The sequence below is a fragment of the Vipera ursinii genome, assembly GCF_947247035.1.
Source record: "Vipera ursinii genome assembly, chromosome: 1".
Taxonomy (NCBI): Eukaryota; Metazoa; Chordata; class Lepidosauria; order Squamata; family Viperidae; genus Vipera; species Vipera ursinii.
In genome coordinates this window covers 215,859,438-215,931,526 of record NC_139512.1, presented here as the reverse complement: position 1 = coordinate 215,931,526, position 72,089 = coordinate 215,859,438, and the positions used below count along the sequence as shown (strand labels likewise).

The 72,089-nt window shown below is 40.4% G+C and overlaps 1 protein-coding gene across 1 annotated transcript; it reads left to right on the top strand.

The window, feature by feature from the left end:
• Nucleotides 1-16,598: 16,598 nt before the first annotated feature.
• Nucleotides 16,599-43,013, top strand: TRIB2 (tribbles pseudokinase 2). The gene is made up of 3 exons (XM_083378936.1): nt 16,599-18,500; nt 23,185-23,477; nt 40,296-43,013. The coding sequence occupies exons 1-3, from the start codon at nt 18,231-18,233 to the stop codon at nt 40,762-40,764; spliced, it is 1,032 nt and encodes a 343-aa protein (XP_083235062.1). The 5' UTR covers nt 16,599-18,230; the 3' UTR covers nt 40,765-43,013.
• The last annotated feature ends 29,076 nt before the right edge of the window (nt 43,014-72,089 follow it).

Here is a 72,089-nt window from a genome sequence, read left to right as displayed (position 1 = left end):
TGTTGTGTCTGTAGATAGTTGCAAACATGTAAATAGCAGGTTGCAAAAGAAGGTTCTTGAAGCGGGAGATTCTGGTGCAACTATTGGTTAAAGTTGCAAAGAAGCGGGAAAATAGCGATTGATGATTGGTTACAGTTTAAACAGTTCTAGTATAAAAGCTTGAAACATTTGACAGTTGTCAGTTGACTTATGTGTATTGAATAAACTCTTTCATTGTAAACCGCTCTGAGTCATTGTCTACCTGAACCAAACACTTGGGGAAAGGCCTCAACAGGCAAGGCCTTGTTGCCAGAGGATACCAATTTGGTAATCAAATATATCTTGAGTGTAACAGAGCAGTCCTACACAAGCCCAACCAGCAGGTCATTCCTATCATGTATCCATATCGAGCATGGGGAGCATATGTCTCTTGATTACTTTTCAGTCCCTCCAACACTGATTGCTGAAAACTGTTGGTGTGGTTTCCTGCCATTTGGGGCAGGAAACACATGAAAAGTGTGCCTCTTGTTGGTAACAAAGAGGGATTCCCCCCCCAACTCCATCACAGCAGAAACAGGAAATCCTGACCTCAGCCAGGTGTGATGTATTCCACCCACTTTCCTCTTGCTCCACCCACTGCAATTTTGCTGTCCTCTCTTGTGCTAAGTCTGCTTATGGCTTTCAGAAAGTTGCTGACTCAAGTCTAAAAATAGAGCCTAAAAACTTTCGATGATTAAAGAAAGAAAAACATGACACTTTTTTTAATCAGACATTTCCACATGTGGACTATGCTCCTAAAAAGTCATCCTTCTCCTTTCTCCTCCATCATGCTTGCTCCACTGAAATCAATAACATCCATTTGGATAGATTCCTATATTTTATTTTCATGTGTATTCATTATGTTTTACATTTCAAATGGTTCCTGCCCAATTAAGGAGGTTTATATGGTTTTTGGTAAGCTCTGATCCCAAAATGCACTGAAGATTATTTTGGGGTATAGATTCTATCTGACTAAATAGAGTCAAATGTCCCAGTTTTACCATCTGGTACCTGCCAAGGAGCTTCTGAAGACAATCAGGATTCAAAAAGAAAGGAAGTGGAAATTTTGGAGTTCATCACTAGAACCATAGTTGAACACACAGGGATTTAAATGCAGACATTTAAGTGTGGATTTATCTATTCCAGACATGTCAAACACAAGGCCTGGGGGCCGGATGCGGCCCACAAAGTGGTTTCATGCGGCCCGCAAAGCCATCCTGGAAACAGTGAGGGAACGGCCCTCACTGCCTTGGCCCTGGCCCAGAGACCCTCCTCCTGCCAGAGACCCTCAGATCTGTCCCACTCCTGCCCAGGCCACCGCAGGCACCCTTGATGCAAATGATGTAGAGCTGGCCACGCCCACCCAGTAGGCCGTACGCACTCTAGCCACGCCCACCCAGTAGGCCACGCCCACCCAGGCCATACCCACTTGGCCCCTTGAGGGCAACCGCAATGCTGATGCGGCCCTCCATGAAATTGAGTTTGACATCCCTGATCTATTCATTCCTACCATTTTACTCATTTTTGTTAAAAAAAAAGATCTAGGTTTGTTCTGTTAATGCAACTTTTATGAAGCTATTATCAAATGAAATTCTTATGTGTTTCTTATTCATCATGACAAATGGGATTCATTTAAGTTGGAACAGCAGCTCTCCCACTGCGATGGCTTGCAGATGATTGAGGTCCAGCATTCCCAGAATTCCAAATTGCGAGTAAAAGAGATTATTTCTTTTTCTTTATTAAGGCAATTGGGGATGCAGGGGAAAGTCTTTGGTATGTCTGTCCTCTGATTGATCCCCTTGTGTCCAAGGCTTCGTGAGATCTAAAGCCAGTGTTAGATGTCAGTATGTACAGCCATATTCTAAGGACCAGTAAAGACCAGTTTAATCTGGGATAAGCTCTTATCTAAAATTGTATTGAAGATGATTTTCAGGCATATGCCCTATGCTAGCCAAATAGATCCAAATGTACTGGCCTACCATGTTGTACCTGCCAGGGAAAAGATTGATATTGATTGTAAAATTAATATAATATCTTCCAGGATGTCTGGTTGTAATAGATAGAGACAAATTGTCACCAGCAAATTTGGTCTGTCATTAGCTATGGCCTGTTGCAAACTATTTAGGAGCTTTGTCTTGATTCAGTGCAAATCATCATGGAAACCCTATGGCCTTTAGACCCTGTTTATTGGTTTCTGGAGATATCTGGATGGCCACATTTGGAGATTCAGTTATTTTGAAAGGCTTGCCAGCCAGCCAATGCAAATGCTTAGTATTAGGACTACAAACCCTAGAATTTAAAAATCCAGACAACCACTACATTGCAATTTTCAGGGGAAACAATGGAGCTTTGCAAGAACTTCATGGGATTCTGTAAGAAATTGAGGAAAACCCCATTCAAATGCAGTTGTTTTTCTATCACCAGGATTCTCAGTGGGTTTTTTTTAATGAAGAAATTCCAGGGCTCAATAACTCTCTGCTCAAAGAGATGCAGAAAAGTCTAACTCTTTGATGCCCATCCAGTGTTTGTCTAGATTTGTTCAGCTCAGATCTGTTAGCTCTACTCTGCATATATTGAATCAATTTGACAAATTAAATGGCTGGATTGGTTTGATTCATCGAAGCAAGCATTTCCAGGTCAAATTGGAATAATTCAGGTATCCTTTGTGAGATACTTATGTGATTTCATGTTCCAATGAGTCTGAATTGGATTAAATCCATTTGGAAGATTTGGTCTGATTGGTTGTCTCAAACCAATGCAGTTGTTTTCCAAATCAATTTCATTGTTTCAATGAAATGAGATCTGTTTTCTTTATTCCTATGGCCCCACCTGTACTGGAGAAATACTATAACGGAGAAGCAATATCTAGCTCCACGTCTAGGTTATTGAAGCTTCCTTGGGTGTAGGAATCTCCACACAGGGCAAACTCCCTTCTCCAGTGCTATCAATTCTCATCTCATAATTGATACAGTTCTGGTAAAACTACCTGTCTCAGCAAACATTCCTGATCTTCTAATGAGGTGACTATTTCTGGTGTCTTTAAAGGTCATATCATCATGAGCATAGGAGACAGGATAGCACATTGATTTTTCTTCAGCCATTACAATTTGGCTGTGTGTGTCAGATACAGTAGAGAATATGCAGGAAGTATATTGAGAAATCCCTTTGCATATCAAAGAATGACAACGCAACTTGGGAGCAGAATTTCTCATGGGAAACAGTATGAGAATGTTTCCTGTTTCATAGTTATCATGTTTGTTACTTTCTGAATGTCCTTTTTATTTTTTTCTCTCATGGATAATGGAATGATGAGCAATGAACTGATGGTCATTCTTTTATCACAGGATGCAGCTACCGCCTAAAGGCATCTGGATTTCCTTTTGTAAACAAAAGATGAAGATGAAAGTCAAAACAATAATTATTTTGTTTCTCCATATGCTCTCATCCTTAGAAATTCCAGAAGATGCCATAATCTTAGCAGATGTCTTCTGTGCGATGGGTTTGCCGGGAGTTGTATCAAATTGTCAGCTTCTCGTTCTAGCATGCAGAGTTTCTGGGAGCTAATCCTTTGCCTCTAGTAGAACACAAATAGGCTTATTTTATATTTAGCGGCCCTCTTTTGTGTTTAGGAAATAAAAGAGTTTGATCTTCACTAAGCAGAATGTACATGGTTGGATTTAAGGGTTTTTTAAAATTAATTATTATGGCTGTCAACTTATATGTAATTCCATTTATGACAGGCTGAACTTTCTGAAGGGATTTTGAAGGCACGAATAAACAGCATTTTGAATTTTAAAGGCATGTTATGATCACTTTGATAAATGGCTGCTGCATGGAACTGATCGTGTCTTTTATGAGAGACAAACTGAAAAAGAAAGTGGCAAAGTTGCTACGATCTCCCTTTTTTAGTTCTCCAGATGTTCTTTTCCATCTTAGCTTAAATTGGTTTTTTTTTTCTTAGCTGGTGGGGACAGATCCAAAGCAAAGTAAGCACCAGGCTGTCGCTGCCCATTATTTTTATTTTCCTAGAATAAAAATAAAGACTTCTATGGATCCCAGAGGACTAATAAAGTTGATGTTGGAAGCTGGCAGAGGGCTCTGCAGTGCGTCACTCTCACTTTTAAAAAGGTTGTATATTACGCATATTGTATCTATAATACACACAAACAATTGGGAGGGGTAAGAGTTCAATGAGCCTTGTGGGCATCAAGAGAAGTGTTCACAGTTGCCACGTTGACTAGCAGTAACTTAGTATATGTGGAATGACTTGTGAGTCATTCATTTGTAGCTTATCTATACAGTAGTTCATTTTGATCTTCCCATTTTCTTTTGCCCTTTGAGTCAGGCCTGGTTAAACAACGCATGCAACCTAACATGAGACATAGGCCACAAATGTGGATGAGAGCCATCAGGGCTTTTTTTCTCATAAAACGCTGAGAATGGAGTTCCGGCACCTTTTTTGGATGGAACCTTGTAGGGTAGGCAAGGCGGGTTGTATGACATGTGCGGTTCCAGCACCTTTTTCTTTTACAAAAAAAGCACTGAGAGCCATACTTATTTTTATTATTATTATTATTATTATTATTATTATTATTATTATTATTATTATTATTATTATTATTATTATTTAATCCCATTTATATCCCACCCTTCTCCGAAGACTCAGGGCGGCTTACAAATCTAAAGCACAAATCAAATGTGCTTAGCAATAGCCTTCATTCTATGTATATGCCTGCTTATTAGGGCTTTTGCCCCCCCCCCCAACAGCATTATTACAGTCAGCTTAATTGCCCCCAACAATCTGGGTCCTCATTTTACCTACCTCAGAAGGATGGAAGGCTGAGTCAACCTTGAGCCTGGTGGGACTCGAACCTGCACTAATTGCAGGCAGCTGGTGTTACTTAAGGAGGCATTAGCCCACTGCTCCACCAAGGCTCCTTTTACAGCAGACTTGATTTCTTTCGACAAGTGAGGAGTCTCACGTTCAGTCCAGGCACAAAAATACCAAAATGGAAGGAAGTTCTCTGTTTTTGAAGACCTGGTAGAATGGGGAATTTTAAAACTCTAGATGACAATGCCTTGTAGAAACTTAGGAAAAACTAACCAGCCTGCTCTTTCTTACATATGGTCAGTCTACATATCCTCTGTTATTTCTTGGAAATACCCGTTAGAAACATTGGCAGCTTCTTACAGGTCTCTCAATGAACATCCTTTATAGTAAAAAAAGGATGAAATCTCTTTCTTTCTTTCTTTCTTTCTTTCTTTCTTTCTTTCTTTCTTTCTTTCTTTCTTTCTTTCTTTCTTCTTTCTTTCTTTCTCTTTCTTTCTATGGTTTGCATTGGAAACCCTTTCATTACATAAAATAGCAGCTGGGAAGTAGGTGGTGGCAAAACTGTTCAAGCAAAATAGCCTCTTTCCACTAGCGTTGTTTCTTTATATTTATATCTAATTGATTGCATAAAAGCTATTATTAATGACGTCCATGGTTGATTTCTAAAATGTCAATTTTTAAACATTCTGTCACACACACAAATACATACCCAGTTCCTGATTTTTTTGCTTCCTTTTCAGCAATCCATCAGCTGTGGAAGCTATAAGGTAATACCAGAAAGAAAAAATGAGAGATTAGGATCCATGTTGTCTTCCAGCAAATCTCTGCAATGACATCACCATTCAGTTGGACTATTGTAGCATGCTCTGCATGGGACTGCTTTTGGAGTGGCCCAGAAACTGCAGCCAGTGTAAAATAAGCCAACTGTTGGAGCAGTCCCACCTACAGTAGACTAATACCAATTTTCAAATTGCTACACTCATTACTAGAAAGCTTCCCGGCTGAATTCAAAGTGATGATTATTATCTTTAAAACTCTTCACCGAGCTGCAATGGGATGCATCAAGCAGCATTGTACCAGAATGAAGTCCACTAACATACCTTTATTGTAAATATACAGTAACTTGCAACTCTGAAAGCACATCTCCCCTCCATTGTCTTCACTTTCTGAGACATTTTCTCCACTCTCATTCCTTCTGCGGGAGGAGATGTCTTTTCTCTGACCATTGTTTAGCCTGTGGCTTTCCCTTAGATTATTCTCACAGCCCATTAAATCAGGGACCATATGAATCTCAGGGGGAACCTCATTCCATAGAAGTTATATTAAGTAAGTTGGGGCCATTATGTTTTTTCTTTTCCCAGTGCTGAACAGTAAGTCTTTAGCTCTCAGTAGGCAATGAAGGATCTTCCATCTTTGTCCAGATGTCAATTGCTATGAAATAGGAAAGTAGTTCAAAGTGTATAAGCATCTAGCATCTAAGAATATTAAATCTTGTCTCAAAGTTGTGTTAATACATGTAATAACTTCCTCCCAACAAGAAATAATTATAGGACACTTTACAAATGTATGTTTTAATTAATTCAATCAATCTCATAGCAACCGCATGATGATTTAGCTAAACCTTTTCTATCTAAGCACAATGCAGTTCAGTGAATCTAAAATATTATTTTTGTTGAATAAATGCAATCTAAGATTCATTGATGCCTTTGGTGTCTTAAAAATGCTTCCCTTTTTCTGAGCAAAACAGGAATCTCTAATTCTGCCCTCTAGAGATGTGTTAGAGATTATGAAGATATCTAGAGGGCTCCAGATTGGCAAGGTTTGGCTAAAACATGGTAATCTACAATATAGCTATTGGACATCTCTAATTCTATTATTGAAACACTCAATTCATGCACTATGCTAAACTATATCACAGTATGGCTTTAGCATATGGTGTGATACAAGGTTTTTCTATGGATATATCACAAGGATTTATTTATTTATTTATTTATTTATTTATTTATTTATTTATTTATTTATTTATTTATGGGACTTATATGCCGCCCTATCTCCCCAAGGACTCAGGGCGGCTAACAACAATAAAAACAACAATACAAAAGTTAAGAGAAATTAAATAAACAGCCCAAAATAAATTAACTAAACAATTAAAAATTTAAACATTTTAAAAACCCGTCGTCAGTCCAGGTCAGCCTGATGAAAAAGGAAAGTTTTGAGTCCGCGGCGAAAGGACCGGAGATTCGGGGCCATCCGGAGCTCAAGGGGGAGTTGGTTCCACAGGGCTGGCGCTCCCACAGAGAAGGCCCTCCCCCTGGGGGTCGCCAGCCGACATTGTCTAGCCGACGGCACCCTGAGGAGGCCCTCTCTGTGTGAGCGCACTGGGCGATGGGAAGTCGTCCCCGGCAGCAGACGGTCCTGCAAATATCCTGGGCCTAGGCCGTGTAGGACTTTAAAGGTAAGTACCAGCACCTTAAATCTCACCCGGAAGACAACCGGTAACCAATAACAGTGAAATCTATAAGAATTCACATTCTTATTTTGCACCAGAAAAAAATGTGGTAAATAAAGCCATAAGTATGTACATATAATTCCAACTTTGTAGAGGTAGAATTCTGTAAATAATATTGCGAGGGACATATCATTCATCATTAAGTGATATTAAGAACCAAGCCTCCCAAATTACCAAAGTCTTCTGCAAAATCTTAAAAAGAAACAAATGTATTATGCTGTCAATTTTAGTGGACTAGTCATCAGTGCAGCTGATGTAATGGCTACACTCCACCAAAAATATGCATAATCAATACATTGGCCTTTAAGATGTCGTAATTCTCACTAAAGCTTCAGCTGTAGTAGACTATCTTTCTGCTTGTTGAAGACCCTAAGACAAGCTGAAATCATACTTTACTGTTGTTGGCAAAGGAGGTTTTCTGGCAAAGGCAATTTTATAGAGATGTATCTAGATTCTAACCTATCACCACATTGTTACACTGCTGCAGTAGAGGAAGTGCCATTGGTCCTTTATGATTATTTTACATACAAGACTGGATTCCCTGAGCATATATTTTTTCACCCTTGGTAGATATGTAAGAAAGCTAGAAAATATTGGGATCAAATTTGTATGTTGATTCAGAAGATTTTGAAGGTAAAAATACAATTGAAACCAGAGGTTTTTCTTCTGGGGTTAATAGATAACCAAACAGAAAGATCCTATGGAATTTTGTTTTTATATATAGAAGCAGTGAGACTTTATATGTATAAAAAGAAGCAGTGAGACTTCTATGTGTACAAAGTGAAAGGTCTTACAAATCCCTACACTGGAAGAATTGATGGTTAGGTTGATGGAGTTGGCGAAGAGAGCTTTGATTAAAGAAAAGATTTTGACTATTTTTTTTTTATCTCTACTCGGAAGCCAATTTTGAACTTTTAGTGACAAACTGAAATGAAATTTTGATATTGGGAATTGATGATTAGAAATATATGGGATTATGGAAATAATAAGGAGTATTTTAATTTCAGAGGAAGACTTTAATGTATTTTTTTACCATCCATATATATAAGAAATTTGGAAGTCATTCTTTTTCTTCCTTTACTTTTTCTTTACTTTTTCTTTTTGCACGTTTATCTTGTTTTTTAATCTAACATTTTCAATTCTTTTTCTTCTTGCCTATTTTTTTTAACCTATGGTGGGGGGTTTCTTTTTTGAAATAAAATAAACTTTTTTAAAAAGTTTCTACATCCCACTAAGCAATTGTTCGTTGAATTATGGATTACTTGCTCAGCTGCCAGATTCCAAGAAAACAAGACAGACATGCTGAGCTTCTTCTAAGCAGTTTCCTTTATTGTTCCTTACCTGTAGACAGAAATCTTGCCAAACTAAAGCTAACTACTTGCGTCATTAAGCACATACTCTTAAGAACTCCTGGGGGGGGGGGTGTCACTTTTTCTCTCACACAAACTTCACTGTCATTTGCACCTCTGGAAGGCCCTCCCTCCCTCTTGTAAACCTGGACCACATTTCACAGCCAAACCTAAGCCACCACACTATGACTTAGTACTAAGTCTAGGTGCTTCTGCTTATTTAATCTAATGAGAATAAGCAAATCATATCTTGCCGTGATGCATGAAGCCAGTCAAGTCAAGTACTAAGGCTTGAGATAATTTTGTGGCATAACCTAGGAACCAAGGTGCTTTTCTGTGATGGGGCAGTGAGTCCTCAAAGAAACTTCCTTCCCCGCGTGTTACATCATAGCAAACCTGGAATTTGAGCCTAGGGTGTGGTGGTGGTAACACGGATAGTCAAAGCTGGAAAGACAGATTGTGCGATGCCAGTCTGTGCCAGTTTGTGCCAATTTCACTTCTATTTTCCTTCGAGACACTGCGTTTAAAACTCCAGCTCTGTACTGTTTAAGACATTTTAGAAAACACTTCATCCTAAGAACTTGGCTTTGTCAGTGAAGTGCTTCAGACAGACTGGCAGAAATTTGATATTATTTGATGGGAACAAATAAGCTTTTTAATTACGGTGATTATAATGATGGAATGGCCTCTTCAGAACACTTGATTTGGTTTTCTTTTTGCTCTCCCTCTAACAGATCTTTCAAATGGTTCTTTCAGTGGGCATCTTTGAAAGCCACTTAGGCTCCCTTGTTTTGTGGATTCTGCTGCTGTTTATTTTTTATTTCCTCTTCCATGGTGGTTACTGTATGCCCTTCTACGCCAACAAATTCTGTCTCCCATTGCACTTAATTTAATTTAATTTAATAATTTGATTTCTATACCGCCCTTCTCCCGAAGGACTCAGGGCGGTGAACAGGGCAATACACAATAAAAATATTATACAAAAATTAAAAAGCCATTAAACATTATGCCCTTAAAATTAATACATATTACAATTAAAACTATTTATAAAAACCCAACCCCATCCCATCAGACCAGGCCAGCTTGTTCGAAAAAGAAAGTTTTGAGATCGCGCCGGAAGGAGCGAAGGTCGGGGGCCATCTGGAGCTCAACCGGTAAGCTGTTCCACAGGTCTGGCGCGCCCACAGAGAATGCTCTCCCCCTGGGGGTCACCAATCGGCATTCTTTGATCGGTGGCACCCTGAGGAGGCCCTCTCTGTGGGAGCGCACTGGACGGAGGGAAGTTGACGCCGGCCGCAGGTGTTGCCGTAGGTAATCCGGACCCATGCCATGAAGGGCTTTGTAAGTCATCACTAACACCTTGAACCTCACCCAGAGAGTTTTCAGTGCCCAGGATTCTCAGAGTTTGGGGTCCCATTATATCTTGTCTTTTTGCACCTTCCTTGAAAACAGGCTAGACTTCCTCCTTTTTCCCCTTGTCTGTCAGGGGCTGGTCAGTGACAATTGTGATACTGTAATGAAGACGCGGTGGCTCAGTGGGTTAGGACACTGAGCTTGTCGATCAGATGGTCGGCAGTTTGACGGGTCGAATCCCGAGCGCCGCGTAACAGAGTGAGCGCCTGTTACTCATCCCAGCTTCTGCCAACCTAGCAGTTCGAAAGCACGTAAACATGCAAGTAGAAAAATAGGGACCACTACGGTGGGAAGGTAACAGTGTTCCGTGTGCCTTTGGCACCTAGTCATGCCGGCCACATGACCACGGAGACATCCTCGGACAAGCGCTGGCTCTTCGGCTTTGAAACAGAGATGAGCACCAGCCCCTAGAGTTGGAAACGACTAGCATGCATGTGCGGGGGAACCTTTACCTTTTACCTTTAATGAAGTCCTATTGGTCTATTGTCAGATATTAAACAACTTTGCTTCATAGCAAATTAATCTGAAAGCTCAAGAATCTCAGGGCTAGAAGGCATCCTAATGGGTCAGCAGGAACCTCTATAAGCTGCAGTCAGCATGATTAATTGTCAGGGATTCAGGGAGTAATACAGTAATTGAAAAGAACTGTGGGAAAACACCCCACCCCCTCAATCATATCACCATTCAAACTTTTTTTTAAAAAAAATGTAGTTTTGATGATGGGCTTGTAAATTGCGCTAGAATTTATTTATGATAGTGTTTCATAATCTAGGCAACTTCAAGAAGTGTGAACTTTATTTCCAGAATTCCCCAGCCAGGTGTAGCCATTGTTAAGAATTTTAGGAATCAAAGTATGCAGTTCTCAAAGCTGCTCAGGTTGAGAAATGCTGGTTTAGGACTTTCCTCCAATTCAAGGATCCTTGGAATGTATTAGAGTTGCAGGTTCCAGAATTCCTAAATAGCACCATCAAACATTTATGCTGGCCTGGATACTCTAGGAATTTTCAGACCCAGCGCAACCCCAGCTCAAGTTAGGCACAGTTGATTTACACTGTTCTGGAGACCCATTAACTGAATTAATTAATTAATTAATTAATTAATTAATTCTTCAGAACAGACGAATCATTTGAATTGTACGTAGCCATACTAAACAGATGTCACTTCTCCAATGCAGTTCATTTACATGGTTGCACAGCTTGCGTCCATTTCATTTCTGCTGTTCCATTAGCGCACCCCGTAGTCCTGTGGCTATTTTAATCCACATAATATTTTGCTGGGTCACTGTTGCTCTCAGCTCCTAAAGTTAAAATCTTTGGGCTGGCAGCAAATCATACTTGGAGCCTTTACAGTTCTGAAGCATTTGGACATCAGCCAGTGTCATAGTTTGGCAAACTGTAGAGTGCGGAGTTTGCTATTCATACTGGGTGTTGCTCGGTTTTTTTGTTTTTGTTTTTGTTTTAAATAGCAGATGCATCATTCTGGCAGCAGCACCTTAATTACAAAACCACTTTCTCTCTTCTGAAAACAGAATTAAAAACTTTGCACTTATGAAAGATATTCCGATGCTTTAATGTGCATCTCCCTCCATGATGTATCTATCAACACAGAAGGTATGTAAGCAATCATAATGACAAATTATGACTAGGCAACTCTTGATGAACTTGAAAGAGCATAGTCACTCGCCATACTCCTAGCCCACATGCTATGTCTGGTGATAATAATTTAAAGTTCTCAGCCAGGGTAGGATTGTATCCAAAACTGTCCATCTTCTGAGCCACAAAGGACTCCTGAGGTCAGTTTTTGCTCTGGTAAGAAAACAACCTGGACATATCTGTGAACTCTCCAAGAATCAAACTCAATCTGTGTGCCCAACTATTTTATTGAAATGTAAATATTTTTCCAAGTTCACACTGAATAGTTAATGTACATTGTTTGATATGTGGAACAATATCTAATATCTAAATGCAAATTGCTAACATTATTATGAATAGCAAGAGCTTCATGGGACAAGCTGTATTCATGGCTTAGTCTTATTTTAGTCAAGATAGAAGAGGTGGATATTTTAGTCACCAGTAGCATAGCAGCTGGTCACAGGTAACATCAGCCCAAACCCAATAAGTCTATTCCCTAAGGGATGGTGTCTAAAGGTTGCCGCACACATGCATCATGGGCAAAAAACATGAATCTCCCCAGGCCTACTAGTCCTGTACTCCAGCTACTGTGTCATATGTTAGACATTATGGTCTCATTACAACTTAGATGGAAATCTTTAATTTTGTTTGAAAACATTTCACTTCTCATCCATGAAACTTCTTTACTTCTTCAGGAACCGAAGAAGCTTCTTGGATGAGAAGCATAAAGTTTTCAAAGAAAAAGAAAAGAAAAGAAAAGAAAGAAAGTCTAGTTGCCTTTTGGAAAAGCATCTTAGGGACAACTGTGACCCAGATAATTGAGAATCTCCATAGACAAAACCCAAGGTCCAACTCTTGTTGGGAAAGATTCCCTGTAGAAAAAAGGGACACCCAATACTGTATCACATATGGTGCTACAGGAGTAGATTTAACTTGATAGTAAGAAATTAACCATTCCAAGTTAAACCAAGTTTGCCAGAGATAGTTTTGTTGATCACTGATAGAACAATGCCTTTCTTTTCCTAACTGATTCCTGTGATATACCTGAAAGGTGCCAGTTTCCAAAATGCTGGCTGGTAAGCAACTCTGCTGCTGCTTTGCATTTTTATGGAAATAGCAATGTTGTTTTTCTTCTTAGAAATATGATGCTAGAAATGTTTGTCTTGGGGAAGAGTCTGTGGCTTTTCCCTGATTTGCTTCCCATAAACTAAGCAGGAAAGCAAGCAAGTTTTGCTTTTGCTTTAAATATAAAAGAGATCCTGTTGCTTCTGTGCTCTCTTTCCACCTCTCATTTGGTACCAATCTTATCTTTCCTTCCCTTTCCATGTGTACAAAAATCAAACAATGAGCAAGCTCATTGCACTGAGTGATTATGTACTGGCTTGGTTCTGGCTTAGCAAGTTAGGTAAACCCAAGAATTGTGGTTTGTAAGCCATGATGTATGGCTAAGATCGGGTTTATGGCATGGCATGGGAGCCACAACTCCCAAGCTGGAACATCCAGAAGCAAATAACATTTCAGCTTTTTTTTTTGCAAGATGTAAAATTTGAAATGGGAACAAAAAGCTTTTACTGGATACCTTTTTTATTTAAAAGTTACCCTCGACACCCCTTCCAACCAACAAGAAGTGGGAAAGTTTGACTATAGCTTCTCATTGGTATCAGCAGTCACCAAGGTAGCAGTCAAAGTCAACAATTCTTAACTCAGACTCTGAAAAAAAGCAACTTCCTTCTGGCTTAGTACCTCACATTAACAGAGCTAATAATAATAATAATAATAAATCCCTGGAGGTACAAATGGGTATTCTCTGAATGCTTTCAGGCCTTTGGAATGCACTATAGAGTTCTTTTATCCTACTTGCCCTATCTTGTTTGTATCTTGATTAGCTCACATTTATATTGATTTTTTTTTCTTCTTTTAAGGAAACCAGTCTTCCTGTACATTTCTTCTCTTGTCACTTTTCCAGGTGTAGGAAGCACATCAATGGAAACAAAGGAGAAAGGTAAGCCTTTCCCCATTTGTAAAGCAACCAACCATGCGGAGCGGCTGGGTGAATTTCTTTTCCCCAAGTCTTGTCCCTAAATCACAGACGCTGATGACTACCTAAAACCGCTACTGCATGTGCAACCTTAGTTCTCTGGCAGATGGCCAGACACATGTCAGAAGGAGGCTGCAGCTCCTATCTTGACTTTTTTGAACCTCCTGTGGATTCGCTTTTCCATTCTTCCCCCTCCCTCCCTCCCCCCCCTCCCTCCCTCCACAAGTTATCTAGCTCAGTGAGGCTCTAACTTTGCAGTGGTTGGGCTTTTTAGATGATTTGCTCCTCCTCTCCTTTCACAATATTTGAAGCTAGTGTTCATGTCTTTAGTGTGTCTCTTGCCTGCTGTTGAATTTTAAAAAGGCACAAAATATTTTTTTTGCATGAACATCTGTTTTCCGAGAACCTTGATGAGGATTGCTGAAGTTACATACTCTTCAGCATTTGTTAAAAGCTCTTTGAACCTTACCACCATGAAACCGTCTCAATCTACTGTGTAGCTTTTCCAAGTTTTCAAAGGGATTCCAAGCTACGCTTTCTACTTGAAGAAAATTGCTTTCACACTTTGCTAAAGCTAATCAAAAATTCATTTTGCCACCCATCTAGTTTTGATTTATATTGGTATCCTGGGTACATTTTCTCATCAGCAGATAATAGATTTTTTTTCTTCGAATGATACATTCTTTTATGAAGTTTTTTTTCTTTTTCTTCGATATTCATTATTTTCCCTTTAGAATACTCTTGGGTTCACCACTGCTTACGTGCCTTGCTAGCCTGATACAAAAGAAAGAAATAGCAGGATAAAAAGAGCAGGAAAATAATGATCACCACATTCATTTTCCATCAGTCACATTATTAAAATAAGCGCTACCAAAATTAAGGGACCTGCGTAGAGAAGTGACTCCGTTAGAATGTGTCAGATAAAAATGCTTTTTTCTGCAGTACCACTTTGTGTCAAATTCTTTAACCGACAAGCCGAGAAAACAACCATGACACAAATCAAGTAAAGAATCCTTGAGCTTCCAGCATAACTGCTGTAGCCTCCTCCGAGGCCACCCCTGCTCTTGATTTTCTATTGTCTTCTTCCAGGATACTTTTTTTTCCAAAATTCCCAGGATTTTCTAGTGATCTCCCAGCCAAGTACTAAAACATTCAGCCCTACTAAGCTTCTTGAAATCAACCATGGTTGGCTAGGTGGCAACAAAAATGTATTTATGCATTATTAAATCAAGAACACCTTGGGGTTTTTTCTGGTTTTTTTTTTGTTTTGTTTTGCTGAGGGTCAAAATCAACTGACAATCCAAATTCACAGAAGAAGGCCAGTTTTTCAACTTGGTTCAGGTTCAAGGGCCACATTTGATTTTAGAGGGTTGTGTCCGCTGGTACAGTAATTAAGTACTGTAGGTAATAGATGAGGTTAGAAAAGACTCTAAAACTAAAGACTCTAAAACCGCCCTGAGTCCTACGGGAGAAGGGCGGTATGTAAGTCTAATAAAATAAAATAAATAAATAAAACTAATTTCATTTCCTTTTTATTTAATTACAATGAAATGTAATTTACTTTACAAAAAATATTAAATGTTTTCCATCTTCTGAAATACAGCCCCTAGCCTCTCTTATTCTGCAAAAAAATAATATTGGCTGGATTCTCATGTGTTCACCATAGTTTGTTGATTAAGCCATATATGATATGTGGATTCACATGTCTAACTCAAAGATCTATTATAGTGCAGTGTGGGAATTTAGCTTTTTGGATTCCTCCAGAATAATGTAATGACGTAATATTTCTTATCTTGACCTTATTCCTCACATTTTTTACCAGCAAAATGTGGCTACGCTAAGGACTGTCAAATGCAAATGGGACCAAAAGAGGAAATGAAATCGTCTGGCAGGTGGACTAATTTTACAGAGGTGGGGGCAATCAGGTCAAAGAAAGATCGGATAAGTGGGGCGTATCTCATTTGAGCAAACAGAAAGGGGCTGCTCCATCAGATAAATATCATCAGCTACCCCAGACTAAGCCAAAAGATGAGTTTACCCCTTTACAACCATTAATCTAAGTTTGCTTGGGGTTTCTAAACCATGGCTGACTTAGTGCAGTATGTTCTTAAACCACCTGTGATTTAGTCCAACTATGCTTAATCAAATTGTGACCATTAACAGAATAGATAGCCACCACGGTATTTATTTTAAGATATTAGCCATTTGAGTGGGAGTAGGCTGGGCTCCTGGGTTTCCATTTGCTAACCAGAGTGGTAAAACATGACCTAACTGCACTTTCTCCCATCAGTCAACAAAACATAGGAAGCCTCTGTGTTGTTTTTAAAGCTTTATTTTAGCCTTATACAATATATCTAAACATTGTGCCTTGATGTTTTTTTTTTAAAAAAAAAGATGATCTTTTTATATTCCGGATGAGCGAATGATCCATTTGTACAAAAGGTAAATATAAGGAAAATGCTTTTCGTTGCAAGGCTGTTGTGTTTACGCGATCAGTTAAAGCGAGTCATTTAATTCATAAAATAGCCCAAATGCACTTGGATATAAATAGGCAGAAAACTCCTCCCATCTCTCCGGAGAAAGCACACACACACACACACAAACACGAAAGAACTCGACCCAAACGGAAACGCGCAGAGGTCAATGAAACGCCGTAGTTGTAGCAGTAGTAGCAACAGTAGCCGCTAGAAACTGCTCACAAAGCTCGTATTTCACAGCCTGCTCAGCGGAAGGATATTTCACCTTGTTTACCCTGAAACCGGCTCATTGAATGAGTGGAAAGGAGAAAGGCGGCGAGGAGGAGGAGGAGGAGGAGACGTCGAGGAGGGTTGGCAGGCAGATCGCGTGATTGATGCTTCCTTGGCTCAATGGGAAGGCCGCTCGGGTCGGGGGCGGGCGTTTCTGCTGGCAGGCAGAGCGCTGCGCCGCGGCCAGGAGCGGGCAGTCAGCTTCTGCGCGGTGTTAATGTAGCGTCGGTATCGCTGCTGCTCTTGCAGCCGCCGCCGCTTCTGACCCTGAGTAGGAAGGCACGGCTAGGAGAAGAAAGACTGTTAGCCGCGTAAGTAGCTATTAATACATGGTGAAGAGACGATGGCTTGCTGAAAGGGATTGGCTCGGCCATCCCTTTCCTCCCCACTCCTTCTACCTCTAGGAATAAAGAACGGCGCCTGCAATATACATTTATTCCTATTGAAGTGGCTGCATCGCCTCCCTCCCTTTCTGCATCTCAGGACTCTGGGGAGGGGGCTAAGAAGATCGTCGGGAGGGTGATTTATTTTTTTTTTCTTTTCCTGCAGCGCTTTCTCTCTCTCTAATTTTTTTTTCTCCACCTCGTCCTTTGTGGTCTTTTTCTTTTTTTTCTTTTTTTGCTTGAATGTGCACTGCACTCAAACCATCCGGGGAACAACGGAAGAAAGACCGGACGTCTGCCAGGCCGGTGGAAAGCTAAAGAGCATCGATTCATTCTCGTCCTTGATTGCACTTTGCCGTCTGATCAAAGGAAGCCTAACGCACGCAAACCCCAATTCAGCGCTGCGGCTCCTGGAGCTTTGCGCACTTCGTAATCCTGGTAGGAGCGGCGCTTTTAGTTTGGGAAACGGTTTTTCTTGCCCCGCCAAGGAGGTTCAATTAAAAGAAATCCGGATCTGATCAAATTGCCTACTCCCGCGCCGTTAGCGGAGCTCCTCGGCAATCCGCTGAAGTTAAAATACTCCGCTGCTTTTTTTATTATTATTATTATTAATTTGTCTTCTTTGGTTGCTTCTTCTGAATATAGTCCTTTCCACGAGGGGGAAAAAAAGCATCAGACGCCCTCTAGAGTTTAAAGTAGGTTATTAAAAACCGTCCTGAAAAAGCAAAGAAAGAAGGAGGGAAAAAAGCCCGTCGTCTGCTGTGTAGTAAGTAGCACGTTCAAATCAATCCCGGGTGAAGATTTCCAAGCGAGCCATTGGGACTCGGGGACTTGATATCGAACCTGGCCCTCGAAACGCGTTTCCAGATGGTTGGATTTTGAAAGCCCCGCGGCGTTTCCCGGGGAGGCTCCGCTTGGCTCAAGTTTGTCCTACTTTTGCGGGACTTCGCCGCTTTTGAGTACAAAGGTTCGAGGGGGGGGGAAGAATCGTCCGATTGATCGCCCACCCCCCCCAACGCCCCCTGCCCGGCCACGATCGATCGATCGATCTCCTCTTCTTGGCGCTGGAAAGCGGACTCTAGATCCTACAGAAACCTGCCACCCGAGCACACTTTTTTTTTCCCCCTCTACGACAGCACAAAGGCATTCTTGCGGCCGGCCTGAAGCGAGCGGCTGATAACGCCAAAGGAATTGTGCGCGTGTTGAGTGGGTTGCGAGTGTGTGTGTGTGTGTGTGTGTGTGTGAGAGAGAGAGAGAGAGAGAGAGAAATTGGGGGGAGGGGATTTCTTGGAGGGTTTCTTCTCCATCCCCATGAACATACAAAGGTCAACCCCAATCACGATAGCGCGCTATGGAAGACCTCGGAATAAAACCCAAGATTTAGAAGAACTCTCGTCTGTAAGACAAACTGAACCCAGCCAGAGTTTTAGCCCCAACCTCGGCTCGCCGAGCCCGCCAGAGACTCCCAACTTGTCGCATTGCGTTTCTTGCATTGGGAAATACTTATTGCTGGAGCCTCTGGAAGGAGACCACATTTTCCGGGCCGTGCATCTGCACAGCGAGGAGGAGCTGGTTTGCAAGGTAACTTTCCTTCCTCCTCTCGCCTCCCTCGCACACGCAGCCTGGCCTTTCCTTGTCTAGCAAGTTTCATTTTTAGAGGGTCCTCAAAAAAGGGGAGTGTGTGCTTGCCGGGGAGGGAACCTCCGAATTAGGCGCTGGGTGAAATTTAATGAAACAAACAAAAAGCCTTGCATAATTTAAAACGGCTCTCAAGCAACTTTGCAGACAATGGCCACGTTATAACGGTGGCCTAGAGCCAAAGCCGCGGGGGAGGATGGACTGAAAAGGGGGGGAGTTGGCTTTAAAATCGGAATCCCTGGATCTAGCGCTTTCCTTTTACGATTTATTTTGTTGGCTTGCACGCTCCCAATTCTTCCTAGTCTCAAGATACTACTCCGGGGGAGTGGAAGGGGATATAGAAGGGGGCAAAAGAATAAACTATTATCTTTAGCCAACTTAACAATTGCACGCTGGTAGCCTAAGGCGGCAAGCCTCAGGATTGTACGTACTTATTTGGGAAAAAGCTTGGAAGAGCAGCGGATTCCTTTCCAAAAAAAAAAAAAAAATCAGGTTTGAGCTACAGAGCTGATTTTTAATTTGTTGGCCTCTTTTTTTCCCCTTTACACTGGTGGGTTGTTTGCAAACACCATCCCCCACCTTGGAGCAACCGTTCAAAAAGCCTTGCAGAATTGCATTTTTTTAGAGAAACGTTGCTTACCCTTGCTGGGATACTGGCTCCCCATCCACTGGCCTCTTTAATTTCATTATGAACTGGGGTAGGGGGGGAGAGAGGAAACCCCCTCATGCTTGTCTGTGGGGAAACTAGCACCCATTCACCGAGGCCATTCTGTTTCCTTTGTTCCTAAAGTGATGCCTAGTGGCTGCTTACAGTTTTCTGTGCCATTCATCAGTTTTAACAGATGGCAACGTAAGAGAAAAGGGTCATTTTTGTACCTTTTTCAATTTTAGATTTTCTTTTTCAAAATGGCACAGTGAAGGTCTTTGGAAATAATAAGTAAAAAGGGTCTTGTAATCCTGGATTTCATCGAATGGCTGAAAGCAAACAAGAAGCCCATTAACATCCTAAAATAATTAAAAGTAGCTTTGCACAGCCCTGCTGACTGGTGGATGATTTTTATTTAGATTGGTATGTGGTGGGAAAATTAAATTGCACTCTCTGGTTGCTTGTAAAGATTTGCTTTGCAGGGCAGTATAAATATATTGGTCGCTTGTGAATCATGGCTCCTTGACGTTAATGAAAAATTAGTTTTCCAGTATTTTATACGGTTTATATCACACTGAGGATTTGATCTTGCATGTTGTCTGTTGCAAGGTGCTGGAAAATGGGCTAATTGTACCTATTATTTAAAATGTATTCATTGGCTTATTAAGAAAAAATGGGAGATTAAAACATAAGCATCCTTCAGAGAGAGCAACTGATATCCCCAAATGAAATGCTTACATGTATGTGAGCATGCAAAGCCCTTACATACTTCCACTTGGAATGTTTAAGAAATGATTTTGGGGGGGGGGAAACCTCTTCCTTTGATGCCTTTTGCAACCAGGAGGAAATCTGCCTTGTAAGAAACATGTAGATTCCCACAAGAATGACTACTTTCAACCATGGTCATGATAAATATCTTAAGTTGCTTGGTCATAGTAAGTAACCTTGGAGGATCCATTAAACATGCTTCATAATTAAAAGCTAAATGCCAATGTAGGAGATAGTTGAACTGCAGCACTTGTAAATTTCCAGTAATAACTGGATTCAAGTAGTTAGCCCATCCTTGAACCTTCTAAATACCCTTCCTATGGCATATGTGGCTCCTTAATTTCATTGGGCACTTACTTCTTTGTGACTGTTACACTCCTCCTGTAATCCAGATGAACTCTGCTTTCCTTCTCAGAACTCAAGGTAGTTAAGAATCAGGCATTCTGATATAAATGAACACAATTCAACTAAGAAAAAAGCCTTTGAAAAGTTAGTCTGAAGAGACAGTTTTGCATGGCTGTTAAAGGAAAATGCTGTTTAAAACCTGCACCTTTCCCTGTACTTGAAAATTGATCTGATTTTTCTTGGACACACACTTGTGAATGTAGTCATTCAGCCTTCCCCTCACTGTCTGAATAAGGGTGAAGTCTACTGCCCCAACCTCACACAGTAAATAGTTGATATTTCATTCTGAGTAGACTTCATACAGTATTATCAAAATCGACTCACGCTTCACTTCCTCTTTCTCAGATAGCACACTAGGACAGGGATTAATCTGTCCAAGTAAAAGATTTTCATTTTGTCATCCACTTTTCAGAGATTTAGAGGGTCAGTGCAGATGTGGTGAAACAGTTCACAGCATGCCAAACTTTGCATTCAGTTCTCAGGAAACATTTTTTTTTTGCTAGCATGTGATCAAGCTGGTAAGGATAGAGAGGCTTTAATCGCATGCATGCTAACCTCGGAGCACGACCCTCTGAATTAGGTAGAGTGTTATTTCTACATACATGCAGCAAGTGTTGTACCATGTCAGAAGATGACAAAAATAGGTTTTGACATATGATAAAAACAAGCTCACCTCCTTAGTCCTTAACTTATAACAGAAGCCTACATTTTTTATTGTAACTTCTGCAATAACAAAGCAAATTCAGTTTAACCTTATTATATTGGTGTCTGGTGGCGTTCTTAGTAATAATATTAACCTGGCTTTGTGACCTTTATTCCGAAGGGAAACAAGTGCAGGGAATTTACCCATAATACCTACTTGCAATACTTCATTATTTTCAATGAAATGATTGCACTCCTTTTCTGAATCTTACACATGTCTCAAGCACTGATTCATTCATGAATTATGTAACTTTTTAGTATTGGGAGACTTGGAACACTTTCATTCATAAGCTCATAAGGGATATGTTTGCTCTTAAAGAGACACTTGCCTAGAAGTGTCAGAAGTCTGAACTCTCCATTCTAAATGCAGTGGAGCCCAGTCCAACTTAAACGTAGTCTATGTATCCCCAACATTTTCTCAAGAAGACTTTCTAGGCACTTCTATTTGTTTTCTTTTAATTGAAGTGCTCTGAAAGCTGAATAAATACTTGTGTCTCCCATTCAAGCCATCATAAGCAAAGAGATTTTGAAACTTACTGCAACCTTTCCTATTCTTTTATGTTTTTCAAATACATACCTTGAGACCTGAGCAACTCCATATCTCCTTCCATCTCTTAAAAGCAAAGGAAACACTATTAAAAAGTTCCTCTCCTGTCATCCTTTTGAACCCAGTGAGACAGTACATATAAAACTTTTGCCCATAGTTAATGCAACCACGTTTTAGTGAATTAACCCACTTGTTAAAAGTTCACACACAAAATAGTGAACCAGAAACTGGGCCCTTTACACCTTGGGGTTTACATAAGGTGCTAGATTAAAATGTGCTTGTCATGAGTTTCTCACATGATTTCAGCCAAGGAACATGGATGGTTGAGTGCTGAGGTTGTATGCAGAGAGTATAATCTTGATTAAATCATAGTTATAAATCAGTTTGAGTTCACAAATATACTAACCCCAAATCATCCAAATTACAGCTTACTTTGGGCGTTTGTATAGAACACCATAAAACTCACGGAAATTGTGGATCAACCTTGATGTCAGTATGACTGAAGACCATCTGCTGGGAGACTAATGGGCTTCCTTGTACAGTTGGTTGGCCACTGTGAGAACAGACTGCTGGTGAGGTGGGCCAGGAGTCCAAATCAGGAAGGCACTGCTTATGTCCCTATTACACATTGGGAAAGGGAAGAGAAATATCTTTTCCCCCTGTATCTTGGAAAGCACAGCTCATTGGGACAATATGGATGCAGAAATCCTTTAGCCTTGTGTATCTGTCAGTAAGTGGAGCCAATATACTTATTACCTGTCGGTAGCTCTGAATGGTTTTGCCCACAGTCTGAAAGGAAAAATTATTCCCCCCCCCCCGTGTTTCTTTCCACCATCAGGGAAGAAAAATGGACTCTTTCATGCAGGAGTCCACTGAGTATTGGCAGAGCGCTGCTGGCAGGCCTTGTGTAGCTGATGACACAGGTCTTTCCAGTAAAAATAGGATGCATGGCTTAGTTTGCAAAAGTTGTTCTAGAATTCCATTCAATTTATGGAAGCAAAGCATAAGACCTAAAGCCTAGTAAACTTCCTTTCAATGTAGGGCACCAGCCATTGTATTTCAAAAAGAAAATTAAATCAGATGCTGGGCCACCAGGGATTTTTAATTCTCCTCTTCCCTCACCTAGAGAGCTTTTTTTTAAAAAAAAAAAAACTGCCCCCTTTTTGTTTTCATCCGGAGAAAATACATCTTTCCCTCCCCCAGCTGATACCTTTTATATTTTAGCCAGCTAGCTTTGGGAGCTGGAGGGGGAGGAGAAGACCAGAGTTTCATTACTGAAAATGCTTGCCTAGGGCATTAAGGATTTAAGAAAAAAAAATGTCTCATACAGTTAACTCCTTCTTTGTCAGCCTTGTCACCCTGCAGATGTATCGGGATTACCGCTTCCAGAATCCCCCAAATCTCTGCTGGCTGGGATATTTCAGGATTTATTGTCTCAAACCCACTGGGCAATGGCTTTCTTAGTCTTGGGTTGACCAGTGCTAATGTTGAGGAGTGGGCGGAGCAGTTGGTCTTCCTTTTGGGTAACCCTTTCTTTTACTGCAAACTCACAATTCTAGGTGTTCGACGTCGGCTGCTACCAAGAACTGCTGGCGCCATGTTTTTGCATGCCTCCTCATGACAACATCAACCAAATTACTGAAGTCATTCTCGGAGAGACGAAAGCGTACGTGTTCTTTGAGCGGAGCTATGGGGACATGCATTCCTTTGTTCGTACCTGCAAGAAGCTGAAGGAGGAAGAGGCAGCCAAGCTATTCTATCAGATAGCCTCCGCCGTAGCGCACTGTCACGATGGTGGGCTGGTCCTGAGGGATCTCAAGCTGCGGAAATTCATTTTCAAGGATGAAGAAAGGTGAGGAAATGCATCTCTCTTCCCCGTGCTGCTTCCTCTCCCCTCAGAGAAGGCACTGCTGTGGTCTGCCGTTTCAAGTGGCTTCTTCTCTGGCTACTGTTCCTGATAACAGCCTCAGTTAAACTTGGACTTTGGTAGAAAAAGAAGATTTTAGTGCAGGTTGAGAGAAGCCGGTAGCTCATCTTCTGCTTTCTAAAGAAGTACCGGTTGAGGAGAAGTCACCACTTAGCTTGTGGCCTCCCAGGAGTTTATTTACCTATAAGATTGATGCCCTTCCAGTTGCTAAAGACAGCTACATGGGCTGAGAGGAAATGATTATCCCAAGGTCACTCCATGAGTTTCCATGGCTGGGGTGGAGTGATGTTCAACTTAGGTCTCTCCACTATCAGACCCGTACCTGAACTACAACTCCCAACAGGATGATTAGGGTTGTTGGGTTATGTAGTTCAGGAATCTTTGGAGAACCATAGGTGCCCCATCCATATATAACCTATCCATATCCCACGTGGACTCTTCTACAAAAAATACATATGAAATTTTCCCGTGAGATGAACTTTTGGATAGTAGTTTCATAACAAATTGTTTTTTTACATAGAACTATTAATACTACTGTTACGCAATGAGTTGTTTTAGCTGCGTTCTTGACCTTTCCTCTTTCAGTGGTTCACTGGGAAGAGCATTTCATGCGAGTTGTATTTTTGAGCCCATCCTCTTGTGACAGCCAAATTCTAGAAGCACAAATTTCTTTTATTTCCACCCCGAAAAACTATTTTATGCACCTAGTCCTAAACTCTAGAGTTATAGCTACAATTTTTAGCTGTTATCTGTAAATTTTCATCATTTCCAACGTGTTGGCAATGTCTCTTGCACTGAAAACAGAGTGTGGGTTATTTTAAAAGACTTAACAGTTGAATCATGTCCAAACTTTTCAGAGGCTACAGTTTGATTCATTAGATCAGACATGTCAAACACAAGGCCCGGGGGCCAGATCTGGCCCACAAAGTGGTTTCATGTGGCCCGCAAAGCCATCCTGGAAACAGTGAGGGAACGGCCCCCATTGCCTTGGCCCTGGCCCAGAGACCCTCCTTCTGCCAGAGACCCTCAGATCTGTCCCACTCCTGCCCAGGCCCCCATAGGCAACCTTGATGCGAATGATGTAGAGCTGGCCATGCCCACCCAGTAGGCCATACGCACTCTAGCCACACCCACCCAGTAGGCCACGCCCACCCAGGCCATACCCACCCGGCCCCCTAAGGGCAACCGCAATGCTGATGCAGCCCTCAATGAAATTGAGTTTGACACCCCTGCATTAGATTCACAAAATAACAATTGGGAAAATTGTGAAAGTGCCAAACCACTGTTATTGTTTCTCAAGGTTTTTTTTTAAATGTTGCCTAATCAGAATGCCACCATGTTGCTTTAAGTGCTTTTCTAAAAGAAATAAAAAATAATAAAATAGTTGAGATATTTTTACAACAATATTTGACTTGTATTTCAGTTTTGGTGTGGTTTCTTGCCTCATGATCCTCAAAGATCCATATCTAGGAAGTTCATCTCCTGTTCCACTCTGCATTGGTTGCAAGAGCCCTGGCATTGGTTGGTCACCAGCAGGGATATGTAGAGCTTGCCAGATTGGAAGCAGCACATTCCAGTCTCCCTCTGGACCGTGCTTTAATTTCAGTTGACTTTTTGGCCCATGCTATTCTGGAGGAATTTGGGGCTTCCAGAAGTAAATTCTCTGTTCTGCCCTCCATTTTAGAGGATTTGCTTCCAGTTCCTTCAGAACTACTCCCAGAATGGCATGAGGTTTAGCATGGTCTGGAGAGGGAGTGGAATGTCCTAAGGTTCTCTGCGATTGGTGGGTTTTGCACATCCCTAAGCATTAGGCTGCCCTTCATTGTTTATTGGAGGTGATGCTTTTTGAAAAAGAGCATCTGTCATAGTTTAAAACTCTCACTTAAGCGGGATCACAGATGACACATGATGCTACAAAATGGCTTGTTTATTTTCAGCTTAGGATGTTATAGTGAATATTTTGTATCTGGTGGTTTATAACTCATGAATCAGGCTGTTTAGGTCTTATTAATCAAACTTTGGTTACATAGTATAGGATTTGGATTCCCACCCTGGAGAAACAGACTTCAAGTCTAGTGAAAATGCTAGCAAATGCCAATGTTCTCGTGATTCTTCTCCCCAGTGGTCAATGACCAGCATTGTCACTTAAAGACTAAAATTGGGAAAGTTAGAATTGCAAACCTTCAGCAAAGCAGTCATGTGGCATCTCACTTAAGGACCGCTTTGCTCAACGACTCAAATTCTGGGTCCAATTGTTGATCATAAGACGGAGGACTATCTGTGTGAGTGGTGTATGGGGAGGACAGAAATGTATGTGATTTTGCTTGGCTTGACTCTGCTCCCATCTCTTGTGAGAATACATCTTTTATTTTGTACACACAATCCTTCAACGTGATTTAGACTTTGGATTTAGAACTAGTAGGGAAGGAAGTTGAACTTTGCAAGGTTCCAACTCTGATTCAGAAGATACATTTTACAATGCACAGGAATATGAACGGAATACCTGGTGCTGACTCACCAAAGAAGCTTCATCTATTTTTAGGATTGGGTTACCGTAGCACAATCCTACAGAGCGGCATGATCTTGAAACTGGACACTGTTGCTTTAATGAGCCTAATGTGAGTTTTAGTTTTAGTTTAGTTTTATTGAATTTTTATGCCGCCCTTCTCCCGAAGGACTCAGGGCGGCGAACAGGGCATATAAATAGAAATACAAAAGTTAAAAAAGGATTAAATTATTGCCCAATTAAAACAATCAAAATATAAAAACATTAAAACCCTAACATTCCCCCATCAGGCCAGGCCAGCTTGTTCGAATAGATGGGTCTTTAACCCGCGCCGGAAGGAGCGAAGATCCGGTGCCATCCGGAGCTCAACCGGCAGTTGGTTCCATAAAGCCGGGGCGCCCACAGAGAAGGCCCTCCCCCTGGGGGCCACCAGCCGGCATTCTCTGACCGGAGGCACCCTGAGGAGGCCCTCTCTGTGGGAACGCACAGGGCGGAGGGGAGTCGACGCCGGCAGCAGGTGGTCCCTGAGGTATTCCGTACCCATGCCATGTAAGGACTTAAAGACCATCACCAATACCTTGAACCTCACCCGGAAGACAACTGGTAACCAATGCAGCTCGCGGAGCAAAGGTGTAACATGGGAGTACTGGGAAACTCCCAAGACAACTCTCGTGGCCGCATTCTGTACCAGTTGGAGCCTCCGAGTGGTCTTCAAGGGAAGCCCCATGTAAAGAGCATTGCAGTAGTCCAGACGAGAGGTCATGAGCGCATGAGTGACCGTACACAGGGCATCCCGGTCCAGATAGGGCCGCAACTGACGCACCAGGCGAACCTGAGCGAAAGCCCCCCTAGTCACGGCTACTATGTGATCTTCTAGAGTAAGCCGTGAATCTAGGAGGACTCCCAAGTTGCGAGCCCTATCCACGGGGGGTAAAAACTCACCCCCCATAGAAAGAGATGGAACATTTTGAATGTCCCGGGATGCCGGAATGTACAGCCACTCAGTCTTGTCAGGGTTGAGCTGAAGTCTGAGTGATGGCCTTTGTAGTCCCACACATTTCAAAACATTTCTTCAGAACCAAATTTGAAGCATTGTACAGTATTAGAATATAGGAGGAGAAATGGTCAAATGTTTTGTGGTTGTTGTTATTGTGAAACAAAGCCAAGTTGTATAGGTAAAGCAAAAATGTATTTATTTGGTGCAGAAATCTGTTAGGGTTGACCCATTTACATGGCACTTATATCAATTCATTTCGATCACAGTACTTCTTTAAAAATCTGGTAATGTTTCATAAGCTTATAGAAATTATTATCTGGGCAGGGCTGATTTGTGCAAGCCTAAATACCCTATTAGTATTAGCTATTCAGCAATACTGTAGTGGCAATAGTTCTCCCTTTCAGCTTCATATAGAATGTACGTTCTTAGTAATTACTAAAAGTTGTGGGCGAATGGTTGCTTTTAAGAGTTCCAGACTTCAGCGTTGCATTCATTCATTCATTCATTCATTCTGGAAAGTCATACATGTTTAAAATCAGTATACAATGGTTGTTTGATTAAGATGTATAGAATATGGAATGCATTTTTTTGCCTGCTGAGAAAGAACTTCTAATTCATACTGAGGTCTTCTTTTATGATGTATTGTGAATGCAGAGGGTAAATAATAAACACACCAGTTCAATCTCTCCTCTTTTCTATTGTGCTCCATGTGTTCTCTCCATGAGGAACATAAACTTACAATCAGGGACCTTTTGCATCCAGGAGGTTTCTGTGCTCTTTGAAACCCGAACTTTCAGATTTCTTTATTTTGTATGTTTGTATAAAATAAGGTGGTAATTGCTTGCATGAAACCCCATTCTTGTTCCATAAATTGCACTTCCATTTCCTAGCATTCTTGTATGTTCCTTTCTTCTTCCTGATGATGGTGCCTTGTCCACATGAGTCCTGCTTATTTCCTTTTTAGGAGTAAAGTACTATATATTTTGAGATGTAGTCTTTGTTCAGAAGTTCCATGTAGTTATGTATTCCTAAGTATATACTTTGTTTTGAACTGGCATCTTGCTTTAATGTATTTTTGGTTGCGATATAATGTTCTGGTGCTCAACCTCATCTTGCAGGAGATTAATAGGCAGTCGTTACTACATGAATTATGTTGCTCTATGCTTGGTATTTTACAACCTTGACATATGTGCATAAGAGGGGAGTAAGGCCTTGGATCCTGATGAACAAGATCAACTATTATATCTGAATTAGTGTTTAAAAGATGCTGACTTGAACTATTACTTTTTATGTGGCACAATGTGATCTACCCATATTTTTATATGTATATTTTATATTCTTTCCATTAATGGATTTAGGAGATTTGCTGGCAGTTGATATCTTTTTTTTACTGAATTGTTGAGTGTGTTACCATTTATGCTAGTGCCCAAATACAAAAGATTGATCCCTTCTCACTTTCATTTAATTGATTGATTATTTTGATCAATGTTACATAGTCAAGCTAGCATTGCCTGAATTAACTAAGATGATGTTTTGAATTTAAAATAATATGTTCAGCTTTTGTGTTATCACTTTTTTCCTGTTGCAATCATTTTGTCCTGCCAGTAAATTATATTCAGAGAATACTTTTAAGTCTTCAATTAAATTCAAATGTTGGCTGTCATAATATTTAATGCTTAGAGTTCATACTTGTTAATCAGTTTTGCTAGTAACTTTTTAAAAAAGATTCTATTGTTACTTTAGAAGCTTTTTGCATTCTAGTGACCATTTTTTAACAGTGAGAAAAATATCTGGATTGGGAAGACAGTAATATTTTCTCATTATGTTAAGTGTTAGGAACAATACAAGAATTTTAGTGCACACACACACACACACACACACATATATATATACACACACGCACACGCACACACATACATACATATACACACAGTTTATCAAGATGGATGCATGATAGATAGATAGATAGATAGATAGATAGATAGATAGATAGATAAATATTCCATATGCAGATAGAATAGATCCCCAGATCAGATGGATTTCTCATGACTGTGGTTAAGACACCAGGCTAAAACTGGGAGACTGTAAGTTCTAGTGCCACCTTAGGCAATGAAAGCCAGCTAGATGACTTTGGTTCACTTCTCTCTCAGCCCAACTTAGCTGATCTCATAGGATTGTTATTGTGGGGAAAATAGGAGGAGGAAGGAGGACTATGTAAGTTTGACACCTTGAGTTATGTATAAAGTAATAAAGGTGGGATAAAAATCTAATTAAATAAACGTAAGAAAGTCACTTCAATGAACTGGATTCAAGATTTCACTGGAGGGGCTGAAATAAAGCATAACCTTACCTCTTCTGAAGATAGCATTAGTTGATTCTAGGCTTTGGTTTTATAAGTTCAGGGAAAGGCAATTATCTCCAAAATATGATCAGTGATGCAAGCCCTAGCATTCCCTACTTTTTGCCAAGTACTAGATTTGTCTTAAGCATTGGATCTTTGTTCTTCATCTGTAATATATGCTGTGACAGTCCGCTGATCTTCAGTTACTAAGCTCTAACAGTGCTTTCAGGAAGAACAAATCCATATGCTATCTTCCTCGAAAACAAACCAAAGGAGCCCAGTTTTCTAGGAAGTATGAGTGATACAATAAGGCTATTTTAAGATAGATCTTAACACTGAGTTTCTCAGCTGACTTGCGTGAAAAAAGTCAGTAGAACAAAGAATTAATCTTTGCAATAATCTTCAATCATGGAACACGGTGTGGTCTTATATTAATCATTCTCTGTGCAACCTGATGAACAATACTGGTTTTATTTTCCATTTTTGCAACTGAGGAACTGAATCTGACAGTTCTTTGCTGAAGGCCACACAGGAAATTGGCGAAGCAGCCTCTGAGAGCAAATATCCCAGATGTTTCTACTACAAGCAGAAGTAATCCTAGGTACCCTCATCTGGCAATAGCAATAGCATTTAGACTTATATGTTACTTCACAGTGCTTTACAGCCCTCTCTAAGCAGCTTACAAAGTCAGCCTACTGCCCCCAACAATCTGGGTCTTCATTTTACTGACCTCAGAAGGATGGAAGGCTGAGTTGACCTTGAGCCGGTCAGAATCGAACTGTAGGCAGTCAGCAGAATTAGCCTGCAATACTGCTTTCTAACCACAGTGCCACCACAGCTCATTGATAGGGCTCACCATTTACTGAAGATAACCTTCCCAATTATTAGATGGCGATTCAGATTTTCAGATGCTCAGCCCACCAGCGATTGCTTTAAAAATATGTTCAATGAAGAGAGGAGGCTGGGCTGGAGCCATTCCCACCCGACAGACTGATTTTTTTTAAAAAAATATTTATATTTTATTTCTTTATATATTTTGATATTTTAAAATATTAAATATTTTTCTTTTTGCTATTCCCACCACCAAACCCAGCAGGGCCTGCTTTATGCACCTCTCATTGTACGTCTTGTCTCTTAATGGCATTAAACGTCTAAGTCAACTAGTTTAATGTTGTGGTTTGCATCATTCTTCTGGCAGCAATTGCCTGTGGCTAGCTAAACTGGAATTGTGGATGAAGAGGAAAAAAGAGAGCCAGCAAGTGGTGTGCTTGGTGCAGCAGTTGCCCCATAAGCTCTTCTATTTGCTTCTCTCAGATCTTCTGTTTAGCCTAGCAGGGATCAACCGAGTCCTCATGTGGTTTGTGGGTTTGGCTGACTCTCTAAAACAGACACCAGGGAAGCCCTTGTTGTGAATTGCACTCTCAGGCATGGGTAGGATGGTAACTTTACGCTGGCAGCACACTTGGAATGTGAACAGGTATGCTCCCGGTATGACTGCTGTGATGGGGCTTGCTTGTTCATTAAAGGCTGGGCTGGCCAACTGTGGTGGGTGTGGCCATGCCAAGGAACATATAATTGACTCTAGAAACCAAACAGGTGAAATGAACCTCCTTTCTCCCAACTCCACAGGTTTACCTTTGACTTTTTCCCGTAGGCAAGTTGGCACTTCCACAAACAAAACAGCCGCTCAACATTTTTGTCATCCCAAAGGGGCTTTTTCAAAAGGCAGCTGGACTTCGTTTTTCCTTGAAGACGTTTCCAAGATGCTTCTTCAGTTCTATATCATTATATCATAATACTTCAGAGCTGAAGAAGCTTCTTGGAAATGTCCAATTGCCTTTTGAAAAAGCACATTTGGGACAACCGTGACCTTGCTGACGGAGAATCTCCATAGACAATCAACGTTTTTGTCATTTTCCAAGGATGCTTCCGTGAAGCAAACGGAATCCACACTTGCATGCAGTTGTTTAGTGTAAATGGCCTAAGAATGATTTGCAGCTTTGTAGCGGGCCACTTTCCTATTTATTTATTTTTGTTAAGAAAATCTACTGTAATCAACAGGAAGAAACTTTCTAAAAAATCGATTAGTTGGGGCACAGAGCCCAAGCAGTGTTGTAACTGTAACGCCTTGGTTCATTTTGAACATTAATAACATTTAAGAAGGTAGAGGAATGCATTTGAAACTCATATTAATCAATGTGCATCGTTTTAGGACATGAGGTTGGTTTTATAATTTCTCCACCAGTAGATGTTTGTTTTTTTCTCTTTTGCTTGATCTAATATACATGCTGGGTCCATACACCAGCCTTCCTTGAACCTTTTTGCCTTCCCCCTCCTCCCCACCCCACACAAAGACACTAGTTATGGATATGAAGATGAATCGACTTTATTAACTCCGAACAGAATGAAAAGCTGCAAGGTCAAATGGAATAGCTCCTTAGCTGTGGAAGGTGAAAGCAGAGGTTACTTTTCATCCCAGAAAACTAATGCTTTTCCTAATGAATTTTGAATTTGCCAGCGTGTGGGAAGGCTGATTTTTGTCCTCTTTGGCAGCACATCTCATTTATCAAATGGTAAAAAGTGGATTAGTTACGTAATTTCATTTGGCTTCAAAGTAGATATATACTGCTTTTTCTATTGAACAAGTTGGCTATTAGATTCCAACTTTTTTTCTATTAGGGATTATTATGTTTTGTATGGTCTGCATACGTTTCAGTTTTTTTTTTTAAAAAAAATGGCATTCTGAAATTCTAAATCAGGTAATTGAAAATTCTTTGTACGGTATTAAGAAAGTTGTCCATTTCAGTGGAGTGGGTTTGCCCCATTCTTTAAAACAGTTGTGTTTCAGAATTTATGTCCTTATTGGGAAAGGATTGTAATTCCAACGTATCCTGGGGTAGGGGAGAGTACAAGAATGGGAAAGGCTACCTTAATCTATTCCAATTTGGATATTAAGTTGTATATATATATATATATATACATATACACACACACACACACACACACACACACACACACACACACATGTGTGTGTGTGTGTAAATTTTAAATTGCTAACAAAGAATTAAGGGAGACTGATATGCATTTCAAACTTATTAGTTTTCATCAGTCAGCCATACCCTTCTGAGATTCGAACCTGGGCTGATTACACATTAGGCAGTTGTTTTCACCTCTAGGCCACAGGATCTCTCTCGCTTTGTTAGCAGAGAAGCAAGGGGAGATATATGACAAATGCTTGTTAACTATTTTTAGATTACCTTGCTAGGCCCCAAACATGGGACAAATCTTTATTTCCTGAGTCAGCCTAACCTGAAGGCCATCGACAGGCAGTAGTCACACTGGTGACAGCTCATATTTGTGTTAATTTTAAATTTAAATTCATCAGTCAGCCATACCCTTCTGTATGGGGCCTAGCAAGGTAATCTAAATAGTTAACTTTTGACACATATCTCCCCTTGCAGAAGCTAACAAAAGCGAGAGAGATCCTGTGGCTCAAGAGGTAAAAACAACTGCCTAATGTGCAATCAGCCCAGGTTCGAATCTCAGAAGGGTATGGCTGACTGAAGAAAACTAATAAGTTAGAAATGCATTTCAGTCTCCCTTAATTCTTTGTTAGTAATTTACACAAATATATATATATTCAAAAGAACTTCGAGGCATTGTTTACCTTAAAAGATCTTTTATTTGAGTAGCAGAATATTGGCACTTAAATAATCGAAGCCAAAAACTGAATTCCCCTCCCCTGGGCACATAGTATCAAAGCACAATTCCATCCTCCAATTAACAGTCATAAATCACATTCCCCAGTTAGCTTGAAGCCCAGGCTTTCTCTCCAGCTCACCAATTCTTTATCAGCTCTGGCTCAGTAACCTTGATTCTCACCTTAAGTTTAGTGTTGTTATGTCTGGCTGGACTCTCATTCACACCCCCACTCCCAGCATCATCTAACTCTAAAAGCAAAAGGGGAAAAAATGGCTACATTTCTACCTGTTGTCTGTTCAAAAACATCCAATGTTAGCAGCGTTGACAAGTACAGGTAGTCGTTGACTTCAAACAGTTTGTTTAGTGACCGTTCAAAGTTACAACGCCACTGAAAAAAGGGACATGCCCAGTTTTCACTCTTACCGTCATGGCAGCATCCCCATGGTCACGTGATCAAAATTCAGATCCTTGGCAACTGATTCCTATTTATGACAGTTCCAGGATCCCTGGATCATGGGATCATTTTCTGACGAAGCAAAGTCAGTGGGGAAGCCAGACTCACTTTAACAGCCTTGTTACTAACTTAATAACTGCAGTGACAAGAAAGGCTGTCAAATGGAGCAAAACTCACTTAACAAATGTCTCAGTTAATGGAAATGTTGGACTCAATTGCAGTCATAAGTCAAGGATTTCCTGTATATAATGAATAATGATGTAGAACTTTACGCCCCCAAAAGTGTTTTTATTTGGTGCAGCTATGCAGGAAGTTTACGGAACTGTAGCTTCAATTACTTTCTGACAGCACCTCAGAATCCCTGGATATACAGGGCCTTATCGTCATACTTCATTCATTCCTTCATCGCGGTTTTCAATGCTAGAGGAGCTCCTTGATTGCGCTCACCCCAGAAGTTCCAAAAAACCATCTAATTCAGGGGTGTCAAACTCAATTTCATTGAGGGCCGCATCAGCATTGCAGTTGCCCTCAGGGGGCCGGGTGGGTATGGCCAGGGTGGGCGTGGCCTACTGGGTGGGCGTGGCTAGAGTGCGAATGGCCTACTGGGTGGGCGTGGCCAGCTCTACATCGTTCGCATCAAGGGTGCCTATGGGGGGCCTGGGCAGGAGTGGGACAGATCTGAGGGTCTCTGGCAGAAGGAGGGTCTCTGGGCCAGGGCCAAGGCAGAGGGGGCCGTTCCCTCACTGTTTCCAGGATGGCTTCACGGGCCACATGAAACCACTTCGCGGACCAGATCCGGCCCCCGGGCCTTGTGTTTGACATGTCTGATCTAATTATTTAAAGCCAACCTTTTAGCCCCAGATGCTCAGTCTAGGGCCAGCTTGCGGTGAAAATTTTGAAACAAAGATGATAATGGCTCACCCAAGAACAAACCGTGTAAAAAAGATAGGAGGGACCGGTGGCTTTGCAGTTGTTTTTGAGCAGCCTCAGAGAGCCTAGTAAGGAGTGAGGGCTTCTGGGATCCATTTTTAATGTGAAAGTTGCTTATGTTACACAGGTAGTCAGTCCTCAGCTTATGACCCTTTGTGTAAAGTAACGGAGCCTTTGGAAAAAGGGACAGTGACTGGTCCTCAAAGTTGCAGCTGTTGTAGACATTTGGCCACCGACTTGCATTTATGATGGTTGTAGCCTCTTGTCAGGTGATTGTGATTTGCAACCTTCGAACAAGCATAGTCAGTGTGGGGAAGCCAGATTCACTTAATGACCACATGTTTCACTTAATGACCCTTTGATTTGTTAAACAGCCTTGGCAATTTGCTTAATGACTGCAATAAAATGGTCATAAAATTGGGTCTGGTCCTGTGATGACTTGCTTAATGACTGAAATTCCAGTCCCAATTATGGTCATAAGTCAAGGACTGGCTGCACGTTGAACTTTTCTGGCCTTGAGAACTATCCTATTGTATGGAAGCACCATCAAGGAATTTACTAAATCTTCTACCAAGAGGATGGTAACTGGGTCCCTAAAGAGTACTGCTAAGGTATTCCAGGAATGCATATGCTCTACTTAGGTTAACTCAAACCACCTTACAGAAAACAACATTTTTCTAATACCAAGGATTGGGTTTATGGTTGAGCCATGATTTGAATGGGGACTTTCTACCTCTCATTCTTGTTCTTGGAAATCACGCTGCCTAATTTTGGAGGCTTTGGTGCTGGTTCTGTAAATAAGGTAGAATTCACTTCTGCTCTTTTAAGAACCTATGAAGGATTTTATCATTAATGCAACCTGAATCTTTAAAGAGTTACGCTGGAAAAAACGGGGCAGCAGTGAATATGGGGAATTACTTTTCTTCTCACCCTTTTAACTCTGCAATTTTATCTCCTGTGTTTACAATCCAGGGGTTCAGAAGTCCTGAACCACGCACAACCTTAACCCTCACAGGCTGATTGACCCCCAGGGCCTTCTAATTTATGGCCAGTCCCTTGGAAAGTTATCAACATACTTCGAGTCAGTGACCTATCTTCACAGTGATTCATTTTCACAGAAGCTTTCTATTCCTTGTTAAGGTCTTCCTATTACATGTAGTCCTTTTACAACAGTTCATTTTGTGACCTTTCAGAGTTAACAATGGCAGCGAAAATGTGACTTATGATCGTTTTTCACTCTTATGACGTTATAGCATCCCCATGGTCACATGATCAAAATTCAGATGCTTAGCAACTGGTTCATATTTATGACGGCGGCAGGGTCCCTGGGGTCATGTGATCGCCTTTTTATAACCTTCTGACAAGCAAAGTCAATGGGGAAGCCGGATCCACCTAACAGCCCTGCAACTCACTTAACAACTGCAGTGATTTACTTAACCACTGTGGCAAGAAAGGTCGTAAAGTGGGGCAAAATTCACTTAACACATGTCTCACTTAGCAACAGAAATTTTGGGCTCAACTGTGGTCGTAAGTCGAGGGTTACCTGCACTTCTCCCATGATCTCTCTCCTCAAATCGGTGCTTGTACTAATTGAAGTGGGAGCCTAGGAAATTCCACTATGTCTAAGTTGAAACAATTATGTTAAAATATTACTGAGATGTAATAAATCAAAAGTCACACTAACGTTCTAACTGATGGTGCTATCACATCCTTTTTCTGAGATGCTTTTTTTTTGTGTGGTTCCCCTTTCACAAAGCAGAGCCTAAGTCAAATATTTTGTCACCCATCAGTCTTCATCCTTGCAGGTACTTCTGTGTAAATGACATGAAGTCCTTCCTGCAGAATTTTCCTGCAAGTCAGAAATTCTTTAAAATCCCCAGATTTTTTTCTGGGCAGAGACTTTAAAAGAACCCATTGTGGGAAATACCTTAAGCTGTGTGCTAATGGTTCATCAGAAATAACTCAGGAGTTCAGATTGAAAGTAGCTGAACTGATCATGTTTCCTTCTATTGCTGAAGAGCCATGTCTGAATGCACTCAAGTAATGAATGTGGCATTGATAAGAATAGTATTGTTTTTCATGGGCTTCCCCGCCGGTTTCTATGGGGACAAAGACGCATTTCCCGTTTGAGTGCTATTTGCTGCCCTCTGATTGCACTTTTGTGGTTTTATTCACCAGTAATGGGAAAGCATTCATAGACAGAATCACTTCCCCTTTTTAAATAGCAATGATTCAAGGCTTGATTGTTTTCTTAAGCATTATACTAATGCAGGGCTCTATCAAGTGATCTGATAAATGCATAATGCTGTCTTTCTAAACGTCTCCACTTTCTGAATTGAAATGATACACTGCAATTACACTGGCCTTGGGAAGAAGCTTTGTGTTGTATACTAAGTTTTATAAGGCAGGTCTTCTCTCGCTGTGAAAGCCCATATTTATCAAATTTTAATTCTGTCGTTCCCATAGCTAGAGTTGGAACAGGAAGACACGAGCAGTTCCTGGAAGTCCAGTTAGACAATTTGTGGTGGCAATAACTAGCTACTTGAAGGGTTGTGTCAGCCCAGCTTATGCCGTAAGCTTGACAATTACTGGCGGCGGTGGCTGCTATACATTTTAACGGTAACTCTTGATGGCATTCGTCTAACCTGGAAGTTTGGCACAGCTTCTCCAGTTCTTTGCACACCATACATCATTTGGAGAAAGGAGTGAGCTTGCATTTCTTGACAAGCCCTTCTTGAGGAGGGCTGCAGGGATGGGAGATCTCCTGGGAATTCAGGTGCCTTGGGCCAGACTTGGGAAGTTGAAAACGTCTCCTGAAAAAAGACAAGGGCCAAACTCCGCTAAGGAAAAGGCACGGATGCAGTTGCGAGGAATCCAGCTCGATAGGAGGCTGTCTTCATCTTTTCAGGTTAGCAGTGCCCCTTAGCATAAGTAGAGGACATGGGGAGAGACGTGGACCAATCCATTTGACTGGCTTTTGGAGAAGAATCTTATTCTTTCCCATTTCTTTTTCTCTCAAGAGTTGGGTAAATGTTATCTTGTTGCATACCCATTATGAGAAGGTCAAACAAACCAACACTCTGGATTCTGGCTATTAGTTCTGTCTGCATGGTGGGTGTACCTTTTAGCAACAATTACCCTCAATTAATGCAAGGCTTGCTTGAGGCAGGCCTCAATCTTTTCAATGGATGGAGAGGGTGTGTGTGTGGGGGGTGGGGGAGAGAGAGAGAGAGACTGTACGTGTGTAACACAGATGTTTATTCTTGGTGTATTTGCTTTGGTCTCATCCATTCAGCAGGATGAAAACATGGCTACTGCTCCTTTGCTTCATCCTGCTGGAGATTACAGCAGGACAAGTGGATTAATGCCAGCTGTTGTTCAGTGGTCTAGTTTTAAACAATCTGCTCTCTTCCGAGTGCAGGTCCTTGACTCTTAAATACAGGAGATGATTGCATTGTGTTGTGTTTTTTTCTGTTTTATTTTGCTGGTCCAAATCCAGTTCAAAGGTAGTAAGTAGCTATTCCAGTGTGCATTGTTGAAAGAGGCAGGAATGTAACAAAGGAGCATGTTCTCCGTTCAACAACCCCCACAGTATGTTTGGCATCAGATACCTAGGAGGAAAGGGAAGAGCTGAGAAAAGAGGGAGGGAGCGACATCCAGCAGGATTTTGTATCAGAGAATAAAATCAGAAGATTGTAGAGGCCTGGGGAAGTTCTTTTGAAAGGCAACCAAGGCTAAAACAACAAGGGAGAGAGTGACTGCACAGTGTGTTTCTGCCATTCTTTCCAGGCCTTTTACCAGTGGGCACCTTGGGAAATATCTGACTTTTGTTCTGGGTAGTTGAACACATCGCCTTTAACTCGCTGTGTTTTTTTGCTCCCTTTCTCTGTTCCGTCTGTGTGTGTCTGTGTGTGTCTGTGCGTGTACATGTACATTGTGAAGGGCAGAGCAAGCTGTGTACAGGTAGTCAGTCTTCCACTTAAGACCACAATTGAGCCCAGAATTTCTGTGGCTAAGTGAAACATTAGTTAAGTGAGTTTTGCCCCATTTTACGACTTTTCTTGCAACAGTTGTCAAGTGAATCACTGCAGTTGGTAAATTAAACGGTTGTTAAGTGAAACTGGTTACCCCCATTGTCTTTGCTTGTTAGAAGGTCACAAAAGGTGATCACATGTCCTCTGGACACTGCAACTGTCATAAATATGCCAAGCATCTGAATTTTGATCATGTGACCATGGGGATGCTCCGATGGTTGTAAGTGTGAGAAAAACAGTCATAAGTCACTTTTTTCAGTGGAGTTGTAACTTTGAACAGTCATTAAATGAACTGTAGTATGTAAAAAATGTTTTTTTTTCCTGGAAAGGTTTTCTCTGTAGCCCCAAGATGGATCTGGTCTGTTTTCCAACTCACTTTTATTTTTTGTTGATTTTTCCCACCATGCAAAATTTGGTCCTTTCCTGATCAATTGTTTCTGATGGACTGACAGAATTCTAAGCCCCTTTACCTGATTTCTTTCCAACAATCCGTTCAGGAGAAGGGGAAGGGAATAGTGTGCTGTGGTTTCCGGTATTGTTTCGTGCAATAATAGGCAATTCATTGTTGGTGACAGTGTTAAAGGTTAATTGGTATTTAATGAAAGGGACGTGTATAAGCAATCCAGAAGTTGCCATTGGGAAAATAGATTTATAATACATCTCTACATGTTTAATGGGATGCGTGACTTCATTTAAGTCAACGGATATGCTAAGGGTTATCCAGCTTCTATACCTTTTAGGGATATTTTATTTTCTCGGGGCTAGTAGGAATGGTTATATTCCCAAAGAACTGATGTTCAAGATTGAAATCAGCTGTAATAAAGTTGATTTGATTTAGTGTAGTAGTACAGTTTTTGCAGATACTGAGCTCATGCACTTGGATTTTATGAGACCATCATTCTCAGGGACCAAGAGCTGCTTACTGATTTCTCAAGCAGGGGAAAAGCTCTAACTCAGTTATAAAGCACATGCTTTGCTTGCAAAAACTGCCAGATGTTATGCTTGACATCTCAGAGTTAGCTTATGTGCAACCCAGCAGAATGACTGACTGTCACCTACTACTGACAGTATTAAGTAGGTAGAGTAACCTGGCCTATATGATTTGACTGAGAGAGAGAGAGAGAGAGGGAGGTACATCTCTATCTTTAAAATTAAAATGTAAGGCACATTTTTAACCATATGCCGGTGGTGGGTCAAATAAATTTGTTTCAGGAAAAGACCCAGTTCATGTGTGCTCATAGTAGGCAGTCAGCTTTCCTTGTGCATTTATCTGAATGGATAATTCAGGGTGGGACTTCGGGCTATGCTAGAGATGGCTTAGATTTGCAGGTTTTCCATCTATTATTTGGAAATAGCTAGCCAGAGTTCATAAATAAGATAGCCATATCATTTTTCTAAGTAAATGCCTAACAACAAGGGAAATCAAACGTACACCACATTTCATATGACACACCTTAATGGAGTACTAAATGCACAAAATGATAAGCATGAACAAGATTTATAAACCTGGTCAGATTGCTACTTGATATGCCCTCTGCTTCTAACCCGGATCTGACCCAGAACATCCCCCGATAACTATGCTTTTTCCAGAATGAGGATGTTCTTCAAAGTTATAGCAACTGCTCCTTTATGTTCTGGGTAAAACAAGAGGATAGGGAACCTGATGTGTATCAATATGCATCCTAGCCTGAGTTAATATTCTTGCCTTTTCTTTGATACCTCGCATATGAGTCATTGTCACTGAGTCTATTCTTTGGTTTGTTATTTCTTGCTCTGCAGGTCAAGAGTAAAACTGGAGAGCCTTGAAGATGCTTACATATTGCGAGGAAATGACGACTCCCTTTCTGACAAGCACGGATGTCCAGCCTACGTGAGCCCAGAAATCCTGAACACAAATGGCAGCTACTCCGGCAAAGCAGCGGACGTGTGGAGTCTAGGGGTCATGCTGTACACAATGCTAGTTGGACGCTATCCATTTCATGACATTGAACCGAGTTCTCTCTTCAGTAAAATCCGCCGTGGGCAGTTCAGCATTCCAGAGACTTTGTCCCCCAAGGCGAAATGCCTTATACGTAGCATCCTGCGCCGAGAGCCCTCAGAGAGGCTGACTTCGCAGGAAATTCTGGACCACCCTTGGTTTTCCACAGATTTTAATGTGTCTAATTCAGGATATGGTGCTAAGGAAGTAACAGATCAGCTGGTGCCTGATGTTAACATGGAAGAGGATTCTGATCCATTCTTTAACTAAGCGTCAGGACTGATATGGGTAATGCATGGTCCAGAAAGGACAACACGAAGGGAGACCTTTCTGAAAATGCAGAATTATATCTCTGTCTCATCCTGGCTTGATAGCAAAAAAGGACCCAATTGGAGGAAGCTTTTGTTTCGTTTTGTTTTGAAGGCTGGAGAGGGAACATTCAAGAACCAATGTAGCCTGTGGACGGTTAGACAGGAAGAATTGTTGCTATCAAGTTAGACTGACAGCGGGGGGAAAAAGGAGAAGGCAGCAGCATGGAGCAGCTTTGCTTCTCATCTTTACGGAGCCAAGGACACCGCACACCCAACGTTTTTGATGCAGCCACCACTACACCACTCCTGATTCCATTTCATTCAAACACTTTACGATTCCCAGTGGATAGGAACTCTTGCATTTTGGCATCGCACTGTTAGATATTTAACTTCAGCCATTATTCAGGGAAGGTACAATTTGCTATTATTTTGTTCCTTTGTTTCCTGTTTTCAGAATCTGATGTTGCTGGTGGGGCTTCATCTTCACGAGGGCGGGTGGGAAGTGCACAAAGGACGATATGAGAAGTGAGTGCTAAACAAGGTTTTGGAACATGTCTCTGGATTCCTAGTTTTAAATTGACAGATATAATGCTAACATTTTTTGGGGGAAGGCGGGAGTAATGATGTTTGGAATGTTTTATTTCTTTGGAGGGAAAAATTCTCTCCTAATCGGTTGTATTCCGATATTCTCCTGATCAGAACTTACAGAAGATTCTTTGATCTTGTGAGGGCTTCTCTGCATGACAAACGAGTTTGCTGGTGGAAACTGCCACTTGAGGAGACAGACACTCCTGAGAAATTATACAAGAAACTACACAGTGGAATAAATCTGTAGCGATGAGCCTCCCCATCGTCTGTCGGTAGCAGTTTCCACTGGATCAAAGAGCTTTCTGTAAGCAGAGTAGATTCAGTTGAATACAGGCCATTGGTTTTGGTGGGCTTGTTTTTGGGTTAGAGCTTTTATTGCAGGGAGCCAGAAGTCAAGACTTTTTCACTATGCTGTCAAAAGACTATAGAACTGTCTTCTTTGGTTTACCAAGGACTGTTGAAATACTGGCTTTCACTTTGACCCACTATACATAAAGTTGACCAGGTGGGGCGAGAAGGCTCTCCTTTGGATTATTTCAAGAAGGAAACAAATTTGATCTTAGAACTGGCTAAGAGTCTACGTGTCCTAAATAGGAACAGAAAGTGGGTCTTTCTGATGTAAGAAGTATGTGCCACCCACCTCTGCCCCAAATATCTTGGTAGGGCAGTGGCTTAGGTTCTCTTGCTTTCATTTTTGACTTACAACAAGGATGCTCTTTTATTTTTCTGTTTATTCACCTGTTAATAAGCTGAACATTGCTGGGACACAGACCTGTCTCCTGAAAAGTACATTGTAATATGCACCTTTTTTATTGTCAAGATTTTATTTATTGATGAATCTGTCACGGTTGTGATGAATTTAAGCCAGTACTTCAATTACGGGTTGACTTGGGGTGACATGTTACATGCTGTAGTTAACAAACTTGTATTTCTCTTCAGGTATTCCTGTCCCTGACTGACATATTTTAACACCCCCCCGTCCCCCTTTCCTCCTGCAGTTCCACCCCTTTGTTAAAGCTTTCATGTTGATTTAGACTGGCAAATGATTTTTATTACTGCTTTTATATTGCTATATGACATTGGAGGAAACAGCAGAAAACCAACACATCTTTTTTGGGCATAGATATTTGTGTTTCCAGTACCTCAGCTGTTCTGATGTTACTGCCTGTATGCGTTTTTGTGAAGTGGTCCTGTTTTTTGGATAGGTACATGTGGACTCTGTAGTTTGTAAATGTTACTTGAATTTTGTGCTTAACTATAGTCTGTGGCATGTGCGTACAGCTACTTGGCATTTGACGTATGAATGCTCTTCGCCTGCCCTGCGGGAAGGTTTTGATCCCACTCGCCGAGATGATGGCTCAGAGTTCCTTATCAAGAGACAAAACTGCAGCTGACCTGCCTTGCTTCTATTTTGGTATCTAAGAATATAAAAGAGTAACGTTTTTACACTCTGAAGATGGTGCTGTGTTGAGGGACTTCTTCTGTTTTTTTTTAAGCATTTATTTTATAAACTTGTAGGAAGAAAGGTTGGTGATGTGCATGGTGGGAATTTACTGCCTCTGGTGCTTTGTCTTGTATTTGGTTTAATGTTTTTTGTCCTAATCTCTTCAATAAACAAAATTGTGCATATTTAACTAAACTTAACTTGTGATGGCTTTTTTTCCACCCCTTCCAATCCTACACTAGCCGTGTCTAATTTCAGGGGAAACATTGCTTGTTGTCTATTTTTAGGATAAATATTTATTTATTAAATTTATATGCAGCCCATTATACTATTAAGTGACTCAGAACATCATAAAATAACATGTAAAACAATTAGAATGTTAAAAGCATTAAAAACACGGAGCATTAAAAGTTAAAACATTAAAATTAACAGCAATGGATTTTAAAAAGACCAAATAGGCTAGAGGGGAGAGAATCATCTTCTAATCTGCTAACCATCTCTGGAATGAGATGTCCCCCTTGGGGCCCCATATGCTTAACCCATATTTGTTTGAAATTCTGTCTCATTTGATATCTTCCTTATCTAGGCAATATTCTTTCAGCCTAGAGTCATGGTAGTGAACTTATGGCACGTGTGCCACATGTGGCACGCGAGCCCTCTCTGTGGGCACGCACACCATCGCCCCAGTCCTAGGCCTTAGCTGGGTTTTATAAAACCTTTTCGCTTTAGGCCTCCGCCGCGGTGTGCAAAAAATAAAAAAGGTTCAAGCAGTCAATCAATTTCAACTTCTCACAGGGAAAAAAAGATCTCGCAAAGTTGGAATTGATTGAACTTTTTAATCCCACCTAGTCTGCCGTTACCACCACCCACCCAATGGGCCATGCCCACCCAATAGGCCACACCCACCCGGCACCCGACGATACATAAGTGGGTTTTGGGTAGCAGTTTGGGCACTCAGTCTCTAAAAGGTTGGCCATCACTGACCTAGAGCTATCACCCAAGAAACTAATCAGTACTTTCATTAAGATAGGTGTGGATGACCCAGATGACCAATTTGCCACAGCTAACTTGCCATAACCAACTCACCACAGCCAATTCATCACAGGACAACTCATCGTGGAACAATTCAACAATTTTATTATTTGAAATAATTTAAAAATTATTATAATTTTTATCATTCACATTTCATTTTGTCCCTCCTTTGGCATCCTTTCTTTATTATATTCCACCATTTCTTCGATATTAGTTTAACTCTTGTTCTGCAGCAAATTGTCCCGCGATGAGTTGTTCTAAACGCGTGGATGACAGTCTCATACATTATATTTGTCTGTATTATGTTACATTAAATTCAGATCATTTTTCCTTCTATATAAATGTGTCAACCTTAAGTAAATAGCCTCACATGTAAATCAATGGGACATAAAAGTATGACTGGAAAATGCCATTACTGGTAGCCCTCTGTATCATATCAATTTAGTTCTTGATTACTCAACCAAGGATAACTAGACAAGTAGAACAATATTAAACCATGCATTTTGCAAATTCTTGAAAATACAAGGGAAATTTGTTCCAAACCTTGGAAAGCCAGGATCAATCCCTGAGTTAACTGGATTGATGGCTCTGTTCCATGTAACTTAATCTACCTGTAAGCTGAGTGTGTTCAGCCTGTGGTTCATTAAGCAATTTTCTGCCCTGCTTGAAGGACCTCAATTGCTATGGCCAATCCTGCTGCGATACCACTAGCAAGAGTGAAGTCAATATTATTGGACTATATTTAGTGTTAAGGGGCTTAGGGAGAATACAGAGAAAAACCAGGACTTTAAAGAAGCTTAAGATATCCATTTTGCGGTTTAATGCTGCCTAATGAGAAATAGCTGCTCTTCCTTGGAGAAGGACTTAAGTTAAAGAGTTTAAATTTATAGTGCTTTCAGTCTACAGGTTCATAGCATTCATTTAACCCTTTAATGAGCCCCTCACAATGCAAACATAGGCTCTAAAAAATTTGGCTTTACCTATCCTGGACTGCAACTGAGGTATTTGGGGTGGAACCAAACCTGTGGGACACCTTGACTATAAAGTTCAAAATTCATGCAGTCCTTAAGTTGCACTTAATAATGCAATAGATGTACTGGATATTTCTACATAAAGCAATGTTTTATGAGATTAAAAACTACTTCAAGATGTGGATATTTGGGACTCCATCCCTTGGGGTATGGTGGTCACATGACTGCATTTTGGGTTCTTGGCAAATGGTCCCTATTGATGGCCATTTGCAGCATCCTATGATAATGTGACCATGATTTACATTTTGCTAAAAAACAGCATTTATTATCTTTTCAGCTAAAACACCCTATAGCGAATAATCGGTTTGCTCAATGACCATGGTGTTTGCTTAATGACTGCAAATTTGCTTTCTGACCTCTTCATGTAAGAACTTATAAGATCAACTTTATGATCGTCACAATATATGATCACAATTGGCAGGTTCCATTATGGTCGTAAGTCAACGACTACCTGTAACTATTTGTTTTCTTCTCTGGAGGAGCTTTTGACTCAATTGTTGCCAAATATTTCTCCTTAAGAATAGCAGCTTAAAAATTAATGTTCAAACTTGGAGAGGAATTTTAAAATGCAACCAGAGTTTAAGCTACTTTCCAATTAAATTCCTACAATAAATGTTTATCTAATTTATATAGCTGCCCATCTTGCAAAAAAAGTGACACTGGGTGCTGTACAAGCGTGCTTTTTTTAAAAAAAAATGCTGGCTCCTTTTTGCTTTTTGAAGAACAGCTTGGGTGAGAGTATTGGAATTTCCTTCCTATTCCCAATTTGAAGAGAACGAGGGATTATTTGCCCCTCGCTGTTTTCCAACACTTCTTTAGTCCACCTACTTCTTTGGAGCCTCTCTGAGTAGCTTCTGTTTTGTTTGGGTGGAAATAGTTCAGAGTGTTCATGTTTCCTCTCTACTGCCAATAATTATATAAAAATGCGGCTGACTAATGACTGTTCATTTGCAGGGAACTGCATTAAACATTGAGGCCTATTTTATGCTGAAGTGAAGACAGCCTTTTGCCTGAAGGAGCCAATTTCTTAATAGGAGACAGATTGTAAAAACCTTCTTCGCCACATAGGCTGAATGTACCTATTTTGACACACGAAGGAGATTCAGGTTTCCATATCTTAAAAATAATACAGAATAACCCAAAATAATGACTAAAAAAAGTGAAGAAGCTCAAATTTAAGGTTTAAGGTGCTGGTACTTACCTTTAAAGCCCTACATGGCCTAGGCCCGGGATATTTGCAGGACCGTCTGCTGCCGGGGACGACTTCCCATCGCCTGGTGTGCTCACACAGAGAGGGCCTCCTCAGGGTGCCGTCGGCTAGACAATGTTGGCTGGCGACCCCCAGGGGGAGGGCCTTCTCTGTGGGAGCGCCAGCCCTGTGGAACCAACTCCCCCTTGTGCTCCGGATGGCCCCGGATCTCCGGTCCTTTCACAGCGACCTCAAAACACTCCTTTTTCATCAGGCTGACCTGGACTGATGACGGGTTTTTAAAATGTTTTAATTTTTAATTGTTTAGTTAATTTATTTTGGGGCTGTTTATTCAATTTCTCTTAACTTTTGTATTGTTGCTTTTATTGTTGTTAGCCGCCCTGAGTCCTTCGGGAGATAAGCATATAAGTCTCCAAAATAAATAATAAATAAATAAATAGATAGATAGATAGATAGATAGATAGATAGATAGATAGATAGATAGATAGATAGATAGATAGATAAATAAATATCATTGTCGCGGCAAAGTAGGAATTATCTAACATAGACGAATATGGGGATTGGGGACAGGTAGTCCTCAAATTATGGCTAAAAGTGAGTCCAAAATTTCCATGGCTAAACAAGACAGTTAAGTACCTTTTGCCCCATTTTAGTACCTTTCTTGTTACTGTTGTTAAGTGAACCACTGTAGTTGTTAGTTAATAACACGGTTGTTAAGTGAATCTGGCTTCCCTTTCTAACTTTGCTTGTCAGAAGGTTACAAAGGTGATCACATGACCCTGGCACATTGCAAACGTCATAAATACATGTCAGTTATGAAGCATCTGAATTTTGATCACATGACCACAGGGATGCTGCAAGAGTCATATGTGTGAAAAACAGTCATAAGTCACTTTTTTTCCAGTACTGCTTTAACTTCAAATGGTCATTTAACAAATGGTTGTAAGTCAAGGACTACCTATATTTACAATCTGCCTCATTCTGGAAAACTGATTTTTGTATGCAACAGATTTTCTGTTTATTGACACATACGTACAGTTTGCACAGGTGGGGAATGTTTGCAGAGTTGAAGTTAATTTGACTGAATCTCTGAATCAAAATGATTCATTTTATTGGTTGAACTCTTATGCAAATGTAGAAATACCTTTTCCCAAACTAAATAAATGTTTCATTTTGAAGCAATGTTTTGAATAGGATGAGAGATTATTTGCACACCCATAATGTACAATGGGATGCATACAGTATATTTGTGAGTATGTATATACAAACAAAAGTATCCAAGAAGTTTGCCGTGTAATTGCACAATTGTATGCCAATAATGCTCAACAAGTCTGCTGATTCTTCAGGATCTTGTCAAAAATTAGTGCATGACTCAGCCTTAAGTCTTAATTATAACTAACACATATAAAACTACAGAAATGAGTTATGTCAGTTGGAGGCAGATGTTCTGGTTCTCAGACCACAATATAGGAAAGCTTTAGGACTAGTAACAAAATATGTTGCAAACATTACACTTAAATTTTAATTAAATTCAAACCAGCTCTGATATTCACAGCTGGCTGGATTTTGCTCCTTTCACCAAAATGGCAAAATCGGCATTGCACCACTGCTCACACAGTTTGATATTCTGAAACAAAGGAGTGATTTTTTTTTAATAAGGTTATTTTCCATTCTATTATAGACAGTCCTTGACTTACAACCATTTGCTTAGCAACTGTTCGAAGTTGCAACCGCAATGGAAAAAGTGACTTACGATCAGTAGTGGGATTCAAATATGTAAACAACCAGTTTTCTGTGTGGATGCTGCTTCTGGAAGTCCATTCTGGGCCTGGGCAACAAAAAATTAGCTATGGTACCGGTTCTGCTGAAATGGTGCGAACTGGCTGAATCCCACCACTGCTTACAATCAGTCCTCACACTTGTGATCATCCCAGCATCCCCATGTGTTCAAAATTCAGGTGCTTGGCAACTGTACCTGTGACAGTTGGAGGGTCCTGGGGCCCTGTGATCTCCATTTACAACCTTCCCAGCTAGCTTCCAACAACTAAGGTCAATGGGGGAACCCCCGGGGTTCATTTGATGACTGTGTGATTCACTTAACAGTGGCAGTGATTCATTTAATTGTGGGGATAAAAGGTCATAAAATTGTGTGCAACCCCAACGATTTGCTTAACAACAGAAATTCCGCTCCCAATTGTGCCTGTAAGTTGAGGATTGCCTGTACTGTCATCTTTCCCAGTCAGTTAACATTCAGTTAGTAAGTCGAGTAGAAACAATCATTTTTTTGGATCACAGTGCTGGCTGTGGAAATATAACTCCACAGAAAAGCAGCTCTCATATTATTAGGAAGGTATGAGAAAGAATCCCTAACCCTATATAAATTCTAACAAAAATTCCACAAGTGGGAAAAGCAATAAATTGCACTTTTTCAGAGTGCCTTTACTATTTAAATGCTTCAGGTGGGCCATGCCATTTAAACACCTTTGATCACCCAGTCCTAATGGTAAAGAACAAAGCTATTTTCTTAACTGTGTATTTGCCCTAGTTCTGATATGTGTGGATTATAATACTCTAGCAAATGCTTATTTGAGTGTATGGTTTATTTTGAGCACCATGGTTTACTCTTTTTGTAAAAATACGTCATCTCTGAGCCTGGGAAGAATTATATTCCCACAAGCCATCTGTTATTAGGAGACTGAGTTGTGCTTTACAACATTCTTGCTGGTGGACATTGCTACCTATAGCTTTATGGTGCAATATGCAAGCAAGAATGTTGTATATACATTTAAAAATATTTTAATACATGGTATATATAAGGCATATACATTTAATGAATAAATTTAACAAATAGATAATAAATGACACACACACATACATACATACATACATACATACAAACATTGTACCGTTGGAAAACAAATAACATTAAGGTAAGCTCATAAAAATAAATTTGCTGCAGGATCACATTCTCATTTGATTTCTCTTTTTTAATGCAAACTGGAAATTCCTAATTATTTTATTGTTATTCTCAGTTTTGATATCCACCATCACTTTGGGCAAATGAACTCATCATACATATCTGAAAAGAAGATGACCTTGAAAAGAAGAAGAAGCCATAGCATGGACAAGAAATACAGATGACAACAGAGTGTCAACAGCCTGCTGAAAAATATGGATGGCTTTGCTTAAAACAAGCTACATATGTGGTGAATTTAACCCTTTTGTAAAAGGACATTTTAATTGTTTCCTCTGCCTAATTATCTTCACCCCACTTATCTCCATTCAGTTTTCTTCTTTCTTGGCTTTAATTTGCATTGCTGCTGCTGCTACTTCTCACCCCCATTTCCAGCCTTTTTTGTTTGTTTGTTTTTTGTTAGAAGAAGGGGAAGGAATATATGTCAGTACTTGTTTCTGTGTGTCAGAAAGAGAATGGTTGATACTAGCAGAGGAGCATCAATTAAGCCCTACATGGCATGGGTCTGGGGTACCTTAGGGAGCACCTGCGGCCAGCATCAACTTCCCTCCGCCCAGTGCGCTCCCACAGAGAGGGCCTCCTCAGGGTGCCGCTGTTCGGAGAATGCCGTCTGGTGACCCCCAGGGGGAGAGCGTTCTCTGTGGGTGCGCCTGACCTGTGGAACCGTTTACCGGTTGAGCTCCGGATGGCTCCCGACCTTCGCTCCTTCCGACGCGACCTAAAAACCTATTTGTTTGAACAAGCCGGCCTGGTCTGATGGGTTTTGTTTTAATTATTATTTTAATGTAATTTATTTTCTGCATTTGGGCACTAGGGTTTAATTTGTTTTTAATTTCTGTATTTTGGGTATTTTGGTATTTATGTCCCTGTTCACCGCCCTGAGTCCTTCGGGAGAAGGGCGGTATACAAATCAAATAAAATAAATAAACAAATTAATTAATTAATTTTGCAAATAATCTGTAGGCAATTTGCTTTGTATGTTTACCTTACTATTTCAAGATTGCAGTTTCTCCTCTTATACATAATTCTGTCCAAGGTGGGCATTTTTACAGTTTAACCTAGTATTCTTTTTAACATAAAAAACATCTCTGCTGAATCAAGCTCTCACCACATCTTACCTAGCATTTTCTGTCATGCAAATAGCCAGCTAAAATGTTCAGAAGACTTGCGACTGCTTATGAGAGAGTGACATCATTCTTGCATTCTGGATCCTCAAAAGTTGACATTTAAAGTATTCTGTCTGTGATCCAGGCTGTAGTAAAATCATCCATCAGACATAGTGGTAATTGACAAGTAATTGACAATTACCTAATGGTAATTGACTCCTGAATTTCTTCAGTTCTCTTTTAAAGTTTTCTTACCTAATAGCGTTTCCAGTTCTTGTGGCAGCATATTCCACAGTGTATTTATGTGTTTTGCATTTGGCTTAGGGGAGAGTTCATTTTTTCCCTCCAGATCATGCCAATCTGACTGTAGCAGAGGTGATCCAATACTTTTTTTTTTTTTTGGAAATAAGTTTTCTGGAAGAGGAAGTGATTTTGGAAATGCCATTTCAGAGCTGGGCCTTCTAAAGAACACCACAAGCTACCAGACTATTCAGGAACATTTTTACTGGTGTCTCTGGAAGAGAAACAACATAGTCTGCTTCCAGAACAATATATTTTGTACATTTCTACTACAGAGAACTCCAAGTGGAATCTCACCCTAGATTTATAGAAAGCCGTTACTAGTCGGCAGTTTATTTATTAATGATCCCAAACTACAGACTAAAGTTATTGGTAACTTACAAATTAGGGAAAGAATCCTGAAGGTAGAAGGATGTACCTTTGAAATTCACCCCAAGTCAAGGATATTTCTTCTCCCTAGCCTTTCTCATGGCACATTGCAGACAAAGTTCAGTGAATTAGTCACAACTATTTAAAAAATAATGATCAGGCCTCTGAGTTTACTTTATACTTCTGTGGGGGAAGTATGGCCATTATATAATTTGAAAGATATAATGGGCTGCATTCAAACCAAAGCTACCATATTGTCCAAGCAAATGGAAAAGACCGGTAGGTAACTTTCACTTAATGGAAAAAATACTGGGCAAAGAAAGAATATACTTTTTAAAAAACTTGAAATAAATCTTTAAAATCTGAACACAGACAAGCAGCCCTCTAACTAGCAAATTACAAAGAGGTTGATAGAAATCAGTTCTTTACTAGACTTTTTCTGGAGTCAAGTGAAGTCCTGGTTAATATGAAGTCTTCCAGCTTAGCAGTACTTTAACTCAATTATGCTTTGCCTGTCCTCTACTGGTGCAGTTCAAAAATACCAAAGCTAGCTTCAATAGCAAAGTGTGAAATCTTTTTGCTTGAAAAGCTTCAAGTAAAGAATGGTCTAACACCCTTAAGGTCAGCCCTCCACAATCCAATATGTGAAATGTCTTATACTATGGCACGTGTCACCCAAAATTGTACTAGATATTGAGCATTGAAGTCCAATGTATCTGTGGGATGAGACTTTGGAGAAGATACCTTGAGGATACTTTTACTTTCAGGGGCTACTCTGCTTAAATCCAACTCGATACTCCTATGATTTATAGGAGATACAATTAACTTATGTTGATTATATTGATAGAGATAAGGCTTAAAATGACTTCCAACCCAATGCAAAGCTGGGCTGTTCTTTGTATCAATAGGATTTTCAGCCAGCTAAAATATTTTGGAGGTCATTTTGGTACATAAGAACTTGAAAAGCTATGAAGTGACTTTTTAATTAATACTACACTATTACAGCTATGAAGTGACTTTTTTAATTAATACTACAATATTACAGAGAGATTCTGTTATGTGGCTGCCCACCTATTTAATTTAATTTAATTTAATTAGATTTATATATCGCCTTTTCCCGAAGGACTCAGGGCGGTTTACAGGGCATTTTAAAATCACACCAATACAAAATACAAAAGTTAAAAGACAATTACAAAGATTAAATTATCCCTGAAAATAAAACCCCAGTTAAAATTCTCAGCCTGGGCCAGAGAGCTCAAAGAGCCAAGTCTTCAGGTCCCGGCAAAATGAACGCAGGTCAGGGGCAGTCCTGAGCTCCACGGGCAGCTGGTTCCAGAGGGCAGGCGCACCCACAGAGAAGGCCCTCCCCATGGGTGTTATCCACCGGCAATCTTTTACCGGCGGCACCCTGAGAAGACCCTCCCTGTGCGAGCGCACTGGACGAAGGGAACTTGATGCTAGCAGCAGGTGTTCCCTCAAATATCCCGGACCCAAGCCATCATTCAATGATGATTCCATGTGGTAAGGAAACATTTCCATATGGTGAAGAGCACCAGAAGTGTCTTAGTGATTCAGTCTGGAGACTTAAGAGGATCTTCAGACATACCAGATCCAGCCTAGGTCAGAAGATGACTGTGTGAAAAAGCACTCACTTGATTTTAGCACACCAAGAAAAGTTTCGGGGCATTATTGTTTCTTTATCCTCCTAGCAGCAGTTGTTATAATTTGTTAACTGGCCTAAATGATTCTGACTTTCAAAGGCATACATAACAGGGACTTGAAAACTTAAAGATCTTTGCAGAGAATAGGAATGTGCTGCCTTTTCCATTTTCTTCACTGAGTTGGTTAATATTTAAATATTAATATGAAAGCATCTAAGTACCAAACTATGCAACCTGCACAAGCAAAATAATAATTTATTTATTATGGTAAAACTGCAGGAAACTCTAGTCAATTTGTGCACTTTTCACAGCTATTCTGGGTCATATAATAGACAGAAACTGTTCGGCTCCATCCTAAGGCTGCTTCTATGTCTGTGTATCTTGGTGACTGAAAAAAAAGCAAACAATTCAGAATTTGAAAGTTTGGCTCACAGCCACGAAAAAGTTGTTTACTTCTGCTTTATAGTCACTGTGGGACTATGCCTAATGTTTTATACACCAATAATGCATACTTATTTATTGTATTCTCTCTCAGGATATTGGCATAGGAGCAGGTTGGGGTTACAAGATCTCAGATTTAGAGACCTATAATGGCAAGAAAATGCAAATGTAATTTTCTGAGAATGACATCATTTCAGAAATTTACAGTGGATCAGCAATGGATTGCAAGCAACCTTGTATGATTGATGGGAGTATGGGCAACTGAAAGCCTTTCAGAATTAACTGGGTTGTTTTTTTTATATGATAAGGTCCTTATTTCATTGTAAACTGAATACTTTGGGGGAAGCTTTCGATTTGATCTGCAGAATTCACAGTCCAGGTGTGGTGATCTAGCGGCTCTTTGACCTGACAAATCTGTGCAAAGGATATTTGTTCTTCTTTAGATCAGCCTTGATGTGAAGTTATGTGAATCTGAAACATTGATGCTTCTGTAGAAATTTGTCTGGATTTGAAACATTGGATGCTTCTATAAAAACCTTATGGCCGCTGAGGAAGAGAACCAAATACGTTACAATTTTATTTTACAGAATGCATCAGCCTCTTTTCTTTCTGCTCTTTCATAAGCTTTCTGTATTTATTTATTTTTTTAGACTGTCCGTACGTGAATGTGGGATGGCAGGGAAAGAAGTCTTCCACCATCAAACATTTGGGCAATCCACAGAAAGAAATGACTCACAAATACTTTCCCTTGATGATGCCCTAATCTTTTGTAACCCATGGATTTATGAACTCTTTTAGAACAGCATTGTTTCCTGTTGCTTAAAACTCCCCAGCAAATTTCTGTATTTTTCACTGAGTTCAAAAACTCAAGATACCAAAAAATCACCTTTATTTTCATTCTCTGGATTAAATGACATAGGTAACCTTTGTTTAAATAAAAATGCTTGTATGCTGAAAGGCTCATTTCTGTCCAACTGTGTCTTGACAATTCCCGAGACAGCTTCTCCTTTGGGACTGCCGACGTGCCAATCTGAAATCATGTTAAAGGATTGGAGGATAATCTGGGACAGAATTGAATGGAGATACAGAGTGGAGAATAGATGTAGCCCACTCTCACCCTGATCTAAATTATAAGAGAGCTTGAAGATTCATGGATATTCTCAGTTGTTCTGCACTAAGCAAGTTAGTGCATCTACAAGGCCTTATGGATTAAAGCTTACTGTGAAAAATGGGTTAAAGAGGAAGTGTTAACAAGCCATTCTCACCAGAGACAGTCTGGAAAGCCAACACAAATTCCTTTTGGCTCTGAAAAAGGTATTTTAAAAGGCTGAACTACATAGTGTTTGCTATGAGCCACATCAAATCATCACTAGATGTTTTCCTGTCACTTCTGTTATAAGACCCTTAGTCTTTGATTTATGGACACAATTGGGACCAGAGTTTCAGCACAAAAAGTTAGCAAGAAGAGTTTTAGGAAGTTAGCACAAGGGTTTTGTCAGCAAAAGAGGGAGAACAGCCACACCCATTCAATTCTCTCCCCCCTCCCCCACACTATAGAAGTACAAGAGACCAGTCATTGTTTTACAGTTAATTATTTTTGTTCAATTCACATAGAAAAAAAAGGGGGGGAAGGAGGGGGGAGTGAATGCTGTATGACAAGAATTTGGGAAATACTGCACATCTATTAAATACTGTGGAACTGATTATACAAAAACTGCAAAAATTTCTTAAGATTTTGAGCTTCCTTTTAAAATGTTAACTTTTCAAAGGGGAAAATCATCTCAACATTTTATAATCTATTTCTAGGCAGATTTAGTTCTGTCCGGACAAAGTAATACTCCAAATGTAGAACTGATATATATATATATATATATATATATATATATATATATATATATATATATATATATATATATATATATATATATGTGTGTGTGTGTGTGTGTGTGTGTGTGTGTGGTGTGTGTGTGTAAATTACTAACAAAGAATTAAAGGGAAACTGAGATGCATTTCTGACTCCTTAGTCGTCCTCAGCCAGCTATACCCTTCTGAGATTCAAACCTGGGCTGATTGCATACAAGGCAGTGTTATTTGCCTCTAAGCCACAAGGTCCCTCTCGCTCTGTTAGCTTTTTTCTGCAAGGGAAGATATGTTTCAAATGTTAACATTTTGTTATATAAAGAGAGTTATTTTGTTACATAAAGAGAGTTAACATTTGAAACATATCTTCCCTTGCAGAAAAAAGCTAACAGAGCGAGAGGGACCTTGTGGCTTAGAGGCAAATAACACTGCCTTGTATGCAATCAGCCCAGGTTCGAATCTCAGAAGGGTATAGCTGGCTGAGGACGACTAAGGAGTCAGAAATGCATCTCAGTTTCCCTTTAATTCTTTGTTAGTAATTTACACAAATATATGAATTGTCCGGTGTGACTACTGCCTGTTTGATGGCCTTCAAGATAGGCTGAAAACAGGAAATAAAGATTTGCCCCATGTTTGGGGCCTAGCAAGGTAATCTAAATAGTTAACATTTGAAATATATATATATATATATATATATATATATATATATATATATATATATATATATATATATATATATATATATATATATATATATATGTTTTCTGAGGTTTTCGCGGGTGCCTGTATGTGGATCCTTGGTTTTTCGGGTTTTTCCCTGCGTAGAACTAAAGGTGTGGGCGCAACGTTTCGACGGAATCCCATCCGTCATCATCAGGCTTTAGCTTCTCCCAGAAGAAGGAAGCTAAAGCCTGATGATGACGGATGGGATTCCGTCGAAACGTTGCGCCCACACCTTTAGTTCTACGCAGGGAAAAACCCGAAAAACCAAGGATCCATATATATATATATATATATATATATATATATATATATATATATATATATATACAGATTTTTCTCATTTTTTTAATCTCTGTCTACAATCTCATAACTAATGCAATGTATTTTTAATTTTCCATAGAAAATTGTTTCCATGTACTTTGATATGTATATGTGTGTGTGTGTGTTTATCAAACTATGAACTTTCATTAATATTTATAAACATATATTTATAAAATCTTTATATTTATAAAACATTATATTTATAAAATCAGTATAATCTTTTAAATATTCTGAAATGTTGATATTGCAAGTTAGTTGCATAGAAGGATCATTAAGTTTTCTGTTTAGTTGCATATTTTCTCAGCCAAGGGAAACAAAATTCTAAGTAATATTCAAATGCCAAAATTATAAACCACCAATGATGAATAGGTAGCAAAAAGAAGTAAACTTTGTGCAGTTAATTATTAAAAGATTCTTTAAAATTAGAATTTTGTAAAGAAAACTAGATTTTTATTGATATAAAGATTAATCTGAATGATGCCTATTTTTTTTTGCTAAATATTAATATTTTACTTTTATTTTTAAGGATGTGTGGAATTCTTTCCTGACTCTATTGCCTTCCTCAAATCACTTATCTTTTCATAACTTAAATTTGAATTGAAAAAAATTATTTGATTTCTATGTCCGACAACCTTCAGCAGCCCTCTAACTTCTGAAAAGAAATCCTGATTGGATGAGCATTACCTTTTTCCCCTCTGAAGAAAATGAATGCTAAAAGCCAAAGACTGGGCAGTAGAGGAACTTTCTCTACTGAGGTTCCTTCTCACAGATATTTTCTTATGCATATTTTTGTAAATTGTCTCCCTCTGTTTGGTGGAAAATCCCTTTTCTTTTACTTAGACTCTCTTGAGTCAAGCACAGGAAGGTGAAGGACCCATTGCAGAGGGAAGGATAGACTTAACAGCTGGCTTGGGTTTCTGTCTTTGGAATCCAACTTGCTTCTTTTTCCAAAATTCTGGGAAAAGAAAGGAAGAAGCAGAAAAATCTTCTATGGGATAAGGTAAATTATTTGACTGTATGAGAACTGCTTCTTTGATACCCTGGGGATCTTGAACAAGGCAAGAATACCTAAATAATGTGACTGTTAAACAATAGGCTAGAATTAAAAATAATAATATCCTAAAATACCATTTTTCCCCAATCCAAACTGTATGCAGAATTGTTGCACTAATTTCATGCCATTTGGTTCTAGCAACCTGTGTTTTGTACATCGTAAAAGAGATTTCAAAACAAGACCTAAAAAACCCAATGTTGTTCCATTATTTTTTAAAAATAATACCAGTTATGTGATGCTATCCAGGTTTTACACACCTTGAACACAACCATGCTCTCTGCTGCTACTGCACCTGTTACTATAAGACTATGATTTTTTTTAAAAAAAGTAAGTCTTACTGGGCCACCCCAGTCTTTTAAGCCCACCAGTTGTGGCTGAGTCACCTGTTCAAAGTAGCAATTGTTGACCACTCCATTACGCAGCACCTCACAATGGAGTAGTTCATTTTCTGTATAGTGAGAAAATAATCAAGTTTTTGTGGGGCAGAATTTTGAGAACCAAGACTGCATTTATATGCTGCTGTTCAGGATACTTAGTGCGTGGTTCCCTGCATAATATAGAAGTTATCCTTTGTCAGCAGATAAGAATATTTTTCATAGTGTGCATCCAATGCTGGAGTGCTTTTAGTTTCTTCCATTCTTAATCCAGTATAGTAAATTATGCTGATAAACAGCATAAAACCATCAACATGTTAAAGATACAAACAGGGCTGTTTTTTTGTAAACGTAAGATAGGATTCAAGTGGAGATGCACAAATAATTCCTCTGTTTAGTATGTTCCTCTTTGTACCTGAGGTTTATATTATTATTATTATTATTATTAGATTTTGAATTTTTATACCGCCCTTCTCCCGAAGGACTCAGGGCGGTGAACAGGGCATATAAATAGAAATACAAAAATTAAAAAGGATGAAATTATTGCCCAAATTAAAACAATCAAAATATAAAAAACATTAAAACCCTAACATTCCCCCATCAGGCCAGGCCAGCTTGTTCGAATAAATGGGTCTTTAACTCGCGCTGGAAGGAGCGAAGATCCAGTGCCATCCAGAGCTCAACCGGCAGTTGATTCCATAAAGCCGGGGCGCCCACAGAGAAGGCCCTCCCCCTGGGGGCCACCAGCCGGCATTCTCTGACCGGAGGCACCCTGAGGAGGCCCTCTCTGTGGGAACGTACTGGGCGGAGGGAAGTTGACGCCGGCTGCAGGTGGTCCCCGAGGTATTCCGGACCCATGCCATGTAAGGACTTAAAAAACATCACCAAGACCTTGAACCTCACCAGGAAGACAACTGGTAACCAATGCAGCTCGCGGAGCAAAGGTGTAACATGGGAGTACCAGGAAACTCCCAAGACAACTCTTGCGGCCGCATTCTGTACCAGTTGGAGCCCTCCGAGTGGTCTTCAAGGGAAGCCCCATGTAAAGAGCATTGCAATAGTCAAGACGAGAGGTCATGAGCGCATGAGTGACCGTACACAGGGCATCCCGGTCCAGATAGGGCCGCAACTGACGCACCAGGCGAACCTGAGCGAAAGCCCCCCTAGTCACGGCTACTATGTGGTCTTCTAGGGTAAGCCGTGAATCTAGGAGGACTCCCAAGTTGCGAGCCCTATCCACGGGGGGTAAAAATTCACCCCCCATAGAAAGCGATGGAACATTTTGAATGTCCTGGGATGCCAGAATGTACAGCCACTCAGTCTTGTCAGGGTTGAGCTGAAGTCTGTTCCTCCCCATCCAGACCCGAACCGCCTCCAGGCAACGGGACATCACAGCGAGGGCATCACTGGGGTGGTTTGGGGTCGAAATGAAAAGTTGGGTATCATCAGCATATTGATGATACCCAACTCCAAAACCACGAATGATCTCACCCAGCGGTTTCATGTAGATGTTGAACAGGAGAGGCGAGAGGACCGACCCCTGAGGAACTCCACAAACGAGAGACCTAGCGGTCGACCTCTGCCCCACTGCCAACACCGACTGCGAGCGTCCCAGGAGATAGGAGGAGAACCACCGAAGAACCATGCCTCCCACTCCCAATCCCCTGAGACGCCGCAGCAGGATACCATGGTCGATGGTATCGAAAGCCGCCGAGAGGTCTAATAGGACTAGGACATAGGAATATCCCCTGTCCTGGGCCCTCCAGAGATCATTCACCAGAGCGACCAATGCCGTCTCCGTGCTGTACCCGGGCCTGAAACCCAATTGGTACAGGTCTAGATAATCCGCTTCATCCAGGACCAGAGGGAGCTGATGCGCCACCACACTCTCAACAACCTTCGCAAGAAAGCGAAGGTTGGAGACTGGACGAAAGTTGTTTAGCATAGCTGGGTCCAAGGCAGGCTTCTTGAGGAGAGGTCTCACCACCGCCTCCTTCAAGATGGTGGGGAAATTACCCTCACTCAAAGAAGCAGATATAACTGCCTGGAACCAGCCTCGTGTCCTCTCCCTAGCTGCATAAACCAGCCAAGAAGGGCACGGGTCCAAAAAACATGTGGTGGAGCTCAACCTCCCCATAATCCTGTCCACTTCCTCAGGGGTCACAGAATCAAACTCCTCCCAGATAACATTGACAAGACCGCCCGTGTCCTGATCGTCAGACTCTGCCCAGCTGGAGTCCAAACCGGTCCGAATCTGAGCGATTTTATCCAACAGATGTTGACCAAACTCCTCGGCACGACCCTGCAAGGGATCCTCCCTCACCTCCTGATTAAGGAGGGAGCGAGTCACCCTAAACAGGGCGGCCGGGCGATTATCTGCGGACGTGATGAGGGCAGAGAAGTAATTACACCTCGCCGCCCTCATCGCTGCGAGATAAGACCTAATATAGGTTCTTAGTCGCAACCGGTCGGATTCGGATTGGCGGACCTCCAGCAGCTCTCTAGGCCCCGTTTCCAACACTTCATCTCCCGGAGCTCCGCAGAGAACCATGGAGCTCGTTGGGATCTGCACCGGGTCAGGGGCCGCAAGGGTACAACTCGGTCAAGTGCCTCAGTGGCTGCCCTTTCCCAGGCTTCCACTAAGGCATCCGCCGAGTTGTGAGCAACGGAGGCAGGTGGGGATCCCAGCGCTGCCTGGAACCCATCAGGGTCCATTAAGCGTCTGGGGTGGTACCATCTAGTTGGTTCCGCATCCCCACGGCGGGGGGTGGCAAGACGGAAGACCAGCCGCAGGAGGTAATGACCGGTCCATGACAGGGGCATAATAAATGGAGAGCCAAGATCATCAAACCACCATCCAGATAAAAAAACCAGGTCAAGGGTGTGGCCTCCCTCATGAGTTGGTTATATGCCAAACATATTTTAAAATTGTGTTCCTTTGGTTAATAAGGTCTAGAACCTTAGAGAACTAAAAAGCTTCTGGTCTTCAAATGGAGCCAAGAAGCTCTTTTTTATACCTACTTTGGTCAAACCATTGGTCTCTCTTGCTCACTACATTTTGATTTAAGGAACAGCATCCCTCTATGTTGTCAAGAAAGGTTAAACAATTCCTTCTATCTTACAATGCCAAGAACTAAATCTGGACCCTTTTGCAGAAAGAATAAGATCTGAATTGCAACTTTTCAGAAACAAGGCAATGAATTATTCCCTATTTCTTGGATTTTTTTAATGCCTTTGAGTTAGTCTTGACTCCTGGTAACTGCTTGGACAAATCCCCACAGTTTTCTTGGTAAGATTTTTAGAAGCAATTTGCCACTGCCTTCTTCCTAGGCCTGAGAATGATTGGCCCAAAGTCACCCAATGGGACCAGAACCTAAGATCTCCTGGTTTCTAGGCTGGTGCCTTAACCACTACACCATATTGCCTCGCATTTTTTGAATTACTGCATTTCAAATTTGAAAAAGATAATCTTGCTGTTTCAAACAAAGCTCAGTGTGTGCTGTCCAAAAGTTGTTTGCATAATTTTTGGTTTTATAGGCCAGCAGATGTGAGAACAGTTCATTTTAATTGGGCCTGAAGCAGTAATTCAAAATCAAATATCTCTGTCATTTTTGATACTAGTTGAAAGGATCTGTCAGCAAAATAAGTGTTTGTTGTATAAAATTACAAATCCCTGCCATTTAAATTGGTTTTAATGAAGTAATAAAAAAAAGTCAAAAGACAAGCATTAGACCAGTGTGCATATGAAAACAGTGCTTTTGGTTGTGTAACTCTTCCTCTTAACAGTAATGTTATGTCGCTTTTAACACCAGATCACTGTCCCAACCTTCTGGCGCCTTGTAGCCAGCAGCATCACCACTTCCCTTCTCTTCCTTCACTAATCGGAAGGCAGCAAGGCCAGTGCTCTTTCCCTGATATTAGAGCTGGGATGCATTGTTCCTGGTTCCTTGTCAACATTGTGTGCCATTTGTGTTGTTTGCCATTGGATGAATTCTAGAGATTTGACAATTTTTTCTTCCCACACATTGGAACAGGGCTGGGGGAAAAGGTGACACATCCGAAGCAATCTGGACATATAGCTATTCTTGCCCTTTTCCTTCTGAGAAGTTATCACCTGAGCTTTGAAGTTCTCAGCTTCCTGGAGTCTGGGGAGATTCAGTTGTTCTTTGCAATATAATTTGTCCCCACAGAGATGCACAGTTTTGCATCGGGTGGATGAATCTTGGCTCCATCTTGTGTCTGTTTCATGCTCCTAGGAGACAGAAAACATCATGACTCAGAGGACCTGGCTGGCATATAATAGTTTATGTGCTTTATGTTAAGAAGATACCCACTATGACAATTTCCCTTTTTATCCTCATATAGGTAGCAATTGTACCTCCTCTCCTTTTCAGTTCTCTAGGGAATCACCTCTTCACTATGAAATTATGAGTTCCTTTTGTATTGAGACAGCATGCAGCTAGCTGGCTAGCTAAATTTAGAGTTTAAGTTTCTACAAGGGCCATTTTTTAAAAAAAAATTCTAATGGTACAGGATATATTTTTCTCTCTTCCTTATTTAGTAACACTAGCTGATCGTGCTGGTTTAATTTCCATTGGTTTGGAATATCACTTCTAGCTTCAGTTCCTGCTATAGAATTTCATTGGTTTAGTCCATGAAAATTTTAAATGTTATTAATAAACTGATATGTAGCCATTCATTATCCCAGTCTCCACTAAATTTGCAAGTGCTCCACATTAATATTTTGATGTTTTGAGACAAGGATGCAAACATACAAGAAGCAATGTAGATCACAAGTCCCCTCCACTCATTTTTTTTTTTGTTGCACTATGTGTAGCAATTTTTCTCAACCTTGGCGACTTTAAGATGGATGTGCTTCAACTCCCAGAATTCCCCAGCCAACTTCATTCTGGGAAATGAAGTCCACTCATCTTAAAGTTGCCAAGGTTGAGAAACACATAAAGGAGTGATTTCTTAAAGATTCCCTTTTTGAATGCTCCACCAAATTCTGCTGCCAAATTCTTGTAGGCAAGTCCTGTTTTGTTTGCATAATAGATGGAACATTTAAAAGCATTTGAAGTGCTTTCTGAAGATTTTTATCCCATTCTAAGTTTTAGGGAGGGGATGCGGTGGCTCAGTGGGTTAGGACGCTGAGCTTGTCGATCGGAAGGTCGGCAGTTTGGCGGGTCGAATCCCGAGTGCCGCATAACAGAGTGAGCGCCTGTTACTCGTCCCAGCTTCTGCCAACCTAGCAGTTCGAAAGCACGTGAAAATGCAAGTAGAAAAAAAGGCACCACTACGGTGGGAAGGTAACAGCGTTCCGTGCGCCTTTGGTGTCTAGTCATGCCGGCCACATGACCACGGAGACGTCCTCGGACAAGCGCTGGCTCTTCGGCTTTGAAACGGAGATGAGCACCGGCCCCTAGAGTCGGAAACGACTAGCACGCATGTGCGGGGGAACCTTTACCTTTACCTTTTTAAGTTTTAGGGAGATTGCCACCAACATTTTACAGTATCTTCTTTAGCTTTCCTACTTCTTATTTAGATAGTAAGTTTAATACTGCTGCACTAGATTGGAAGTTTGATATACTGAGATGTCTAAATGTTCTAAGATATCTAGATATATTAAATCTTACAACAGAGATTTCCAATCAGAAAACACTCTTAAGAAATCTTCTTGACCATGCCTGAAAGCAAATTTATAATAAGTGCACATTATTTAAAAAAGCATATAACCACATTTCCAGAGTGTTTGCTGAATTCATCGCATGTGCTAATCTCATATGAAACTGCATTTATTTCTCAGCTGAATTTTCTGCTCTTAGAAACTTAGCCCAGGAAGATATTCCTGGTTATCAAATGCATTACTTTGCTCCTTGCAAATGGTTTCAGCAATTATTCGAGCAGAACAGCCTTAGCTACAGCTAAGAAGAAAAATACAGGATTGATAGAGACACCTCATTTAAGGGTACACTGCCTGGAGCTATGTTATAATTAACGTAGATACATAAACATTTTCCTAGCGTACTATAGTATGCACCCTTGGTAGAATGTTTGGTGATAGATTTTCCTCTAAATTATCACCATATATGTTAAAGAAATGCTTACAACAAATGAACATTTGCTTGGTGTTATCTTTGTCTTTGGTCTCTTGTGGCCATGGATAAACACCTCTCTAGGCAAGATGACAACTTCCTCCCTCCTGTGCATGTTAATCCATTTGTTCAGCTCTGTGTCCTTTTTAGAATAGGAGGTGCTTTGATGTTACACCATTTCCATCAAATGTGTGCTTCACTTACTTAGAGAGCCACTGTGATGTATTATGCTGAGCTTTGGAACTGGATTGTGCTTACAAGCATTAGTACATCCTTGACCGAATCACAACCTAACAGGATTGACTGAGAATAACATGCGATAACAGGATCTATATTGCCCCAAGCTCTATAGAAAAGAGATGGGATATTTTAACATGAATAAAGAATCTCTCTGTAGGAGACAAGGGCATAATATGGATGTATTTTTTATGTGTATAATGGTTTATCTGTAGCTCTCCATTTTGTAATATCCCTGTTGGACTTAAATTATCTGAAAGATGCAGAATGTTCTTTCATGGGGAAATAAATCAAAATGCTTAACATCATTCCCAGAATGGTTTGCTCGACTCCAAAAATACTTAGACTATTTTGTTTATACTGATACGAATCACTTAGCCCCCGTGCAGATGCTAAACTAATCCATTGTATCAATTAATTCGGAATCAAAATCTGTTGTGCAATCTCTTAAAATGTTTTCCCATGCAAAAGAAGAAAATCTTTGTCCGATTCTCCGAGCGCTTGGAAGTTTCTTTTCATTTTGTGATATTTTTGAATTATTTAGATTGTCAGAGGTGGAAAATGTGGTGTTACTTCCTATTGCAAGCTTCCCATTACTTTGGCCCTTCCTGGCAGCCCAGATCTCCCACTCTGAAGGCCCATAGGAGAAGCTGGCTTCCTTTCTGATGCAAGTGAAGGACTGGAAACCAACCAAGCTCCAGACCTCTGGAGGGTAAATTGTATAATTGGAGATGAACATTATGCATTTCTACCTTTGGGCACTTTGCAATTGAAAGGTATAAGACTATCACATTTATTTCCTCATTTTCCTGTTGACAAGCAATTTCTCTTTTTTCAGAGAAAAAAAGAATTGGTGGGGAAAATGTAATAGACACTCATTCTATTACACCATGAATTAGAAAGTCAAGCTGAATTTAAACCCCTACTGGGATTTTTTTTCTGGAAAAATTTAGAACTGGGTGGTAGGAAATATTTGCTGTAGTCTGTCTTAGCTTCATCAGCTCATGGTTGTCGTTGTAGTCATTAACATATATTCTCTGGATGTAATCCTTCTGAAAACCTTTCCTGTAACCTTGAACGCTTTTTAAAACTGAACTTGGCCTTATAACGTTGCTACATGATCCTTGCATAATGTTGCTTTCAAAACCATTCATTTTGAAGGCAAGTATTACTGGAAGTCACTGAAGAGAGAATTCTAAGGTGGGGGGAAACTCAGCTGCCAATTTGGCATCCTGTTGGGTAGCAAAATAATAATAATGGTGGAAAGTATTTTACCTTCAGTAGAAAAAAGTAATTTGGCATTGTCTCCATTGTTTGCATCCCTGATTGCAGCCTGCCCTCTATACCAGAACTTTCATTTAAAGAATTAAACATGGTATAGGGCCCTTGGCATATGGCCTCATCAACAACAAAAAAGCAGAGAACGCCAGTCCAATAGTAGAAGCCTTCATGCAGAGCCACATATGCACACAGATCCTTGATCATATGGAATGGGGCAATGGACACTGTTCGAACGAATGTAACTGAGATGAAATCTTCTGCAAGAGTTCTCCAGGATTGCTTATGTCAGCTGGAATCTGCCCAACCTGATTCAAGATGAAGTTGGAAATTTCCCAAGGTCATCTCTTGAAGAAAGTGCCCCCCTTTCTGGGAAGTAAAGGGTGCAAAAATTAGAAGGCACTGCTGTTCAGTATTAATTTTGGCTCTTTGGAACAGCTTTCCAGTTAAACCTAGCCCCTTCCCTGATCACATTTTGCTAAAAACTATACTCTTTCATAAAGTTTGAAGTAGCCATTGATGTTTTGTTGGCTACTTTATCTTGTATTGATCTCAGAAGCTTTTAATCAGATGCACAATGAATGTTTGTTTTATTTTATATGCAAATTAAAAATCACTTATATAATAAATAAATGCAATAAACAAACACATCTCATCCCATTACATACCAGCAGTGAGAATAAACTTGAAGGACAGGAGGAATAGCTGCAGCCAAAGCAATGGTCAGATAAGAGAAATCTGAGTCCAGACCAGGAATGTAATTTGTGAAAGCACATCAGACTTGACTCTTCTCTTTACTCTTGTTCTCTTTGGAGATAAAGGCAGGGAGGAGGGGAAACCCATTTAGGCTTGCAAGATTGTGTTACTGCAACCCCATAATGTAAGTAGCTTTAGCATTCATAACTTTTTTGTTCAAGTCTGGGCTACCAAAAAGGGCAGACACATTCTCTGCTTTTAGAAGCCTGAATCAATCTTTCATCTATCTAGCTCAGCATTTTTAACTCTAACTTACCGTAGCAGCAGCTTGGTAAAGCAACAGTCACGGTGTTCAGCAGTAATTCTTCTTATCTGAAATCTTTTGAATTGAAAGATGAGCAATCTTTCATCAGGAATCCTCTATTCTGTCTTTTGAGGAGCAGATTACGAGCAAATCAAGTTATTCCCACAATTTGCAGAGGGTACTGGCAGAGATCTTTGAAAAAATTAGGCAAAAGGCCATATGCAATTAAAGCACAGAATGCCTATGTTGCAGTAGACAATCCAAGGCACTCCAGATATGATTGAACTAGAACTCCTAGCAATAATGGCCAATGACAAGCATGCTTGGACTTGGATTTAAGAGCATCTTGACATCACAAATTACTTATCCCTGCTTAATGGCCATTGATATCTCAAAGAAATGGTTATATACATCTTTTTTTGTTGGAGCTAAAGTTGTGTTGTTGGAAATTATGATACTCAGATTGGCTCTCTGTGCCATGTAGAACTGTGTGCCGGATCAGGCCATCTGGGTTGTAATGGAAGGGATGGAACCAACAAGTATATTTGTTCTTATTAAGCAATGAAGAACAGTTTCCATTACTGCTGATAGCCATAGTAATCTTAACTCTGCATTGACATATTATGACTTATATCAGTGGTTCTCAACCTTTTCTTCACCAGGGACCCCCTTTAAATACCTTTTGTGTCCACGGACCATAGCCACAGACCCCCAAGATGTAACTCGAGATTTAAATCATAATATTTCTTTAAGTTTTCGTGTGACAACAGTGTCCCCACCCCAGAGGTCCACAGATCAGAGGCTGAGAACCACTGACTTATATGATTGTGAAATGATGTCATCGGCATTATAGAATTGATAGCATACTGTTCAAGGCCTCATTCTTTAATGAACACAGATCACAGTATTTGATAGGCCTTGTCTCCAAAAGGGAGCAAAACTGAAAATAGTTTTGTTCTGAAATTGCCCTCTGAGTTCTGGAAACAGGAACGAAATGTATTATGCTCTAAAAAACTGAGTACCAGATAGCAAAGGGAAATAAATGAGCTATGTGGTGTAATGTGACAAGTTGCAATCTTCCCATTTCTTCTTGGCTTCATAATTCCTTTAAGATACATATAAAACTGCCCTGAAGATGAATGTATCCCTCTAAAAGCAAGAAGCTCTATAAACTCTGAGACAATAAAAGTTCAATTTTAACACTCCCCCTGTTTAATAAGATTGAGTCTCTCATAGGCAGATGTACTGATGGTTGATATAAGACCGTGCTGAAGAGGATTCCCACAAGTGTAGAAGAAAAGAGATGAGGCATGCAGAAAACTTCTGCATTAAAATACGTTCTGATGTCCTGTCCCTCAAACTTTGTGGGAATCAGGAATTATCATGCCTGCTATCATCATGCTTCTAGCCAATGCAGGCAATTCAGAGTAGCAAACTGGAGCAGGGGGAATTAGGCTGAATATATAGCAACCAAGAGAGCCACTTTATCTAGTGTTTAAGGCCCTAGGCTAAAAGCCAGCAGACTGTGAATTCTAATCCTGCCTTAGGCATGAAAGCCCAACTCACCTCACAGGGTTGTTGTGGGGAAAACAAGAGGAGGAAGGAGTAGTGTGTGTCTTTTCCACCTTGACTTGTTTATAAAGCCACTCGGGGTCACCTTATAAGGTGAGATGGGCAGTATAAAAATTTAATACAAAGAAAGAAAGAAAGAAAGGAAGGAAGGAAGGAAGAAAGAAAGAAAGAAAGAAAGAAAGAAAGAAAGAAAGAAAGAAAGAAAGAAAGAAAGAAAGAAAGAAAGAAAGAAAGAAAGAAAGAAAGAAAGCAGGAGGAGCAGGTAAGGAAGGGAGGGAGGGAGAGAGGGAGGGAGGGACAGGAAATAAAATAAATAAACCATATGGCAATTATATCCTTTATTCTAGAACTGCCCAGAGAAGCAGACAAGAGTAGAAACATATTTTGGTGAAGACAGGGTTAAACCCTTACCTACTATTTGCTGAAGACCACAGCCAAGGTCACAACACATTATTGAGAGAATATTCCTATGCCTTCATGTTAACATGAGTGCTGTTCTTCATGAAAAGTGAAAGAGTGATCTATCCTAAACAACAGAACAATGTGATAGATAAAACTCTGACAGAATAAAGATTCCTAGGAGACTTTAGGTAAAATGTTGAATTCTAAACATGAACACCCTAGACGCCAAACAAAGGAAGAGCAGACAGAACCTAGAAAGGCAGTTCTCCACTCAACTGTTTCGCACCACTTCGGCAGAACTGGTAGCTAATTTTTTGTTGCCCAGGCCCAGAATGGACTTCCGGAAGTGGTATCCACACAGAGAACCAGTTGTTCACATATCTGAATCCTACTACTGCTCATAGCCATTGGTCAAAAAAAGAACTACCACCAGGGCTTTACAGAAAAGTAAGCCAGGAAGCAGACTGTTGATGAAAACCAAAGAAAGAATCTCGGCAATATCCTAAATGCAACCATTTTGTTAGCAATCTCTGACCTCTCTTCTTCTAAATCCTGATGAATTAGCTAAGCTTTAGATAAAATTGGTGGATATTTTTTCCAGATTTCTGTATTTTTCTTGAAAACTCTCCCAAACTCTGTAGCTGCTGAAGTTGGATATTAAACTGCTAACAGCTGCTAATAGATTCAAGATGAGAGGCATCATGTAAAGAAAGTATGAGTAAAATGAGTAGGCTCTGTATGTATTAAATATTTGGCTTAAATGCTGCTAATGTATATTAGAAAGTATGTTCCCAGATGAACTGTTTTATTTCATAAAGAAATAAATATGCCAGTGATCTCCAAATTTGTCTGTGTCTATGTAATGGTATGCGTTTGAATTGCTTATTATTTCTAGTTTTTGTGTTTTGTTCACAAAATCAATTGATTTGTGCGCACATTCTTCAGTTGTGTGGGCTTTGCAAAGCACAGTCAGCCCATGGTGATATCCAATGTGAACACAGCAGAGAGGTGATAATAGAAGTGATGAAATGGCCCACTGAGTAATGTCTGTGAAATGTCTGTATGTAAATATTTCACAGTACACTTTTATATATTAGAGAATTTTTCCAGAATGAGTTCAATAGACATACCCGTGTTTCCCTGAAAATAAGACCGGGTCTTTTTTTTGTGCCTCCAAAAAAGGCACCAGGTCTTATTTTGGGGGGATGTCTTTTATACTCACCTCCGGCACTGACAGCCCCGCCCAGATGGTCAACTTCTTCTACGTCTGAAGGAGCAGCTTCATTCTTCAGCTGCATTCCGGCCTGCATTTTGCAGTCAGGCCTTTCCGGAAGGCCTATGCAGCCAAGTACCGAGCTATGGATTCAATCCATAATTCAGTCCATGGCTGCATAGGACTTGCAGAACCGAGCTATGGATTGAATTCATAGCCCATTTCTCGGCTGCAGAGGCCTTCCAGAATGGCCTATGATTGAGAAATGCAGGCCTGGCTGCAGAAGACGCCACAGAAGAAGTGGGCCGGTGAGGAGAGGCCTTGATGCAAGGTAAGTGGGTGCAGGGCACGTGGGACAGCTCCACACCCCAACACCCACCCTAGCTTGAAATTTAGGTATGTGCCTTGCCCCAAAACTAGGGCTTATTTTGGGGTAGGGCTTATATTAGGCCCACCCCTAAAATCAAGCTAGGGTTGATTTTCAGGGTAGGCCTTACTTTTGGGGAAATACAGTAACGTGAATAGGAATGGGCATAGACTAGCTGGCCTTGGTGTATAGCTGCTCAGACTGAATGATTTCTTCCTATTAACCAACCTGTGGGAGATGAACAGGCTGAGGAGGGGTCAAGCATGTCATCAGTTTCTAATCCCTTCACACCCACAAGAGATCTAAGTCCAGCCCACTTTGATTTCCATTGATTCTTATTTACCTATTTGATCATTAATGGTTCAGATTCTTGTAGAGCAGACATGTCAAACTCGCAATGTCACATGACATCGCACAACGTATCAGAGCTTTTTCGCCATTGCTGGCAATGGGGTGGGTGTGCTTTTCCGATGAGGCATCCGGCCCACGGGCCAGCAGTTTGACACCCTTGTTGTAGAGAATCTAAATTAGCATGCACTAAACCTGGATTCATTTGAACTGCCCTGACTCCTGATTTCCTGTGCTTAACCCTTGAGCGCTGTTTCCCTCATCGTCTTTGGGTTACAAGAAATGAATCACTATAAATATATTGTCTTTTTTTGACTGAGTTGGCATACCAGTAAATAAATTAAATAAAGAAAAAGATCAATGTCAAGTATGTTTGTTTAAGACTCATAAAATTTTATATCTTCCTTCCAATGCCTTTCCTTATATGTCTGATACCTACTCTATCTCTCTGTCTATCATATATCAACTATCTTATTGTATTAAATATAGTATAGAATTGATTCATGTTTTGGCACACCGATTCAGAAAACAGCCCAATGTACCTTGGAAAGACACAATATTTTACTCAATCCCAAATGAAATTCACAGTCCAAAGTTGGGAATCTTCAATTGACTGTTACTGAGAATCAACACGTATCTATAACAGTTTAATTTTTTTATTTTTAAAAAGTGTAATTTTAATTAGACAATGCTGCATGTAGTTTCAAATAGTTCACCTTACACTGTGTTTTTTCAATCATTTTCTTTATAAAACCAAGAATTAATAGTAGTTTAAATACAAGTTTAAATACAAGCCTTTTGGGGGGGAGGGGGAGAGGAGAAAGGAGGGAATGGATCACAAAATAATCATGTAGCATTATTCCAACTCTTTACAAAATGTGGTTAGGCTAATGGTGATCTTTCCCTCTCTTCTGGAAGCAAAAAGAACCATATGTGGGATGCCTCTGGCAACTTATCTTCATCATAACTTCCCCTGCAGACACAATCTCTATATTGTTATCATGTTTTAAAATTACCCGTTTTCCTAATTTGTCTGAGCTGGATTGCTAAAAAGCACACTTTCTTTTGAAAAAAAGAAAAGACTGGAGGATTCATTTGTGCTCTATTGTTTCTTCTTTTGTTTAATCCTCTTTATAGTTCTGGCTGCCTGGCTTTTTTTAAAAAAATACAGCTAAATATGGCAGTAGTGTGTATGTGTGCGTATGCCTGAGAGAAGAAGAACATAGACATATAATTTAAGCCTGTCAATCCAGCAAGCAGCTCTGGTTTCCACTGTCCCTGGAATTAATTACAAACATTCTCCCTTATTTCTACCAATTTATCTTCCCATATAGATATAAGGAACTCTGTTTTACTCCTGATTTTGAGAAAATATGTTATACAGAGAAACACATTTTTACTTTTCAGATATGTCATTTCAACTACACAAACTTTAATCAAATTTTGTCCTCGCAAAGGGCCCAATGTGGCTTGTACTCTTAACACTGCCTCTGAAATCTCACTTAAGCTGGATAATATATATATGACTGCAGAGAAAGAGGCTTGCATAAATATCCTCAAGGATATGCTAAGTATATATTCACTTTTTTATTTTTTGGTTCTGCTCACCTCTCAAAGGTTTAATATGAAATTCCAATGACGTCAGCTCCCTATAAAAACCCATATGAGCAAATTTCATGTTGTGGATTCTTTCACTTCAGTTGTACAGCAGATGGTAACCAGCTGGGAAGCCAGACTTATTTCTGAAAATGCATCATCCCTTGTAAAATATCTTAATCACTATCAGTCTATGGAAATGCTGCTTTAAGCCTGATCAGTGGACAGAACAAGATTTCTTCTATTTGCAAAATATACCTAAAAGGTAAAGGTAAAGGTTCCCCTGCACATGCGTGCTAGTCGTTTCCAACTCTAGGGGCTGGTGTTCATCTCCGTTTCAAAGCCAAAGAGCCAGCACTTGTCTGAGGACGTCTCCGTGGTCATGTGGCCGGCATGACTGGACGCCAAAGGCGCACGGAACGCTGTTACCTTCCCATCGTAGTGGTCCCTATTTTTCTACTTGCATTTTTATGTGCTTTCGAACTGCTAGGTTGGCAGAAGGTAGGACAGGCGCTCACTCTGTTACACGGCACTTGGGATTCGACCCACCAAACTGCCGACCTTCTGATTGACAAGCTCAGTGTCCTAACCCATGGAGCCACCGCGTCTCTTAAAATATACCTAAAGGTAAAAGTAAAGGTTCCCCCGCACATGCGTGCTAGTCGTTTCCAACTCTAGGGGCCGGTGC

Coding starts and splice junctions, on each gene's coding strand:
- TRIB2 (XM_083378936.1), top strand. CDS start 18,231: ATGAACATACAAAGGTCAACCCCAATCACGATAGCGCGCTATGGAAGA. Junction 18,501..23,184: donor AGGAGGAGCTGGTTTGCAAG/GTAACTTTCCTT, acceptor TCACAATTCTAG/GTGTTCGACGTCGGCTGCTA. Junction 23,478..40,295: donor ATTTTCAAGGATGAAGAAAG/GTGAGGAAATGC, acceptor CTTGCTCTGCAG/GTCAAGAGTAAAACTGGAGA.